The sequence below is a fragment of the Hevea brasiliensis genome, chromosome 17 (assembly GCF_030052815.1).
Source record: "Hevea brasiliensis isolate MT/VB/25A 57/8 chromosome 17, ASM3005281v1, whole genome shotgun sequence".
NCBI classification, from domain to species: Eukaryota; Viridiplantae; Streptophyta; class Magnoliopsida; order Malpighiales; family Euphorbiaceae; genus Hevea; species Hevea brasiliensis.
Window position 1 is genome coordinate 28859475 of NC_079509.1, and position 72089 is coordinate 28931563.

The window sequence follows — 72089 nt, forward strand, 5'->3', positions numbered from 1 at the left end:
AGTGACCCAATCACATTGTGCCAAGTGTCAAACCTATATTTAATCTTGATTTTAATCATCTTACATGATTAAAAAACATTTGGCAAGCTTATGTGTAATCCCATGTGTCACCATCTCATGGTGCCACGTGTCACACTGCAAAATGACCAAAATGCCCGTGTCTTAATTTTGAGTTCTCAACCCAAAATAATTATTTTTCTTCTTCTAATTAATTTACATCAAATATAAATTAATTAATTAATCTCTATTAATTAATTTCTCATCAATTAAATTCATATTTAAACACTTTAAATATAAATTTAATTTATACTACACATCCAATAATCTAGATTTGGTTTCAAGTCATGCTAGGGACTTTGCAATTTAATTGCAAACCAAACCTATTTAATTAATCAATTAAACTCTTTAATTAATTAATTAAATCATATTTAAATAGGTGATAACTTGTGTATGTGTGTGACTTACTAGGCTCATCACTAATTGGCAATGAGACATGATATAAACTCTTAATATCATCAGAACTCTTTCTTACCATAAATGATTTCTCTAAATCATTTTATGAACCTCATAGACCATGGTTAACACCTAGCATAGCATGCCATGGCCACCCAATTAGTAATAAGATTTACCTTAAATGAACCTATAATCATATGTTACCATGCACTAGAATCTCTCTGTTACAAAATCCCAACTCAATCTTGAGTCATGGTTTATGTCATACTCCATTTGCTATGAATATTTTGTTCTATTTTAATTCCAGTTCTTGATTAAAAGATTTTCTCATCAGAAACTCTTTTCTGAATAAATCTATATGTCCTGGCCAGGAACTTGAAACATCAAGAACAATTAAATGAACATAGGATTTTATCTCTATTTACTTAGAGGAATAGATTCCATCTTGATCAACACCTACCTCCATATATAACTAGCAGGAGCCAACACATGCCCATATACCCATACATAGTACAAGTATGAAAGCAGTATCAAACTCAAACTACCTATATACAAGATAACTGTGCTATCTCAGGTCTAAAGATTATATGCACTGATATGATTTATGACAAAACATTGACAAGAGTAAACTCCATGTGCTTGTCATAAGTGTCACTGGTTCGGCCTACTTATCATTTATAAGTGCCTATCATGTTTGTTATATGGCATGAGACTCACCATTCCATCTTATTTATATCTCATATAAATAACTTGGGAACAAACATGAATACAATCTTTCTGGATAAGTCATGTCCTTATTATGAAGTATCCTCGATTGTGAACCTATTTATGATACTTTGTGCTAGAAATATTGTCACTCATATTCTTAACAACTTAAGAATAATATTTCTAACAAAATATCAATGGACCTTTTCTATTACACATAAATATATTATGTAAACGGAAAAGTAAAAATGCCTTTTATTAATAAAAATATGTACAAGATACATACTAAATGATATGCTCTAGGGCATACTACTAACACAAACCACATAAAAATTGTTAAGTAAAATGATAAGAGAGTTGCAAAAATAGGTATAACTTAACTAAATATTTTAAATGTACCTTCTATTGCCATATGAATATAAATTGAGTATTTTTATTAATTCTGTATATCGTACATTATCACTATGAATTTTGGAATTAAACGCTTCCAAAGCGAAACAAATGAGAACAAAAGATAATTAACATTAGACACATTGTGTTAAATTAAATTGATTCTTAAGCATTCAAATTATGCTCTGTTCTTTCTTTATTTATATATATTATTTCTTGTTATATTATTGCACCACTAAGCAGAAATGCTTAGCGCGATGGAATTGCTTCCTCATGCAGTCTTGAGTAAAAACCGATGGGTATCATTGAGATTTTTGGAGTCCAGATCTGCAGAAGTGTTAGAAGAGTTCAAGATTGTCACCTCTTCAGCAATGCATGTAAATAGGGCTCATTTTACACATGTTATGTATATTGTTCATTCCTAGCACATTGTAAATTATTTATATATCTTGTACAAAATAAACTCATGTAATTAACCTATGAATTATGGGAGCTACTCAAAGTAAGTATTTTAATATGTAAATTAAGGAAATTTGAAAATTTTGCTTATGTAATTTGAGAATGTTTACATATGAATTGAGTGTGAATGGAAATGTATGGAAATGATTATGAAATTGAAATGTATGGATGAAATTTGAATTATGAGAAAATTATGAGAATGATTGATGAGATCATTATGATTAGCAAGGATAATACTTTATTTTGAAAATATTATTGAATTTCAAACAGGTGAATATTGAAATACACCAAACGATAATAAAATAGGAGAAACTCCGTTGGTTTCTCCATCGAAAAATAATTGATATTAAAAATATAACAAGATCAAATTATGAAAGGATTAAAGTAAGATAAGATAGGGTGCTCCGGCACCGATTGTAGCACGCCTTGCTCGGCTACACTGTAGACGGGTGAGGGGTATTACAGGTAGATTGACCATAACTTTGTCTACATAACTCAGAATGACCTGAAATTTTGCCCCACGTGCAATAAGACATAAACCTATAAGTTTGTAGTTTTGACCAAAACTCGAAAACCGAGAAAACTAAGTCATCCGGTTAGGTCAAATTAGTATACCGGAATCCGACAAATTACAATAAAATGCAATATACATGAAAATGAATTGGGTAACATGTACCAACACTAAAAGGCTATTAAATATGACACATTGGTAACATTAAAATATAATTCACCTAGACTGCATTGAGGTTCAACATCTTAGGTTAACTAAGGAAATAATAGAATTCAATAAATTAAGTATTAAGCCTTATTATTAGAGACGGTTTAAATGAGTACTGAAACACTTCAAATTGTGTGTTTCAGTTAGCAAAGACTCGGGAAAAGGGAACAAAACACTGAGTCAGGGCCAAGGACAATTATCAAAGGTTTGTGCACAACAGTTATTTCTTTTGAATTTTCAATTGAAATAAATTATGACTATTTGTGTATCATTATTTTAAATTGTGAAAAATTGTTTAAATGATATTTGATGGATACTTATTGATTGAAAAGCATTGTAAATGGTTTGAAACCACAGCTATCATGTATATTGATTGAATTCCTCGCTAGCTTGTCTAGTGGGATGAATTGAATTCCCTCTCTGGCTAAAGTGTTGAGGTGTGTGCCTGTTGAGGATGACTAGAATGAGTACTCATATTATTGCTAGCTAGCTATGTTATTCCTCATTAGCTATCGGCTTTTGGGATGAATTGCATTCCTCATTAGCCATCGGCTTTTGGGATGAATTGGACTTTGGAACATGATTAAGTTGTGTGTATGATTTATTGATATTCATTGTGATATTGTGAAATGGAGTTTAAATTCTTATTGACATTCACTGTCTCTTGAATTTAACTATGGTTTTAAGTATCCGCTATTTATATGACTTATGATTTAAAGTTGTATTTGGTTAATGTTGTGCACCATTGAGACATTTGCTCAGCGATAGCTTTTATTCTTTATTGCGGTGAAAAGGCAATTGTGAGGCGATGGACTAGGCTGCTAATACTACACTGAGAGACCATCGAGTATATTGAGTATACCATATTTTGCATTTTTTATTGTAATGTATGTTCACTATATGTATATAGTGTTCTTGGTTTTGAGCAGTTATAAATTAAAATTGTACATTGAAGTTGTAAAATAAATTGTAAATTATTTTTGTTTGTAAATATTGTGATATATTTCTTTTATCTCAGCCTTTGAAAATACTGAAAAATTATGGTGGATTTGAGTTGAGAAACATATTGTGTTGATTAAATGTTGGAGTTTGAGATTGAGAAATATATTTGAAGTGCTTTTTACAGGTTTTTGAAGAACTGTTTTATTCAAAATACAGATGGCACTCCGCCAAAATTTTTATAGAAATTACTAATAATTCAAATGTGTTAGCTGTTTCACTTCAGTTCAAAAAATCTTTAACACCTATAAATAGTGGTCACCACTGTAAAAAGAAGTAAGAAAAGTTTTAAAATCCCTTGTAGTGTATTTAATGGGTTATCAGTAGACGAAGTTGGTAATTCATTAGGTATACTACGGGATCATGTTATGCCATACAGAGGGGTAGGGTGTGAAAGGATAAACGGATATACTGGTACTAGGTACCTAATATCTCGAGCCATCACACCATCGGTCTCAAAGTGTCTCCTGGTGTGCAAACAATGTGGCTAAAAGGCCATGTCACACCCTACCCTCTGTAAGGCATAACATGATCCCGTAGTATACCTAATGAATTACCAACTCCGTCTACTGATAACCCATTAAATACACTACAAGGGATTTTAAAAACTTTTCTTACTTATTTTACAATGGTGAGCACTATTTACAGGTATTAAAAACTTTGGTGAACTGAAGTGAAACAATTAACTCATTTGATTTATTTGGAATTTCTATAAAAATTTTGGCAGAGTGCCATCTGTATTTTGAATAAAACAGTTCTTCAGAAAAACCTGTAAAAGACACTTCAATAATTTTCCAAATCTTAACTCCAATACATTTCTCAACACAACAATTTATCAACTCAATTCCATAGAAATTTTTCAAAGTCTGAGATAAGGAAATATAATACAATTTTCACAAGTCAAATAACTCATAATTAATTTACAACTTCAAGGTACAATTTGAATTTACAACTGCTCAAAACCAAAAACAAAATGTACATACGATGTCATACATTCTGATACAAAATGCAAAATATTGGTATACTCATTATACTGTAATCCCTCATTTGGATGTATATGCGGCCTAGTCTGCCACATGTCTCTCTACTGCGGCGACAATAAAGCTATCAGAGACAATGTCTCAGTGGTGCACAACATTAACCAAATACAATTTAAATCACAATTCATAAATCATATCAACAGTGGATACTTAAAACCATAGTCAATTTCAAGACAGTAATTGTCCATAAGAATTTAAACTCCATTTGTCAATATCACAATAATTTTCATAAGTTAGATCATGTTTGAATTCAAAAGACAATATATGTCAATGAGAGTTTAAATCCATTTCACAATCTCACAATACATATCAATAAATCACACAAAGCTTAATCATGATCCATGGTTCAATTCGTCCCAAAAGCCAATGGCTAATGAGGTATTCAATTCGTCCCAAAAGTCGATGACTAATGAGGAATAACATAGCTAGCTAGCAAAAATATGAGTACTCTTCCAATTCGTCCTCAACAGGCACACACCTCAACACTTCAGCCAGAGAGGGAATTCAATTCGTCCCACTAGACAAGCTAATGAGGAATACAATCAATATACATGATAGCGGTGGTTTCAAACCATTTCCAATACTTTTAAATCAATAAGTATCCATCAATGTCATTCAAACAATTTCTCACAGTTTCAAATCATTTACAATGCTTTTCAAGCAATAAATATTCATTCAAATACATTTCCACAATTTAAAACAATAATATACAAATAGTCAATATTTATTTCAATTGAAAATAATTCAAAAGAAATAGTTGTTGTGCACAAACCTCTGATATTTGTCTCCTAGTCTTGACTCAGTATTTCTTTCCCTTTTGCTGAGTCCTTGTTAACTGAGAAACACAATTTGAAGTGTTTCAGTGCTAAATTAATTTGCCTCAAACGATAATGTTCGATAAACAATTCACTGAATACCTTTATTTGCTTAATCACCTAATATACTGACCCTCGATGCGTTTTAGGTAAATTAGGTTTTAGTGTCATTAATATGTCACATTCGATAGGGTTTTAGGTTTAGTACGTGTTACCAAACTCAATTCTATGTATATTGCGTTTTCTTGCAATTTATTGCAAATTGCTGGATTTCGGGATACTAGTTTGACCTAGCCGGACGATCTAGTTCACTCAGTTTTCGGGTTTTGGTCAAAACTACAAACTTGTAGATCTATGTCTTATTGCACGCGGGGCAAAATTTCAGGTCAATCTGAGTTAAGTAGACCAAGTTATGGTCATTACACTATTGCTGGTCAAATGGCATCAAATTAGGTAAATTTTAGGTCAATTTGGTCAACTTTGGTTCGGCCAGTTTTTGGACCCGAACTTGTGCAAGCTTTTTGACTTGCTTCTGGTCATTTCTGGGTTTTGGTGTCTTCATAAGACTTGTAGGTATGGGTCTTAACTATTCATGGTTAAAATTTCAGGTCAATTGGACCTGTTTTGAGTGAGTTATGGCCTAAACACTCACTGCTGCCCAATTGGTCATTTTTCAGGTCCTAATTGTACCTAATCCGAATTGGTCATTTTCTTAGGTCACCTTGCAAGCAGAATTTTGGTATGTTTTCTCAATGAAAGTTGGCACATTTTGTGCCTAGTTCCACCTCCAATTGGTCTCATACCAATTGAGGTTACACATTTAAACTTATTGGCTAAAATGTACACTGCCCTTGGTTACTTTGCTTAACACACATCAATTACACACATTTACCTTGCAATATGTTTACTTCTCTACCAAATCTGTTTTGGTACATTACCAAAACTATATATTACTTTACATTAACATCACTTTGGGCAGATTACAATTATCTTCAATACACCAAATATAACTCTAATTCCCAAAGTCCAAACACAATTACACATACACATAACATTACTAGTTTTTACATACTCTTTACACAACAAGTTCATATACATATCCATCAATCCTTCTATGTCAATATTCTGCCAAAACTTCCATGAATACATACATTTATTCAAGTGTCCCCAAGTTGCCGAAAATCTTCTTCAACACCAAATTGTCCTACAATTCATCAATTCCCAAACAAGTGCCAAAAATCACCATATAAATATGAAGTAATTCACTAGGTTATTAAATCATCACAACCAACATAATTCTCATCAATTATATGTACAAATACTTCATCAATACATGATTACATGGCTGCCCAAAAATGGATATCTCAATACTCTTCAAACTTAAAAATTTCCTTCACAAAACCAACACCCATAACATGTATACAAAGTTTATCAAAGAAATCATCAAAAATGCTAACTTACCTTATGGTTGGAGCTTGTTAAACCTTGCTTAAACTTCTCAAATTTGGTATCAAACTCTTCCTTGTGATGAGTAGACAAACTTTCATGAAGCCACTTAAGGGATTGGAGTTGAAATGGAAGGATTAGATGAGCTTGCATGCACACGCCAATGGAGGTTTCCTCTCACCTTCAAGTCGACTAGGTTTATGAAAAGAGGAAGATGAAATTTTCTGATGGTGTAATGGAAGTACACCTGCCCCACTATGTGTTTAATTAATCCTTTAATGGTCCACTAACTCCAAATAATCATATAATAAGCTAATTGTTCATTTATTCTGCATTAACCCATGATTTTAGCTATTTACTTTAGGTACCACCAAATTAATTTTTCATTTTATTTTCTAAGTGTAATACTATTTATTTTTAATGGACATTTAGGTCAAAAGACAATTCGGGATGTCAAATGACCATAATGCCCCTGTTCGGGTTGCATTCCCGATTTTTCGGTAACACCGGGTTTTGTCCATTTTTCGATTTCTCACTTTTCTTTGTACTAATTATTTAATTTTTCTTTGATCTTTCTAATGATATTTATTCTTCAATAAGGGTCTATTTAAGTCCTAAAATTGTTTTCCAGGGTTCCCCGCAGTCCAGGGCTAGTCAACGGTCCACGCCATGACTTCCCGGTGCGGTCACCCATCGCTAAGGTTTTCGGCTCGCTTAACTTGGTTACATTTCTTTGCTATGATTTTTCCTTTGTTTTTCTTGTATTTCATTTTTTTATGTCTCCTCACTCATATTAAAGTGTGGTTCTAGGCATCCTAGCTGTCCGGACAGCACTAGTCACCGGAACAGCAGAACGCACTACCGAACTTCGGGGTGTTACAATTCTCCCCCCCTTAAATAAATTTTGTCTCGAAATTTTACCTGGCATTAGTCTCTGAACAGCTGTGGGTGCTGTCTCCTCATATCCTCTTCACGTTCCCAAGTAGCTTCCTGGCCTGAATGATGGTTTCACAGCACTTTAACCAGGTGTATCTGTTTGTTCCTCAACTGCTTCACCTTATATGCCAGAATTTTTATGGGTTCTTCCTCATAAGAAAGGTTTGGATTTACTTCAATCTCTTCAACTGATAGTACATGAGATGGGTCAGATCTGTACCTCCTTAACATGGACACATGGAAGACACTGTGTATCCTTGCTAGCTCTGGAGGTAATGCCAACCGATATGCCAAAGGACCCACTCTTTCCAGCACTTCATATGGTCCGATGAAACGAGGACTCAGTTTCCCCTTTCTTCCAAATCTCATAATCCTCTTCCAAGGAGAAACTTTGAGGAATACCTTATCACCCACTGCGTACTCAATATCTCTTCTTTTCATATTAACATAGGACTTCTGACGGTCTGATGCAGCCTTGAGTCTATCTCTAATCAATCAGATCTTTTCCTCTGTCTGCTGAATAATTTCTGGCCCAATCATCTTCCTTTCACCTACCTCATCCCAACATAGGGGAGTTCTGCACTTTCTGCAGTACAAAGCTTCATATGGAGGCATCCCAATGCTTGATTGGTAGCTGTTGTTATAAGCAAACTCAATCAAAGGCAAGTGTGTATCCCAACTACCTTCAAATTCAATCACACAAGCCCATAGCATATCCTCCAATATCTGAATAACCCTTTCAGACTGGCCATCTGTCTGTGGGTGGAATGCTGTGCTAAAGTTTAATCTAGTTCCTAGGACTCTCTGAAGACTACCCCAGAATCTAGAAGTGAACCTAGGATCTCTGTCAGACACAATTGATACTGGCACTCCATGCAATTTTACAATCTCATATATGTACAATCTGGCCAATCTTTCCAGGCTATAGTCCATCCGAACTGGTAAAAAGTGACCAGACTTGGTCAATCATCAACTATAACCCATCTTGCATCATGACTACTCTGTGTCCTTGGAAGTCCTGTAACAAAATCCATAGTTATTCGCTCCCATTTCCACTGCATCGACAAAGGATGTAACAAACCAGCTGGAACTTGATGTTCTGCCTTTACTTGCTGACAAGTTAGGCATTTGGAAACAAATTCAGCTATGTCTCTCTTCATACCCATCCACCAGTAATGCTCTTTCAGCCCTCTGTACATTTTAGTTCCACCAGGGTGCATAGCAAATGGAGACTCATGTGCTTCCTTCATAATGATTTGTCTCAATTCCACATCACTAGGAACGCACACTCTGCCCTGATGTAGCAATAAACCATCATCTCTCACAGAGAATTCAGGTTTCTTGCCCTGCTAGACTTCTTTCGGTAACCGATACTTTTCATCACTCTGAGCAGCCATTCTGATCTGATCAATCAACACTGGCTGTACATGCCAAGCAACTACTGTCTATCCCTCATCATCAATCTCTAAACTGGCATGCTGTGCTTTCAATTCATATAACATGGACAAAGGAGAAACTCTGAGACTTGCCATTGTCTTGCGACTTAAGGCGTCAGCCACCACATTTGCTTTCCCTGGCTGATAGTCTATTAAGCAATCATAGTCTTTAATGAGTTCTAACCATCTCCTCTGCCTCAAATTCAATTCCTTCTGGGTGCCTAAGTACTTCAACTCTTGTGATCTGTGTAAATGTAGCATTTCTCCCCATACAAATAGTGTCTCCAGATCTTCAGAGCAAAAACAATAGCTGCTAACTCCAGGTCATGTGTTGGGTAATTCCTCTCATGCGGTTTCAGCTGGCGTGATGCATAAGCAATGACATTCCAATCTTGCATCAGTACACAGCCTAACCCATTGTGAGAACCATCACTATAAACTGTGTATTCTTTACCCGGAGTAGGTAAAGTGAGGACTGGAGCTTCAGTCAACCACCTCTTCAACTCATCAAAACTCTGCTGACATTTATCTGTCCACTGAAACTTTACATCTTTCCGAAGCAGCTTGGTCAGTGGAGAAGATAACATAGAAAATCCCTTCACAAACCGACGGTAATATCCAGCTAAACCTAAAATCGCGAATTTACGTGATGTTCTGGCGCTTCCAATTAAGGATAGCTTCTACCTTGTTGGAATCTACCTTGATCCCTTCAGCTGACACAACATGTCCCAAAAAGGAGATTTCTTTCAGCCAAAATTCACACTTCGACAATTTATCGTATAGCTGTTTCTCCCTTAAAGTCTGCAGTACAATCCGCAGATGTCTGTCATGCTCCTCTGCATTCCTTGAATATATCAAAATGTCATCAATAAACACCACCACAAATTGATCAAGATATGGTCTGAAGATAGTGTTCATCAGATCCATGAAAGCAGCTGGAGCATTTGTTAACCCGAATGGCATTACTAGAAACTCATAGTGGCCATATCGAGTTCTGAAAGCAGTTTTTGGAATACTCTGCTCTTGCACCTTCAACTGATAATAACCAGATCGTAAATCAATTTTGGAGAATACAGCTGCACCCTTCAACTGATCAAGCAGATCATCAATGCGAGGCAATGGATATCTGTTCTTTGTTGTCACTTTATTCAACTGTCGGTAGTCAATGCATAAACGGAGAGTACCATCCTTCTTCTTAACAAACAACACTGGTGCTCCCCAAGGTGACACACTAGGGCGGATGAAGCCCTTTTCAAGTAATTCTTGCAATTGTATCTTCAACTCCTTCAACTCTGCTGGTGCCATTCTGTATGGTGTTATGGAGATTGGATCCACACCAGGCATAACATTAATTTCAAACTGCACTTCTCTTTCCGGAGGTAATCCTGGCAATTCATCAGGAAACACATCTGGAAAGTCATATACTGTAGGGATGTCCTTCAATGCTGGACTCCCCACTTGGGTGTCTACCACATGTGCCAAGTATGCTTCACACCCCTTTCTGATCATCTTTCTGGCTAGTGCAGCCGAAATGATGTTTGATGGCAATAACTGTCTTTCCCCATCTATTACCACATCATTATACTGAGGAAGGCCAAAAGTGACTATCTTCAGCCTACAGTCAATCACGGCATGATGCCTAGCTAACCAATCCATGCCCAAGATGATATCATAATCTCTGAAGGGCATTTCAATGAAATCAGATAGAAAAGTGTGTCCTTGGATCACCAAAGGACAATCTCTATACATTCTATTAACCCTAACCTCCTGTCCTAACAGACTTGTTACTAGCACCTCAAAGTCCATTTTTGTACATGGAACAGCAATGCAATCAATGATGCTAGCACTCACATAAGAATGGGTAGAGCCCGGATCAAATAACACAAACACATTTTAGTTAAAAGTTGAGAAGGTACCAGCCACAACATCAGATGTCTCTGCCTCTTCCCTCTGTCTCATGGCATAGACTCTGACTGGAGCACTATTTTGCTCTGAATGTTTTACTGCGCCTTGGCTGCCTGCTGGGTTACCTCTACCCCTGCCTCTACCTCTGCTGGGTGGTTGTGAACTTCTGGTGATAGGGCTCTGAGCTGACCCTTCTGCAGTAGTAGGAGGTGGTCCAACTCTGCGACTACTGGTGCAGTCCTTGGCAAAGTGTCTGGTGCCTCCACAGTTATAACAGGCTCCAATAGCCTTATAGCATATCCCACCATGATTTTTTCCACAAGTTTCACATTAGCGGGGAGGGTAGGAACCTGCAGTACTCTGTGACCGGATAGGGAGGTCTCTCACTGAATATCTTCCCCTACCAGATTTCTTGCCACCTCTGCCATGTCCCCCATAGTTCTTCCTCTTTCCAGTATGACCACTGGAACTCTGTTCTACTGATTTTCCCTCTTTCTCTGTCTTCTCTGATCTCTTTTTCTCTTGAGCAGTCTCAAACTCAACTCTTTCCAACTCTAGGGCTTGAGAAACAAGTTCAGAGAAGTTAGTGTGTTTGAAGCTGATCACTTGTACTCTGATACTGGGCTTCAAGCCAGTTTCAAACCTCTTGCATCTCTCCCTGCTGGTAGAGAGTAGACTCACTGCATAATGGCTAAGGAGGGAAAATTCTATCTCATACTCCGCCACTGATCTGCTTCCCTGTTTCAGACTGAGGAACTCTTGCAGCTTCTGGTCTACATAGCATCAGGGACATATTTTTGTCTGAATTCCCTGAGAAAGTCATTCCATGTTAGCACTGCAGGCTCTACCAGACTGTGGGGAATGGTTTTCCACCAGTCATAAGCATCCCCCTGTAGTAAGGACACTGAGTATTCAAATCTAAGCTCCTCTGTACAATGTAACTTCTTGAACACCCTATCCATCCTCTATAACCATTGTTCAGCTTCTAGAGGATCTACTGTCCCCTTAAACTCTGTAGCCCCATACTTCATCAATTTGTCATACTGTCTCGTAGGAGACTGTGGTTGTACCACTGGTGTCTATATTGGGACTTGAGTAGGCACATTGCCAGCCATTTGTTGGAACATTGCAGCCATCTGCTGAGCGAACTGAGCAGGAAACTGTGGTACTGTAAGGGCTGGTGCTGCAGAACCACTAACATTTTGTAGGCCTGGGGCATCCCCTTGCACCTCAGCCTCAATAGATTGATCGACTGAACGATCACCCTCTTCCATATTCAATGCGAGGATTTTAGATCTCCTGAACAAATAACACAAGGAGATTTCCTCCTGTTAGTGCATTTTTATAATGTAATGTACTGTATGTATCAAACAATGATATTGAGCAGTTGTACTATGAAGACAGAACATTCAAGTAACAGGTCAAAACAGAGTTTAAAAACTTTGCTCTGATACCACTAAAACATGTCACACCCTACCCCTCTGTAAGGCATAACATGATCCCGTAGTATACCTAATGAATTACCAACTCCGTCTACTGATAACCCATTAAATACACTACAAGGGATTTTAAAAACTTTTCTTACTTATTTTACAGTGGTGAGCACTATTTACAGGTATTAAAAACTTCAGTGAACTGAAGTGAAACAATTAACTCATTTGATTTATTTGGAATTTCTGTAAAAATTTTGGCAGAGTGCCATCTGTATTTTGAATAAAACAGTTCTTCAGAAAACCTGTAAAAGACACTTCAATAATTTTCCAAATCTCAACTCCAATACATTTCTCAACACAACAATTTATCAACTCAATTCCATAGAAATTTTTCAAAGTTTGAGATAAGGAAATATAATACAATTTTCACAAGTCAAATAACTTATAATTAATTTACAACTTCAAGGTACAATTTGAATTTACAACTGCTCAAAACCAAAAACAAAATGTACATACAGTGTCATACATTACAGTACAAAATGCAAAATATTGGTATACTCATTATACGGTGTAATCCTCATTGGATGTATATGCGGCTGATACTCCTACTGTCTCTCTCTACTGCGACAAAGAATAAAGCTATCACTGAGACAATGTCTCAGTGGTGCACAACATTAACCAAATACAATTTAAATCACAATTCATAAATCATATCAATAGTGGATACTTAAAACCATAGTCAATTTCAAGACAGTAATTGTCCATAAGAATTTAAACTCCATTCGTCAATATCACAATAATTTTCATAAGTTAGATCATGTTTGAATTCAAAAGACAGTATATGTCAATGAGAGTTTAAATCCATTTCACAATCTCACAATACATATCAATAAATCACACACAGCTTAATCATGATCCATGGTTCAATTCGTCCCAAAAGCCATTGGCTAATGAGGTATTCAATTCATCCCAAAAGTCGATGACTAATGAGGAATAACATAGCTAGCTAGCAAAAATATGAGTACTCTTCCAATTCGTCCTCAACAGGCACACACCTCAACACTTCAGCTAGAGAGGGAATTCAATTCGTCCCACTAGACAAGCTAATGAGGAATACAATCAATATACATGATAGCTGTGGTTTCAAACCATTTCCAATGCTTTTAAATCAATAAGTATCCATCAATGTCATTCAAACAATTTCTCACAGTTTCAAATCATTTACAATGCTTTTCAAGCAATAAATATTCATTCAAATACATTTCTACAATTTAAAACAATAATATACAAATAGTCAATATTTATTTCAATTGAAAATAATTCAAAAGAAATAGTTATTGTGCACAAACATCTGATATTTGTCTCCTGGTCTTGACTCAGTATTTCTTTCCCTTTTGCTGAGTCCTTGTTAACTGAGAAACACAATTTGAAGTGTTTCAGTGCTAAATTAATTTGCCTCTAACGATAATGTTCGATAAACAATTCACTGAATACCTTTATTTGCTTAATCACCTAATATACCGACCTTCTATGCATTTTAGGTAAATTAGGTTTTAGTGTCATTAATATGTCACATTCGATAGGGTTTTAGGTTTGGTACGTGTTACCAAACTCAATTCTATGTATATTGCGTTTTCTTGCATTTTATTGCAAATTGTTGGATTTCGGGATACTAGTTTGACCTAGCCGGACGATCTAGTTCCCTCAGTTTTCGGGTTTCGGTCAAAACTACAAACTTGTAGATCTATGTCTTATTGCACGCGGGGCAAAATTTCAGGTCAATCCGAGTTACGTAGACCAAGTTATGGTCATTACACTATTGCTGGTCAAATGGCATCAAATTAGGTAAATTTTAGGTCAATTTGGTCAACTTTGGTTCGGCCAGTTTTTGGACCCGAACTTGTGCAAGCTTTTTGACTTGCTTCTGGTCATTTCTGGGTTTTGGTGTCTTCATAAGACTTGTAGGTATGGGTCTTAACTATTCATGGTTAAAATTTCAGGTCAATTGGACCTGTTTTGAGTGAGTTATGGCCTAAGAACTCACCGCTGCCCAATTGGTCATTTTTCAGGTCCTAATTGTACCTAATCCGAATTGGTCATTTTCTTAGGTCACCTTGCAAGCAGAATTTTGGTATGTTTTCTCAATGAAAGTTGGCACATTTTGTGCCTAGTTCCACCTCCAATTGGTCTCATACCAATTGAGGTTACACATTTAAACTTATTGGCTAAAATGTACACTGCCCTTGGTTACTTTGCTTAACACACATCAATTACACACATTTACCTTGCAATATGTTTACTTCCCTACCAAATCTGTTTTGGTACATTACCAAAACTATATATTACTTTACATTAACATCACTTTGGGCAGATTACAATTATCTTCAATACACCAAATATAACTCTAATTCCCAAAGTCCAAACACAATTACACATACACATAACATTACTAGTTTTTACATACTCTTTACACAACAAGTTCATATACATATCCATCAATCCTTCTATGTCAATATTCTGCCAACACTTCCATGAATACATACATTTATTCAAGTGTCCCCAAGCTGCCGAAAATCTTCTTCAACACCAAATTGTCCTACAATTCATCAATTCCCATCCAAGTGCCAAAAATCACCATATAAATATGAAGTAATTCACTAGGTTATTAAATCATCACAACCAACATAATTCTCATCAATTATATGTACAAATACTTCATCAATACATGATTACATGGCTGCCCAAAAATGGATATCTCAATACTCTTCAAACTTAAAAATTTCCTTCACAAAACCAACACCCATAACATGTATACAAAGTTTATCAAAGAAATCTTCAAAAATGCTAACTTACCTTATGGTTGGAGCTTGTTAAACCTTGCTTAAACTTCTCAAATTTGGTATCAAACTCTTCCTTGTGATGAGTAGACAAACTTTCATGAAGCCACTTAAGGGATTGGAGTTGAATTTGAAGGATTAGATGAGCTTGCATGCACACGCCAATGGAGGTTTCCTCTCACCTTCAAGTCGGCTAGGTTTATGAAATGAGGAAGATGAAATTTTCTGATGGTGTAATGGAAGTACACCTGCCCCACTATGTGTTTAATTAATCCTTTAATGGTCTACTAACTCCAAATAATCATATAATAAGCTAATTGTTCATTTATTCCACATTAACCCATGATTTTAGCTATTTACTTTAGGTACCACCAAATTAATTTTTCATTTTATTTTCTAATTGTAATACTATTTATTTTTAATGGAAATTTAGGTCAAAAGACAATTCGGGATGTCAAATAACCATAATGCCCCTGTTCGGGTTGCATTCCCGATTTTTCGGTAACACCGGGTTTTGTCCATTTTTCGATTTCTCACTTTTCTTTGTACTAATTATTTAATTTTTCTTTGATCTTTCTAATGATATTTATTCTTCAATAAGGGTCTATTTAAGTCCTAAAAATGTTTTCCAGGGTTCCCCGCAGTCCAGGGCTAGTCAACGGTCCACGCCATGACTTCCTAGTGCGGTCACCCATCGCTAGGGTTTTCGGCTCGCTTAACTTGGTTACATTTCTTTGCTATAATTTTTCCTTTGTTTTTCTTGTATTTTCTTTTCTTGTATTTCATTATTTTATGTCTCCTCACTCATATTAAAGTGTGGTTCTAGGCATCCTAGCTGTCCAGGCAGCACTGGTCACCGGAACAGCAGAACGCACTACCGAACTTAGGGGTGTTACAGGCCATATAGTCAATCTGGCGATAAGCTAAGTATAATAACACATTACGTATAGCCGTAGGCTATTAAAGTCACAATGTGGCATAATAAGCCGAAAAACACAGCATGTCATATAGCCATTTACAGAATAGCTGTCAGAATCCTATTGGCATGCCAAACTATCCAAACTAGTCAACTAGGCAAACTAGGGCACATTATAAATAAATTGTTTAATTCTTCAATTTCTTAGAGTTTACTAGCTATTATGTAATTCATAAGTCAATGCATATGTTGACCCTTTTTGGTAATATAGATAAGTTGATTCTAGCATCAACATGTCACAATTTGTAATTCAATATGCTGCCAATATAGTGCAATTTACCATTTTTACAAGTTGGCATTCAATGCTAAATTACTTCAAGCATTATTGTATGTAAATGTCAAATTCTCAATTTTAGTGTGCTAGATTGGTCTAGCATAAAGTCCTATTTCTCTCAGTTTTTAGCTTCTGGTAAAAGAAGAAAAATTGTAGCTCTATATCTTATTGACTTGTGACACAAATTTCAGGTCATTCTGAGTTGTATAGACCAAGATATGGTCAATTTACTAAAGCTGGACAGATTGCACCTTTAGTGCAAAATTTAGTCAATTTTAGGTCACATTTAGTTCTAGCAGTTTTGGTGCCTGAAATTGTGCAAGCTATTTGACTTGGTTCTGGCCATTTATAGGCTTTGGTGTCTTCATAAGAATTGTAGCTCTATGTCTAAGCTATCCATGGTAAATATTTCAGGTCAATTAGACCTGTTTTGAGTGAGTTGTGGTCATCCAAATGACTACTGTTCATATGGTCAAAAATCTGGGTTTGCAAGGTTACCATTCCGAATTTGGTCATTTTTAAGGTCTGTTTCTAGGTAGAATTTTGGCAAGATTTCTACATGAAAGTTAGCCTATTTGGTGTCTAATTTTACCTCCCATTGGCCTCATACCAATTGGGTTCACAGTTTTGCACTTATGACCTAATTTAGGTGCTGCCAACACACACAACTTGCATTTTGAACATTACACTTTCAATTTTGACAATCCTCCTCCTCCCAATACTTCAATATTCAATCATGGCACTTATATATATATTGTAAACAATTCTAGCAAGCATTTTGGGTAGAACACTGAAGTGCTCAATGCACACAATACACCATTAAAGTTCAACATTTATATCCACCCAAATTCAATTTACATCAACACTTATATTACACATACACTTCCATGGCAATTATACAAACTACCTACAATTCAACACCATCATATTTCATTAATAAATTTCATAAACTCAAACACAAATTCATGATATTTAAGGCTACCCAACATGGCAGTTTACTAAAGCATCAAAGTCCCACTTTTAAACCCTTAATTCAAGCACTAACATACACATCCATAGACATTAACCTACTACAACTTCCATTTGAGTTAATCAACCTTAAATCCCATCCATTATAGGTAAGAAAAACTCAAATACAACAAACCTTCATGGCTACCGAAAATGGACAAGTTCATATCTTAATATTTCCTTCCTTTGTCTTCACCAAATTACTCACCTCAACCTAAACACAAGGTTTACTAAAGCAAGGGAGAGGATTTGGACACTTACCTCTTGAGAGCTTCCTTTAAACTTCACCAAATCTTATTTTTCTTATTTCCAATATCTTCCCCAAGGTGAGTAGGTAAGTTTTAATGAAGGATGCAAGTGGAAATGATAGCTTGATCATGCACCAATAGAGCTTTGCATGTGGGGCGGCAATGGAGCTTTCATGAAGGACAATTCGGCTAGTTATTTGGGAGGAAGAAGATGGACTAAATTTCTGTCCAAAATGACTTTAATAGGTGTCCCAAAGCTTGAGTTAGTGGAGCACTAACTTGAATTAATAATTCATTAATCTTAAATTCCTTAATTTGTTCATTTCCCACTAATCTTTTACTATTTACATAATATATCTCATTTTAATTTTTCATGAAATTATCAAAGTGTAATATCATTTATTTTTAATGGACATTGAGGTCAAAAGGCAACTCTTAGTGTCAAATGACCAAAATGCCCCTCTTCGGGTTGTATTCCCAATTTTTCGGTAACACCGATTTTTGTCTGTTTCTCAATTTTTCGTTTTTCTTTGTACTAATTTATTAATTTTTATTTGATAATTCTAGTGTCAATTATATTTCAATAAACCTTTACTTATGTCCTGAAATTTAATTTCGAGGGTTTCCCGTGGTCCTAGGGTCGGCAACGGCCTTCCCGGTGCAGTCACCCATCGCTGCGGTGCCGGCTCATTTAACTTAGTTTCATTTTCTCTCTTTTATTTTTTTTAATTTTTCTTATATTTTCTTTTTATTTATTTCATCATTATATGTCTGTTCACTATCACCAAAGTATAGTTCCAGACATCCTGACTTGCCTAGATTGATATTAGGCCACTGGAGCAACAGAACGTATAGAACACGTACAGTGGGGATGTTACAGTTGGCTTTAATTCTTTCGAGTTTCTTTGTGAGATGATCAAACTGGGTATTTATCATGCTTAGGGCATCTACTTCCAAGACCCCTATAGTTCTTCTTGCATTTCCTTTTTCATTTGACCACTCATAATTATGGTATGCAACCCTTTCTAGAAGTTCAAGTGCTTGTGGCACTGTTTTCTCCATTAGATCACCCTTTGCAGCTGAATCAACTGTGCTCCTTGTAGAAGGTACTAATCCATTACAGAAATTTTGCACCAATAGCCAATCTTCTATGCCATGGTGTGGGCATTCCCTCTACAGGTCTTTATATCTTTCCCATGCATCATAGAGTGATTCTCCTTCCTTTTGTCTGAAGGTGTTGAGCTCAAGCCTCAGCTTTGCAGTCTTTGCAGGTGGGAAATGCCTTGCTAGAAAAGCTTGAGAGAGGTTTTCCCAAGTAGTGAATGTTCCAGTCGGTTGAGAAAGTAACCACTTCCTTGCTCTGTCCCGAACGAAAAAAGGGAATGCTCTGAGTCTTATTGCTTGATCAGACACTCCATTCATCTTGAATGTATCTCATAGGGCAAGAAAGCACTGGAGGTGATAGTGTGGCTCCTCTGTTGGTGAACCTACAAACTGGGTTTATTGAATCATTTGGAGCCATGCTGGTTTTAATTCAAAGTTGTTGGCTTCCACTGTGGGTCTAGTGACACTGGGCTGAAATCCTTGGACAAATGGAGCTCCGTAATCTCTTAAGAGTCTTGGTCTGTCATTATTATCAGCCATAGTTGGGATTTCAGGATCTCCTTGATCGTGCTCTTGATGTTTCCTTTCCCTCCTGATGGCTTTTAGAGTTCTGTCTATTTCTGGATCACAGTCCAAAATTTCCTCTGGCTTTATTCTAGTCATATACCAGATCGGGCACCTGAGAGAAAAGAAAAGAAATACAACCAGTAAAATAAAAATAAAATTAAATAATAAATATAATTGCTTAAATCAGCTAAATCGCCTATCCCTTGATATTACTAAAACCAAAAATTCCCCAGCAACGGCACCAAAAACTTGTTTGCTATTTTACAATCATCGCAAGTGCACGTATCGCTAATAAGTAATAAAGTGATAAATAGAGTATCATTCCCATGAGGAATTTTGTTTAGCAAGTACCAATCTACACAGAAATCTTGACTGTCTAGGCTATCGAATACTTAGGGAATGAAGTTTGTTAACTTTAAACACTAAAATGGTAAACTTAAAACGAAATGATTTATTTAAAGCAATTCTGGAATTAAGATTTCACAATTGAATCTTACAAGGGATGTTATCTCATTTATTTACTGATTTGAGGATCGTTATCCTTGATGGAAATCAGTCCTAAGCTATCCTAAATCCTCTCTTAAGGCATCTAGAGTGTATTTTAATTAACTCGAACCCTACTTTCACGGTGATCAAATTAATTAAAATCCTTTAAGACCTTTGACCAATTTTTAGGTTTCACAAAGGTATCAGCCTATGTCTAGGTCAGAATTCCTAGGTTCAAGATCTTGATTTTCTAATGTTAATCTTCACCTTTTAGTCCTTCAATTAACATCTACAATCATAACTAAGTGGGTACCAACACATAGCATGCATTAAGATTGCAAGAAATTAAATCAAGAAACGAATCTCAAATCCAATAAACAAAACTCAGTGTTTATCCGTAATAATAATTACAAGAGCTACTCTCCCAAATCCAGAATAAGAAAACTGCTCACTCATGGTGAGTTTAACAAATGTCATGATGAAAAGTAAAAATAATGAAAAGAGAGTTATATAGAAGAAATAAAATAATAAAATCTATCTAAGGAGATGAAACAAAGGAACCAAAGAGAGTTTGCAGCTTTGATCTTGTGGAGCTTCAGTTGGAAAACTTCTTTTGGTACTTGATGTAGAGCCTGACAGTAGCAACCTTCAACAGTAGTCCCGACGATAGTCACCCCCCTTCCTGATGTTTTCTTTGTTATTTATATTGGTTGCTCTAGTGTTAGGACATTTTGAGTCCAAAAGGCTTTAGGAGTCTCATTCAGATCAGAAAACAGGAGGGGAATTCACGTCAGAAAAATAGGCTACAGCATAGTACACGGGCCGTGTGTCACTACACGGGTCCAGCAGAGTGGGGCCGTGTAACTTGCTGGAGGAAAATCACGTGGTCTTGTTTTGGCACAGAAAGTTACACGGGTCTGTGCCAACTACACGGGCCGTGTACTATTGTTCTCATAAGGTTCTTCAAGCTTGCGTCTGGCAGAGACTTACATGGATCCCTGCAGATTACACGGGTCTACTTACATGACCCGTGTACTTGTGTTTCTCATCAATTCTCTTGGCTTTCTTCTGGCAGAGAGTTACACGAGTCTGAGGCTTGGTTTACATGACCTGTGTACTTTGTATCAACAGCAATTCTTTGTCTTTTAACCTCTCCAAGCTTTCCTTTGCACCCCCATCCTTTGGGGCTTCACCCAAACACCTGAAATAATGCAAAAAATATGGAATTAAGGGCTTGGCAACAGAATTTATGAAAACTAATGAAATCAACTACTATGCATGAAAATACTTGCCTAAATGCTATGATTTAGAATACAAATGTGCTTAAAAACATCTATACAATTCAAGTGTATCAGCTCACCATACAACTCTTGTAGGTGAAGGAGGATCTCACTTGCACTCTGCATATTCTCATGCTGCTTCTGCAACTCATTACTCATAGAAGCAAGCATGTAACACTTGGCTCTCATATCATGCTCCTTCCACTTGTCCAAAGTTTCATGTTCCTTTTGAATGGCCTCTGGAGGTAAGGGACCAGGAACATTTGAGTCTATAACTTATCCTATATGTTCAAGGTTCAGGACAAGTTTCAAATTTCTTAACCAATTAGATAAATTAGGTTCTGTCAACCTATTGCAATCAAGTATGCTTGTAAGGATATTGGATGGTGTTGGTTGTGGTGTGCTCATTATTATCAAAAAATTAGCTGCAGAAAATAACCAGATTAATTACTAAATGTATCATGTAATTAACCAAAATATTATGGTCTTTTAATCAAATTGGTCCTCCCACTAACTTAGCGAATCCTACACTTCCAAAGTAGAAAATGGAAATCCTAGTTGGATGGATTTCTAGTGGGTGATTGAATTCTTATAATCTTATTGATCATCCTCAGGTACATCCATTATTGGAATTACAATAAACTATAAGTGAGCAACTCCTTGCCCATCACATTTCATGTGAGGTTCAATCCTTTACCTAACCCCTAATGCTCCAAATTTCAAGTACATCCATTATTGACTTATCTTGCATTAGTTAAGTTGATCCCATTAAGCCAGTAAATATGCAAATAATTATAATGTCCTCAGGTACATCCAATATTGGCCACCAAACCATTTACATATTTACAACATCTCATGCTTAATAATTATTTTTAAGAAAATTTCTTAAATTAATTGCATCATATGCAAGTATTTAAAATTTCTTAAAATAATTGCCTCAATGGAGGGCCCATGTTATAATTTTTTGAATTGTACCATATCCAACTTAATCATTTGTTCGGAAGATTTTGTGGTCATCCTAATTACTACTAAGGTCTCACTTTGCACATTATCCATTTAGCATGCATATATCATATACTTGTATACATTTCCATACATCTCATGCATTCATGGATAAACAATAAAAATGGTATGATAATGGACTTTTTAAGGGATTTAATTCTGAACCACCAAGGATTGAATCAGGGCATTCCTAGGTGCATTTCATTCATTCATATTATAAGAGTTGCTGAAGGAGTACATAATCAACACTTGATATTGAATTCCTCCCACTGGTCCCACCAATGCTCTTGACCTCCTTGATCTTCTTGCAATCCAATATTACATAGTAATCCTTAGCATACTAAGGCGAATTTACAAAAACTAAATAAATGAAATTACAACCCAAAATTTTTACAACCTTAATAATACATGCCCAAAATAAATTAAAATAAATTAATTAAGTTACAACCCAAAGAAACTTAAAAGAAATAAATCCAATCTCATTGGTCTTTTATTGTCCATGATCATCCATCATGCATATCACTATTTAACAATTAAATAAAGCATACATACTTAAATTAAATTGAATATCTCATATTCAACTTAAAAATCCAGATTTGAATATGATTCAAACAAATTTAAAAATTCAGATTTGAATCACATTCAAACAATTTCAAAAATTCAAATTTGAATCACATTTAAACAACTTCAAAAATTCATATTTGAATCATATTCAAACAACTTTTAAATTTTAGATTTGAATGACATTCAAATAACTTTAAAAATTCAGATTTGAATCACATTCAAATAACTTTTAAAATTCAAATTTGAATCACATTCAAACAATTTTTAAAATTTAGATTTAAATCAAAATTTAATTGTGTGATTAAAATAACTAATTAAACATTTTAATTAGTCATAGGATGAACCTTAGAACATGTAACAATTGCAGATTCCAAGGCCAAACCATGCGCACCACTTTGGAGACTATTGATGCGCACCATTGATGGTAATCAACCACATGCCGCCAATTTTGCTTTTGCAACCAGCAATGAATAATCATCTCATGATCAAATCACACAATTAAATCATATAATCAACAATCTAAATAGCATATATAGTGGCTCTAATACCAATTGAAGGAGCAGAAGCATGAAAAATATAAGTTTATATCATTGAATTCAAAATTTTTTCACCTAGGGTCACATGTATCATGCAAGATTCATTTTTATCTATTTAATTTCAATGATAAACAGCATATTAAAACTTTTTTAATATGTTTTTGGATCTACATTTGCCACTTAAGATTTTAGAATTAACAGATTAATTCTTTAGAACCCTATATTAGACCAAGAACAAGTGCACTAAGCTTTTTGATGCACTACAGTGTGTTTGGCACATTTGGGATGTGCCTAGGACACCAGATATTGTCCCTCTAGCCCTTGAACAGCTTCTAAAGCTTTTTCAATCAATTAGAAAATCAAGTTTTGCCTTTTGAGAGATTACAGATGTAAACAGGACACTAGAAACAATTTCTAGTATTTTTAATTCAAGAGATTCTTGTCTAATCTCTTTGAATTGATGAGAAATGAAGAAAAACAGAAGGAGAGGCAGCCAAGGGTGGCGGCACCAAAGAAATGAATGGCAGCTTATATTTTTTCTTTTCATCCTATTCTTTATATAGCTAGGTCACCACTTAAAAGCCTTGCCACATGTCACCTTCTGATTGGTTCTAGGTTTAATTGACCTAATCACATTGTGCCAAGCGTCAAACCTATATTTAATCTTGACTTTGATCATCTTACATGATTAGAAAACATATGGCAAGCTTATGTGTAGTGCCATGTGTCACCATCTCATGGTGCTACATGTCACCCTGTGAAATGACCAAAATACCCTTGTGTATTGATTTTGAGTTCTCAACCCAAAATAATTATTTTTCTACTTCTAATCAATTTATATCAAATATAAATTAATTAATTAATCTCTATTAATTAATTTCTCATTAATTAAATTTATATTTAAACACTTTAAATATAAATTTAACTTATACTATGCATCCAATAACCTAGATTTGGTTTCAATCCATGCTAGGGACTTTGCAATCTAATTACAAACCAAACCTATTTAATTAATCAATTAAACTCTTTAATTAATTAATTAAATCATATTTAATTTGGTGATTACTTGTGTATATATGTGACTTACTAGGCTCATCACTAATTGACAATGAGACATGACATCAACTCTTAATATCATCAGAACTCTTTCTTACCATAAATGATTTCTCTAAATCATTTTATGCAGCTCATAGACTATGGTTAATACCTAGCATAGCATGTCATAGCCACCCAATCAGTAATAAGTTTTACCTTAGATGAACCTATAATCATATGTTACCATGCACTAGAATCTCTCTGTTACAAAATCCCAACTCGAGCTGGAGTCATGGTTTATGTCAAACCCCATTTGCTATGAATATTATGTTCTCTTTTAATTCCAGTTATTGATTAAAAAGATTTTCTCATTAGAAACTCTTTTCTGATTAAATCTATCTGTCCTGGCCAGGAACTTGAAACATCAAGAACAATTAAATGAACATTGGATTTTATCCCTATTTACTTTGGGTAATAGATTCCATCTTGATCAACACCTACCTCCATATATAACTAGTAGGAGCCAACACATGCCCATATACCCATACACAGTATAAGTATTAAAGCAGTATCAAACTCAAACCACCTATATACAAGGTAACTGTGCTATCTCAGGTCTAAAGATTATATGCACCGATATGATTTATGACAATGCATTGACAAGAGTAAACTCTATGTGCTTGTCATAAGTGTCACTGGTTGGACCTACTTATCATGTATAAGTGCCTATCATGTTTTTCATATGGCATGAGACTCACCATTCCATCTTATTTACATCTCATATAAATAACTTGGGAACAAACATGGTTACAATCTTTCTGGATAAGTCATGTCCTTATTGTGAAGTATCCTCGATTGTGAACTTATTTATGATACTTTGTGCTATAAATACTGTCACTCATATTCTTAACAACTTAAGAATAGAATTTCTAACAAAATATCAATGGACCTTTTCTATTACACATAAATATATTATGTAAACGGAAAAGTAAAAATGCCTTTTATTAATAAAAGATGTACAAGATACATACTAAATAATATACTCTAGGGCATACTACTGACATGCACACCGGGAGATACTTTCTAACCGATGGTATGACGGCCCGAGATATTAGGTACCCAGTGCTAGTATATCCGTTTATCCAATCTGGTCCGTGTATAGGCTACACGAGCAGTTAATTTAACTATTATTCAATTCAGACAGTTAAACTAAGTGTATTGATATGCAGTACAACCAAATTAAACATAAAAACAATCTTATTAAAGATTACTGAAGAATTAGTCTGCAAAGACTATTGGCATTGAAAATCATAAACAAATAATTTATTTTATTTTAGTTTATTTCTCTTTATAATTGGCACCACTAAGCAGAATTGCTTAGCGCGTTGCTTTTATAATGCGTAGGTATTGGAGACATTACTAGTAAGCCCAACCGACCAACGATAGGGTGAGACATCAGATCTGCACAGGAGTCCAGAGTCTGTAGCAGTGGAATCATGAAAAACATAGGTTTAGATCGTTGAATTCAAAAATTTTTCATCTAGGGTCACATGCATCATGCAAGATTCATTTTTATCTATTTGATTTCAATGATAAACAGCATATTAAAACTCTTTTAATATGTTTTTGGATCTACATTTGTCATTTAAGATTTTAGAATTAATAGATTAATTCATTAGAACCCAAGATTAGATCAAGAACAAGTGCACTAACCTTTTTGATGTACTGCAGTGTGTTTGGCACCTTTGGGTTACGCCTAGGACACCAGATGTTGTCCCTCTAGTTTGTCCACACCAAGATCACTAATGGCTGTAACACCCTCCTGGTAGCAACTTCGTACATTCTACTGTTCCGGTGACTAGTGTCGGTCCGGACAGCTAGAATGTCCGGAAAAATATTTAAACTAAAGTGAGCAACCAAAATTAACTCAAATATTAATAAGAAAAATTTAGGAAAAATTCTAGAAATAAAATACAACCAAGTTAAATGAGCCGGTGCCCTAACGATGGGTAACCTAGTGAGAAGTTGCGGTTCTCGCAACTAGGAGCCCTAGACCCAGGGGAAAAATTATAAAATAATTTTTGGAGCTCCAGAGAAGGATCATTGAGGTTCTTATGGCATTAGAATGCCAAGGAAATGCTTAGAAAAAATTTTCAATCAGTACAGACAATTTTGGCCCATTAAGCCAAACGGAGGGCATTTTGGTCATTTCGCCTTCAGAGGTGATTTTTGGCCGACTTGTCTAGTTAAGTAAATAATTATTATGACATAAAATGTGAATAAATATTACTAAAAATTGAATTGAAAATGAGTAGAAAAGAAAAGAAAAAAAAATGAATTAAATGGGAATTTATGACATCACATGATGTCATTAGTGTGCCTTCACCCAACCCAATGTTGACACATGGCATAAACTAACTTAAAAGAGGTCAAATGGGCTAGAAAATGGAGAAAATCAGACTTCTCTTTCTCTTTTCTTCCTTTTTCTGTGAACCATTTCACCATAACCACCATTAACAAACTTCTAAACCTCCATTTCCCTAGCTTTCTTCCACTAAAAACCCTAATTACCAACACAAAAATTCATTCTATCATCTTGGTGATTCTTGTGGGAGCAAAAAGAAAAGGAAACCAAGACTTTGAGCAAGTGGAAAATTCACTCCCTAAGAGGTTAGTGACCTAAACCTTGAATTTCACTTTAATTTCATGTTTAAGAACTATAAATATGTGTAAATGACAAAGGAATTTGATGAAACACCATTGGTATGTTAACCCTAAATTTTGGTAGCCATGGCTAGGGTAATATGGTGATGATTTTTGGGGAGTTAACATGCTAGTATGGCTGCCCTTAATGTGTATCTTATAAGTGAATTGACAAACGCAAGGATAATACATGGTTTTGAAATGTTGAGTTAGGGTTTGAGTTGAAGAATGAGACTTTGATCATGTGATGATGGAAGTAGGCTTTAATGGTCAATTAGTGACCATTTGGTTTGGTTTGAATAAAAAATGAAGTGAATTGGGTTGTGGGAATTGAGATTAGTGTGGCTGCCCTAAGTGACCTGCAGAATTGGACATGAGTCCAGCAGGTTTGGGCAGTCATAACTTGAAATATAGAGGTCCAATTTGTGCAAGGCCAATTGGACATGAAACTAGACACATAATGGCACAACTTTGGTGAAGAAACTATGCCCAGAAAACCAAAACAACTTGACCAAAAGTTTGCCCTAATCCGAGTGACCTGCAATCTGCCTGGGCAAAATGACCAAATAAACAGTATTTGGTCATTTAGCCATAACTCAATGTAGAAAGGTCCAATTGACCTGAAATTTTACCAGAAACAAGGTGACATATAGACCAACAACTTTCATGAAGAAACCTGACCCAAATTATGACCATAACCTAGTCAAATTTCCAACCAAACTTGAGTTACCAAATCTGGCAGAAAAAATTTTACCCAGAATTTTGGAATCTGTCCAATCCAGCCAGTTATGGTTTTTAGGCCATCACTTAAGCTACAAAACTCTAAATGGAGTGATTCAAAAAATGAAATTCAACTAGACAAAATAAGGAACAACTTTCATATTGACCATTTTGCCAAATTCTCACTGCAAAATTGACCAATGGAACAGTAAACACAAGGCATAAAAACTGAAAATTCTGCCCAACTAACATTAAGCTTAGAAATGGTATTGGCAACCAATACCAACAAATTTTGAATGCAAAATGTGGTATGTTGATGATATTAAAACCAATGTACCTATTGCCTATGCAAAAGTCAACATTTTTGTTGACCAATGAATGGAATAGTAACACAAAAACTTAAATTCCAAAAATTGTGAAACTTAAAAGTGTGAAATGCCCTAGTATACCTAACAAGATTGGTTTGGATTGTAACATCCTCCCTATACGTGTTCTGTACGTTCAGTTGTTCCAGTAGTCAAATAACAGTCCAGGCAAGTTAAGATGTCTGGAACTACACTTCGGTGATAGTAAACAGACATATAATGATGAAATAAATAAAAAGAAAATACAAGAAAAATCAAACAAAAATAAAAGAGAGAAAATGAAACTAAGTTAAACGAGCTGGCACCACAGCGATGGGTGACCGCATTAGGAAGGCCGTTGCCGACCCTAGGACCGCGGGGAACCCTCTGAATCTAATTTTGAGACATAAATAAAGGTTTATTGAAATGTAATTGACACTAGAAATATTAAAGAAAAATTAATAAATTAGTACAAAGAAAAATACAAAATCGAGAAACAGACAAAAATTAGTGTTATTGAAAAATCGGGAATGTAACTCGAAGTGGGGTATTTTGGTCATTTTACACATAGTGTTGCCTTTTGACCTCAATCTCCATTAAAAATAAATAATATTACACTTAGAAAATATCAAAGAAAAATTAGAAAGTTAGTATAAACAAAAAATAAAAATTAAAGAAATTAGCGGTACAAGGAGTAAATCGGTGTTACCGAAAAAGTCTGAACTTGACCCGAAGAGGGGCATTTTGGTCAATTGACACCTAGAGTTGACTTTTGACTTAAATGTCCATGAAAAATAAGTGGTATTATATTTTTAAAATTTAATGAAAAATGAAATTCAAGATAACATGTAATTTAACGGAATTGGAGGGCATAATTGCAATTAAAGGAAATCTTGAATTAATGTAATTTTTAATTGTGATTAGTGGGGCATTAGTGGAGTATATAAGGACCACTAGGACAGATTTTTCCACTATTCATCTTCTTCTTCATTATTCTTCTTTGCCGAATTAAAATTTCTCCAAGCTTCATCCATTGCCGCCCCATATACAAGCCTTCATCTACCCATCTTCAAGCCTTGATTTTCATAAGTTCCTTCATTAAACTTAGTCTATACATCATGGGTAGTATAATGGAAGCAAAAAGAAGAGGATTTGAAGAAGTTTTGGTGAAGCTCAAAAAAGGTTAGTGCTAGTTTTCCTTACCTCACTTAATTAAAATTTTTACTAAGGTTGAGATGAGTTGAATTATTGAAAAATTAGAAGGATTGGATGAATATTTAATGGTGATTGAATTTGGCAGCCATGGAACCTAAAGAGGTTTGAATTATCTTTACATGTATTTGATGGGAAATGATATTGATTAAGGTAATTAGAGGTCCTAGCAAATTAACTTTATGTATATGTTGAGATTGAGTGATTGAATTAGGAGTTTGAAAGAATTGTTGAAAACCTTGGATAATTGTTGAATTGGGGCAGCCTTGAGAAGCATGAAAATGGTTAATTTATGCATATTATTGTTGATTAATGATGCTCAATTTATGTGATTATAAGTGTTAAAATTTAATTATAAGAGTACATGTGAGGTTGACAATGTGAAAGTGGGTTTTGAACAAAATTTTGAAGACTTGGACAATTGAGCTTGAAATTAGCAGCCTATTAAATCATAAATTTGTGTGTGTGAATATGTAGTTTATTAATGAAATGTAATGGTGTTAAATTGTGGGCAGTATGTATAGTTAAAATGGAAGTCTTTGTGTGTAACATAAGTGTTGATGCACATTGAATTTGGGTGGATGTAAATGTTGAAGTTTAATAGTGTATTGTGTGCCTTGTGCACTTGAGTATTCTGCCCAGAATTCTTGCTGGAATTGTGTACAATATATATAGAAGTGTCATTGATTGAATATTGAAGTATTGGGAGGAGGAGGATTGTTAAAAATTGGAAGTGTGATGTTCAAATGCGGGTGCAGGTGTGTTAAGCGACACTTAAATTAGGTCATAAGTGCAATATTGTGAACCCAATTGGTATGAGGCCAATGGCGAGTGAAACTAAACACCAAATAGGCCAACTTTCATGTAGAAATGTTGCCAAAATTCTGCCTAGAAACTGACCTTAAAAAGTGACCAAATCCGGATTAGTGCATTTAAGGACTGAAAACTGACCATTTGGGCAGCAATTAGTGTTTAGGCCATAACTCACTCAAAACTGGTCCAATTGACCTGAAATTTTGACCATGGATAGTTAAGACCTATATCTACAAGTCTTATGAAGACACCCAAGCCCAAAAATGACCATAAGCAAGCCAAAAAGCTTACACAGTGAAAGGCATAAAGATGTATAAACCCTATGAATAAAGAATTAAATATGTAACCTTGTAATATGCCCTAATTTGCCTAGTTGACTAGTTTGGATAGGTTGGCATGCCAATAAGATTCTGACAGCTGTTCTGTAAATGACTTTACGTCATATTGTATTTTATGGCTTATTATGCCATACTATGATTTTAATAGCCTATGGCTATACAGATTGTGTTATTATACTCGGCTTAATGCCTGATTGGTTATATGGCTTTTTAGCCACACTGTTTGCACACCGGGAGATACTTTGTGACCGATGGTGTGACAGCCCAAGGTACTAGGTACCCAGTACTAGTATATCCATTTATCCAGTCTAGTCAGTGTATAGGCTACATGGGCAGTCAATTAAAACATTATTCAATTCAGGCAGCTAAGTTAAGTTAAGTATAGTGAAATTTCAGTACAATTAAATTAAGTATTGAATGAATGAGTAAAAGAGATTAGCAAAAGAAACATAACAAAAATATAAATTGCAGAACCATAGAGACTTGAAATACAATACAGTTAGAATAATTTATATACTGGCTAGTATTACTGAAAAGTTATAAATTAAGCACTTCCAAAGAGGAACAAACTAGTATATAAGATCGTTGATACTAGAAATACCATACCAAATTAAATTGATTCCTGGATATCCAAAATGATGATTTATTTCTTTCTTTACTTGTATATATTATTTCTTGTTATATTATTGCACCACTAAGCAGAAATGCTTAGCGCGATGGAATTGCTTCCTTGCGCAGGTACTGAAGGTATAACCAATAGATTGTCGACTGAGATTTTTTTGGAGTCCAGATCTGCAGAAGTGTCAGAAGAGTTCAAGATTGTCACCTCCTCAGCAATGCATGTAGATGGGGCTCATTTTACACATGTTATGTATATTGTTCATTCCTAACACATTGTAAATTATTTGTATATCTTGTACAAAATAAACTCATGTAATTAACATATGAATTATGGAAGCTACTCAAAGTAAGTATTTTAATATGTGAATTGAATTTGAGATATAATGGGATTGTACTTGTGAGTATTGAGATGTTGAAAATCTAATGAGATTTCTGAGAAATCTGGATACTGTATTGAGATACATTATGTTTGAAAATTTTTGAGACTATTAAGTTTGAGAAATTGAGTATATATTGAAATTATTTTTGGCAGGTTCAGAAGAACTGTTAGTCCAAATTACAGTCGGCATGTTGTCGGATTATCGTTAAAATTTTTGAAATTTCCAAATTAGTTAGATTTTGATAAAAGTAAAAATAGCCTAAACCTTAAATAAAGTTTTTGAATAAATAAATCAAGAACTGTAATGAAATCAGATAAGATCAGGTGCTCCGGTACGCCGTGTAGCACGCCTTGCTCGGCTACACTGTAGACGGGTGAGGGGTGTTACATGGATAGCTTGGCATGCCAATAGGGTTCTGTTAGCAGTACTGCATATGGCTTCATGCCATTCTGTATTTTATGGCTTCCTATGCCATTCTGTGACATAATAGCCTTTGGCTGTGATATCGAGTTGTTATAAGCGGGTTTAATCCCCGATAATTATTACAGCTTATTAGTTGTTCTGTTGCACACCGGGAGACACAATGTGACCGATGGTGTGATAGTCCGAGATACTTAGTACCCAGTACCAGTTTACCCGTTTATCCAGTCCAGTCGACTAGTATAGGTTACTCGGGCAATGTTAATAAATATTACCAAACTTAATCGAATAATACTGCAATAAATATCAGAAATTAAGTCTACCCAGAAATGTAAACATACATTCTGCATATTTTATTTTATTTTATTTTATATTGTCACCACTAAGCAGAATTGCTTAGCGCGTCGCTTTTGCCACGCGCAGGTATTGGAGACATAACTGGGGAGTTCAGCTGGCCTCATATAGGGTGAGCCTTCATATCTGCACTCAGAGTTCAGAGTCACCTCACATTGCAGTGCATTTGGTAGGACATTAGGCCACTTTTGATATTTTGATAGTTTGATATTTTGTATTTTGTAACCTTTTGTAATGTATATTATAAATTCATGTAATCAAGCTTTTGATGTAAGTATCTATGAAATATGTTCAGTAATAAATTGAGCATTTTTCATTGAGTTGACTGTGTTTTGAATTGAATTGAATTTTGAGATACTGAAGTGAATTGAGAAATTGTTGAGTATATATTGGAGGTTGATTGAGAATAATGTGATGATATTATTGGGAGTGTTTTTAACAGGTTTAGAAGAACTGTTTTTCCAATTTATAGTCGGCACTCTGTCGCATTTTCTATAAAATTTGCGAAAAAATTTAGTTTTATCAGAAATTATAAATAAATGAATTAAAAGGGATTAATTGAAATTGAAACATGAATTGGTGTCCCGACACACTGAGTGGCATAACTTGCTAATGAATTAAAAAGGATTAATTGAAATTGAAACATGAATTGGTGTTCCGACACACTGAGTGGCATAACTTGCTCGGCTACACTGTAGACGGGTAACGTTGTCACAATGGCAGCCCCTTGAATAGCTTCTAAAGCCTTTCCAATCAATTAGAAAATCAGGTTTTGCCTTTAGAGATGTTATAGATGTAAACAGGACACTAGAAACGATTTCTAGTATTTTTAATTCAAGAGAATGATGGTTATTCTCTTTGAATTGATGAGAGATGAAGAATATGAGAGGGGAAAGGCTCAAAGGTGGTGGCACCAAAGAGAGAATGAGCAGATTGTATTTTTTTTCTTTTCATCCTTTCCATTATATAGTTAGGTCATCACTTAAAACCCTTGCCACATGTCACCTTCTGATTGGCTTTAGGTTTAATTGACCTAATCACATTGTGCCAAGTGTCAAACCTATATTTAATCTTGACTTTAACCATCTTACATGATTAAAAGACAAATGGCAAGCTTATGTGTAGTGCCATGTGTCACCATCTCATGGTGCCACATGTCACCCTGTGAAATGACCTAAATACCCCTATGTCTTAATTTTGAGTTCTTAACCCAAAATAATTATTTCTCTTCTTCTAATCAATTTATATCAAATATAAATTAGTTAATTAATCTCTATTAATTAATTTCTCATAATTAAATTCACATTTAAACTCTTTGAATATAAATTTAACTTATACTATACATCCAATAACCTAGATTTGGTTTCAAGCTATGCTAGGGACTTTGCAATCTAATTGCAAACCAAACCTATTTAATTAATCAATTAAACTCTTTAATTAATTAATTAAATCATATTTAATTTGGTGATTACTTGTGTATGTGTGTGACTCACTATGTAACACCCCTCACTCGTCTACAGTGTAGCCGAGCAACGTGTGTCACATGGAGTGTCGGAGCACCTAATCTTATCTGATTTCATTATAGTTCTTGATTTACTTGTTCAAAAACTTTATTTGAGGTTTAGGCTATTTTTACTGTTTATCAAAATCTGACTAATTTAGAAAATTCAAAAATTTTTAATGATAATCTGGTAGAGTGCCGGCTGTAATTTGGACTAACAGTTCTTCTGAACCTGCCAAAAATAATTTCAATAGATGCTCAAATTTATAACTTAGATTATCTCAAGGCATTCTCATCAGTTTCTCAAACTTAGATTCAGTCTTAAAATTTCTCAAATTCAATCTCATTCAGAATCATTATGATTAGATAATCAATTCAAATATCAGAATTCTTATATTTCATTAACTTATATAATTTGCCAATTAAATACATAAATTTATCAAGTACTGGATATACAAAAGAAATTACAGTTACTAATTCACATTACAATATAAGCAGTAATTATAATGTACAGATTAGAAAACAAGCTTAAAATGAGCCCTATCTACATGCATTGCTGAGGAGGTGACAACCTTAAACTCTTCGAACACTTCTGCAGATCTAGACTTTAAAAATCTCAGTAAACTGTCTACTGGTTTTACCTTCAGTACCTGCACGAGGAAGCAATTCCATCGCGTTAAGCATTTCTGCTTAGTGGTACAATAATATAACAAGAAATAATATATACAAATAAAGAAAGAAATAAATCATAATTCGGATACCCAGGAATCAATTATTCTATCTGTATTGTATTTTAAGTCTCTACGGTTCTGCAAATTGTATCTTTGTTATGTTTCTATTACTAATCTCTTTTACTCATTTCATTCAATGCTTAATTTAATTGTATTGAAATTTCCATATACTTAACTTAACTGCCTGAATTAAATAATGTTTTAATTGACTGCCCGTGTAGCCTATACACTGACCAGACTGGATAAATGGATATACTAGCACTGGGTACCTAGTACCTCAGGCCGTCACACCATCGGTCACAAAGTGTCTCCCAGTGTGCAAACAGTGTGGCTAAAAAGCCAAATAATCAATCAGGCATTAAGACGAGTACACAATCTATATAGCCATAGGCTATTAAAATCATAGTATGGCATAATAAGCCATAAAACACAATATGACATAAAGCCATTTATAGAACAGCTGTCAGAATCCTATTGGCATGCCAACCTATCTAAACTAGTCAACTAGGCAAACTAGGGCATATTACAAGATTAAATATTTATTTCTTTATTTTCAAGGTTTACTGGTCATTATACAATTCACTAGTCAATGAAAATGTTAACCTTTTCATACATCATGCATAAGTTGATTCTAGTATCAACATGTCACAATTCACATTTCAATATGCTGCCAATATAATGCCATTTACATTTCTCACTAGTTGGCATTTATTGCTAAATTTCTTCAAGGCTTCATTGTATGTTAATGTCAAATTCTCAATTTTTGTGTGCTAGATTGGTCTAGCTTAAAGTCCTATTTCTCTTGGTTTTTAGCTTCTAGTCAAAGAAAAAAAATTGTAGCTCTATGTCTTATTGCACTCTGGGCAAAATTTCAGGTCATTCTGAGTTGTATAGACCAAGATATGGTCAATTTACTAAAGCTAGACAGATTGCACCTTTAGTGCAAAATTTGGTCAATTTTAGGTCACTTTTAGTTCTGACAGTTTTGGTACCCTAACTTGGGCAAGCAATTTGACTTGGTTCTGGTCATTTCTGGGCTTTGGTGTCTTCATAAGAATTGTAGCTCAATGTCTTATTGCACTCTGGGCAAAATTTCAGGTCATTCTGAGTTGTATATACCAAGATATGGTCAATTTACTAAAGCTAGACAGATTACACCTTCAGTGCAAAATTTGGTCAATTTTAGGTCACTTTTAGTTCTTGTAGTTTTGGTACCCTAATTTGGGCAAGCAATTTCACTTGGTTCTGGTCATTTATAGGCTTTGGTGTCTTCATAAGAATTGTAGCTCTATGTCTTATTACACTATGGGCAAAATTTCAGGTTATTCTGAGTTGTATAGACCAAGATATGGTCAATTTACTAAAGCTGGATAGATTGCACTTTTAGTGCAAAATTTGGTCAATTTTAGGTCACTTTTAGTTATGGCAGTTTTGGTACCCTAACTTGGGCAAGCAATTTGACTTGGTTCTGTTCATTTCTAGGCTTTGGTGTCTTCATAAGAATTGTAGCTCTATGTCTTATTGCACTCTGGGTAAAATTTCAAGTCATTCTGAGTTGTATAGACCAAGATATGGTCAATTTACTAAAGCTGGACAGATTGCACCTTTAGTGCAAAATTTGGTCAATTTTAGGTCACTTTTAGTTGTGGCAGTTTTGGTACCCTAACTTGGGCAAGCAATTTGACTTGGTTCTAGCCATTTCTGAGCTTTAGTGTCTTCATAAGAATTGTAGCTCTATATCTAATCTATCCAATGTAAAAATTTCAGGTCAATTGGACCTATTTTGAGTGAGTTATGGTCATCCTAATGACTACTATTCATATGGTCAAAAATATGGGTTTGCAAGGTTGCCATTCCGGATTTGGTCATTTTTAAGGTCAGTTTCTAGGCAGAATTTTGGCAACATTTCTACAAGAAAGTTGGCCTATTTGTGTCTAGTTTCACCCCCCATAGGGTTCATGCCAATCGGGTTCACATTTTTGCACTTATGACCTAATTTAGGTGCTGCCAACATACACAACCTGCATTTGAATATCACACTTCCAATTTTGACAATCCTCCTCCTCCCAATACTTCAACATTTAATCATGGCACTTCTATATATATTGTACACAATTCTAGCAAGGTATTTTGAATAGAACACTCAAGTGTTTAATGCACGCAATACACCATTCAAGTTCAATATTTACTTCCACTAAAATTCAACATACCTCAATATCAATCCTACACATACACTTCCATGGCAATTACACAAAGTGCCCACCATTCAACACCATCATATTTCATTGATAAATTTCATTAACTCACACACAAATTCATGATATTTAAGGCTGCCCAACATGGCAGTTTACTAAAGCATCAAAGTCCCACTATTAAACCCTTAATTCAAGCACTAACATACACATACTTGGATATTAACTTACCACAACTTCCATTTGAGCTAATCAACCTTAATTCCCATCCATTAAATATAAGAATAAGTCACTAACCATGCATTTTCATGGTTGCTAAAACCAAGGTTCACCAATACTCAATCATTTCCTTAATTTTTCTTAGCAATTCAACTTACCCAAAGCTCAACACAAGGATTAGTGAAGGAAAATGGGAAGATTAAGTACTAACCTTATTTTGAGCTTTATAAAACCTCACCAAAACTTCTTATTTTTGCTTCCTACATGATGCTCATGATGTGTAGATCAACTTTAGTGAAGGAAGTTTGAAGAATCATGGCTTGAAGATGGGTGGATGAAGCTTGCTTGTGGGATGCCCATGGAAGAAACTTGAAAGCTCCAATTTGGCCATGGGAGAAGAATTGAAGAAAGTGAATTGAAAGTGGATGAAATCTGCCCTTAGGTGTCCTTTCTATATTCCAACTAATCTCCACTAACTTAGGTTAATATTAGTATATTTAACATTTTGATATTTGTAAATTAATCTCCCATTTCTCTTTTAATTGCACTACATTTTTAATTTCATTTTTCATGAAATTTTCAAAAGTTGATACCAATTATTTTTAATGGGCATTGAGGTCAAAAGTCAACTCTAGGTGTCAAATGACCAAAATGCCCCTCTTCGGGTCAAATTCGGACTGTTTCGGTAACACCGATTTACTCCTTGTACCACCGATTTATTTAATTTTCATTTTTCGTTTATACTAACTTATTAATTTTTCTTTGATATTTTCAATGTCAATTATACCTCAGTAGACCTTTAATTATGTCCCAAAAATACTTCCTCAAGTTCCCCGCAGCCCAGGTCCTCACCATAACTTCCCGGTACGGTCACCCATCGCTACGGGTTTGGCTCGTTTAACTTAGTCACATTTTTATCTCTTTTATTTTTCTTTAATTTTTCTCATCACATATTTCATTATTTTATACTTCCTCACTATCATTACAGTGTAGTTCCAAACATTCTGACTTTCCGGGGCAAACATTAGCTGTCAGAACAGTAGGATATGTGGACTACGAAAATAAGGATGTTACACACTAGGCTCATCACTAATTGGCAATGAGATATGATATCAACTCTTAATATCATCAGAACTCTTTTTTACCATAAATGATTTCTCTAAATTATTTTATACAGCTCATAGACTATGGTTAACACCTAGCATAGCATGCCATAGCCACCCAATCAGTAATAATGTTTACATTAAATGAACCTATAATCATATGTTACCATGCACTAGAATCTCTCTGTTATAAAATCCCAACTCGAAATGGAGTCATGGTTTATGTTAAGCCCCATTTGCTATGAATATTATGTTCTCTTTTAATTCCAGTTATTGATTAAAAAAATTTTCTCATCAGAAACTCTTTTCTGATTAAATCTATCTGTCCTGGCCAGGAACTTGAAACATCAAGAACAATTAAATGAACATAGGATTTTATCCCTATTTACTTAGGGTAACAGATTCCATCTTGATCAACACCTACCTCCATATATAACTAGTAGGAGCCAACACATGCCCATATACCCATACACAGTATAAGTAAGAAAGCAGTATTAAACTCAAACCACCTATATATAAGGTAACTATACTATCTCAGGTCTAAAGATTATATGCACTGGTATGATTTATGACAATGCATTGACAAGAGTAAACTCCTTGTGCTTGTCAAAAGTGTCACTGGTTTGACCTACTTATCATGTATAAGTGTCTATCATATTTGTCATATGGCATGAGACTCACCATGTAGCACCCTTACTTTAGCAATTTCATGCATTCTACTGTTTCGGTCATCGGTGTCAGTCCGGACAGATAGAACGTCTGGAAAAATATTTAAACTAAAGTGATGAACTATAATTAACTCAAATATTAATAAGAAAAATTAAGGAAAAATTTTAGAAATAAAATACAACTAAGTTAAATGAGCCGGTGCCCTAGCGATGGGTAACCTAGTGGGAAGTTACGGTCTTCACAACTAGAAGCCCTAAACTCGAGAGAAAATTTATAAAATAATTTTTGGGACTTCAGGGAAGAGTCATTGTAGTCTGTTAAGCCAAACGGAGGGCATTTTGGTCATTTTGCCTTCAGAGGTGATTTTTAACCGACTTGTCCAGTTAAGTAAATAATTATTATGACACAAAATGTAAATAAATATTGCTAAAAATTAAATTGAAAATGAGTAGAGAAGAAAGGAAAAGAAAATGAAAAAAAAAGCCAATTATGACATCACTATGATGTCCTTATACCATTTCCACCAATCATATTTAACCAAGCCCCCTTAAAACAAATAAAAAGAGGTAAAAGGAGGAAAAAATAAACAAAATCCATCTGTTTCTTCTTCTAAAAAATAACCAGCCAAAACCCTTCCCAAACCCCAACCTCCATGGAAGCTTAATGAAAGCTTCAAACCTCACCTCATCTCACCTTGAAACCACTACCTAGCTTCATAAAAAATTGATCTTGCAACTTGAATATCCTCTAGGGAGCCCAAAGAGGAAGGAAAAAGGAAGTTTTGTTAGCTTGAAATTCAGCTCCAACAAGGTTAGTGTCCAATGCAGCCCGAGGCACTTGATACCTAGTGCCAGTTTACCTATTTATCTAGTCCAGTCATCCAGTATAGGTTACTTGGGCAACCAAAAATGAAAGTGGACAAATTTAATGAAATAATGAATATAACAAATACAAAATAAATAAGACTATAAATAATTATCGAAAATTTATCTGCAATGAGACATCAATACATTCACTGCATATTCATTTCCTATTATTTATTTTTATTCTATTATTGGCACCAATAAGCATTATTGCTTAGCGCGTTACTTTTTGCCACGCGTAGGTTCTGGAGAGACTGATAGAGGGCCCAGTAGACCACAAACTAGGTGAGACCATCTACAGCTCTGCATAGTGTCCGTGTCACCTCACAGACTTCAGTGCATTAGTAAGACACTAGGTTTCATTTTGGTATTTTGTAATTAACTTTTATTTTCTCATGTATAATTGAGACTTATGTAATATATTTTGGTATTAATGAAAATAGTGGAAATTTGTGTTTATAAACGAAAATTTGAATATTTATTTATGACTTGTATATGAATATCATGTGAAATGAATGAATAAGAAATGGAAGTATTGTTGAGAAATGGAGGTATTGAGAAATATTGAGACTTTGTTGATAAAAATGGAGTTTGGGAATGATTGAAACTTATTGGAAGTGTTTTTCACAGGTTCCGAAAAACTGTTTTCTCCTTTTTTAGCCGGTACTCTGCCGGATTTTCTATAAAATTTGCGGAACCTCAAATAAATTATAATTTCAATAAATGACTTAAATGAATTATATTTCACAAATTGTATTTCATAACTATGAAAAAAATAAATTAAGGAAGAATAAAAATGATTGAAATAAAATAGGGTGTTCAGGTACACTGTGTGACATATCTTACTCGGCTATACTGTAGACGGGTAAGGGGTGTCACATTTAGTGGTATCAGAGCACGGTTTAGGCGTTTCAGGGTCTAAATCGAGTCCATACCATGCATTGCATTTGTAAGAGTCGAGGTGACACTAATGCAGATCTGTTTGTCTTTGTTATTTTGATTAGGATATGGACCCCACATCACAGAGGGCAATCGAGGAGGAAGTGGAGAGTCATGCTCCACCTGCAGCAGCTGAGATTGGGGGTAGGGAAGAACCTACTCCACCAGCTCCAGCAGAGCCTGCTCAGCCTCCACAGGCTATGTTCTAGCAAATGGCTGAGTTTTTCAGACAAATGGATGGGTTAATGCTACCACCACCTCCACAGCAAAAATCACATCTGGAAAGATTAAGAAAATTTGGAGCAGTGGATTTCTTTGGCAAGAGAGAAGATGATTCTATTACAGCCAAAAACTAGTTGAAACAGAACAGGAAGGGTTTTAAAACAACTCCACTGCACTTCAGAGCAAAACCAAGAAGCTGTTGTATCTTTGCTGCAAGATGATGCCTACCAATGGTGGGATACAGTGTCTAGCGAAGTGCAACCAGAACTAATAACCTGGGACTTCTTCCTCTCAGAATTCAAAAATAAGTATGTGGGTAGTGTATACCTAAAAGAGAGAATAAGAGAATTCATTAACCTGAGGAAAAGACAGCTGACAGTGGCCGAGTAAGAAAAGGAATTTGTTAGATTGAGCCACTATGGAAGGGAGATAGTCCCTAATGAGGCCGAAAGGTGTAAAAGATTTGAAAAAGGGCTAAATGACAACATAAAGATAATGATTACAACCTTGGGAATCACAGACTTCACCAAGTTAGTGGAAGCTGCATTAAAAGTTGAGAAAGTTAGAATAAGTGATCAGACTAGAAGAAAGAGACAGCAGAAGAGGGGCCCGGGTCAATCTAGCTCATCTCCTACACTAGGAAAGAAGTTCAAAGGTCCACCTGCACAGAGTTCAGGTCAACCTCAAGGTCAGGGTCAGTCCCAAGGGCCCAGGCCATAGTTCACCCCTAGGAGAGGTCAGTCCACACCATCAGTGGGCAGCTCTCTAGGGACGGGGTTCAGGGGACTAGCCACAGCATCTTCTGCATGTTCGCATTGCCTGAAGTGGCATAAGGGGGAGTATTAGAGAGTGACGGGTTCCTGCTTAAGGTGTGGGTCAATAGAGCATCAATTAAGGAACTGTCCACACAGAACTACCATAGCTGCTCCAACACAAGCAGACAGACCTGCTCCTGCACCTTAAAGGGGTAGGAAATCTGGCAAATCTGAGGCAGTGGGACCATCACAGAGACCTGTATCTGAGCCAACAGAGAGGCCAGAGGTCAGAGCACCTACCAGAGCCTATGCCATAAGAGCTCAGGAGGAGCAAGATGCCCCGAACGTCATCAGGGTTACGTTTTCCCTCTATAATACATCTGTGCATGCATTGGTAGATCCAGGATCCACTCATTCATACTTCTGCATCAATTTACCCTTAGAAAGGAGGATATTAGTAGGGGAGAGTGACCAAGACATTCTGATCACTAATCCATTAGGCCATAGTATAGTGGTGAACAAGGTGCACAAGGGTTGCCCGTTAAGGATTCAGGGGTATGAATTCTTGGCAGACTTGATTGAGTTGCCTTTCCATGAGTTTGACGTGATTTTGGGAATGGAGTGATTATCACATCATCAGGCAATGGTTGATTGTAAATTGAAGAGAATTTCCTTAAAAACTTCTGAAGGTACTGAGATCACAGTTGTGGGGGAAAGGATAGATTTCTTGTCCAATATCATCTCAGCCACAGTTGCAAGAAAACTGATGAGAAAAGGCTATGAAGCCTGCCTAGCACATGTGTGGACACTAGGCAGGCTAAGCCAGATCTGTGTGACATACGCACAGTAAGAGACTTCTCAGATGTGTTCCCTGAAGAATTGCCTGGCTTGCCACTAGAAAGGGAAGTCAAATTTGCTATTGAGATACTGTCGGGTACAACACCAATCTCTATTGCTCCTTATAGGATGGCACCCACAAAACTGAAGGAACTGAAATCCAGTTACAGGAGTTGCTAGATAAAGGGGTTTATACGCCCCAATGTGTCGCCATGGGGAGCTCCAGTGCTGTTTATGAAGAAGAAGGATGGGACTTTGAGGTTATGTATTGATTACCGATAGTTGAATCAAGTGACAGTGAAGAACAAATATTCATTACCTATAATTGATGATCTGTTTGATCATTTGAAGGAAGCAGGAGTATTTTCCAAAATTGATTTCATATTAGGGTATTATCAGTTGAGGGTGAAGGATGCAGTGTGCCAAAGACTACATTCAGGACCCGGTATGGGCATTATGAGTTCCTGGTGATGCCCTTTGGCCTAACAAATGCACCAGCAGCATTTATGGACCTTATAAACTGTATCTTCCATCCATACCTAGATCAGTTTGTAGTGGTCTTTATTGATAATATTTTGGTGTATTCGAAGACCAATGAAGAACATGATAAGAAGTTGAGGATTGTTTTGCAAACCCTGAGAGAAAAGAAGCTGTATGCTAAGTTGTCCATGTGTGATTTCTAGTTGAGTGAGATTGCATTCCTTGGACACATAGTGTCAGTTGATGGAATTAGAGTGGATCCCAAGAAAATAGAAGCAGTAATGGAATGGAAGCCTGCAAGGAATACAAATGAGGTCAGAAGCTTCTTAGGGCTAGTTGGGTATTATAGAAGATTTGTGAAGGGATTTTCTTTAATAGTTGTTCCAATGACCAAGTTGTTACACAAGAATGTCATATTTGATTGGAATGACAAGTGTCAGGCCAGTTTTGAGAAGTTGAAGGCTATGTTGACAGAGGCACCAGTGTTAACATAGCCAGTGTCAGGAAAAGACTTTGTGGTCTACAGTGATACCTCTCATAATGGGTTAGGGTGTGTATTAATGCAAGAGGGGAAGGTAGTCACCTATGTTTCCAAACAGCTAAGGCCACATGAACAAAATTACCCTACCCATGATCTTGAACTTGCAGCAATTATCTTCATACTAAAGATATGGAGGCACTACTTGTATGGTGAAAAGTGCTATATTTACACATACCACAAAAGTCTGAAATACTTGCCAACCCAGAAGGAGCTCAACCTAGGACAGAGGCGATGGATTGAGTTCTTGAAGGACTATGATTGTGTAATTGATTACCATCCTGGGAAGGTAAATGTAATTACTGATGCTTTGAGCAGAAAATCCATCACAGCTTTGAGATCATTGAATGGCCGTCTATCCTTGGCTCGAGATGGAGCTATTTTGGTTCAGTTGCAAGTAAGGCCAAACATGCTACAGCAGATTTTAGATGGGCAGAAGGTAGATGAGAAGTTAATGACTACTATGAGTAAAATCTCAGAAGGGAAGGCAACTGACTATGAGGTGAAAGTAGATGGGTGTTTGTACTACAAAGGAAGAGTATGTGTACCAGATGATAGAGAATTGAAAGCTAATATTCTGAAAGAGGCACACACCAGTATTTATGCTATCCACCCAAGAAGTACAAAAATGTATAATGATCTGAAACTTCATTATTGGTGGCCTGGTATGAAGGACATAGCTGACTATGTGACTAAATGCTTGACATGTCAGCAAGTCAAGGTAGAACATCAAGTTCCATCGGGTTTGCTATAGCCTATACACATACCTGAATGGAAATGGGATCGGGTCACCATGGATTTTGTAAGTGGTCTACCTCTCACCCAGAAGAAGCATGATGCAGTATGGGTAATAATAGATAGATTGATGACGTCAGCACACTTTTTGCCAGTTAGGACTGACTACTCACTGGAGAAGTTAGCAGAATTGTATATCAGTGAGATAGTTATACTACATGGGATTCCACTTTCTATCATATCTGATCGAGACCCAAGGTTTACATCGAGATTTTGGAAGAAGTTGCATGAATCCTTAGGTACACAACCCCACTTCAACACAGCTTTCCATCCTCAAACGGATGGGCAATCAAAAAGAGTAATCCAGGTAAACAATTGAAACCAATTGAACTAATACAAATATTGAATTGAAATGATAATAATAACATAAAATATATGTCAATTCCTTGAGGATATGCTGAGGAGTTATGTCATTGAGTTTGAGGGAACTTGGAATAGATACCAACCACTGGTAGAATTTTCATACAACAATAGTTACCAAGCTAGCATCCAAATGGCCCCGTATGAAGCACTGTATGGGAGGAAATGTAGAACTCCAGTGTGCTGGACTGAATTGGGTGAAGATACACTGGTAAGGCCAGACCTGGTGAAACAGACTGAGGAGAAAGTAAAACTAGTCAAAGCCAATCTGAAGGTTGCCTCAGACAGACAAAAATCTTATGCCGACCTAAAGAGAAAAAAAAATAGAATATGCGGTTGGCAATAAAGTGTTCCTCAAGGTGTCGCCATGGAAGAAAGTACTAAGGTTTGGAAGAATAGTTAAGTTAAGCCCTAGGTTCATTGGCCCATATGAAGTTATTGAACGTGTGGGTCCAGTGGCCTACAGGCTAGCTTTACCACCAGAGCTGGACATGATCCACAATGTGTTCCACGTATCTATGCTAAGAAGATACCGCTCAGATCTTTCACATGTCATCTCCATGGAAGAAATTGAAGTACAACCGGATTTGACATATGAAGAAGAATCCATACGAATCCTAGCTCGGGAAGTGAAAGAGTTAAGGAATAAGCAGATTCCATTGGTGAAAGTGCTTTGGAGGCACCACAACACCGAGGAGGCAACTTAGGAAAGTGAAGAGATGATGAGGCAATAGTTCCCTCAACTGTTTGCATCAGGTAAATTTCAAGGATGAAATTTAAATTAGAGGGGAATAGTTGTAACACTCTCACTGTAGCAATTCTGTGCATTCTACTATTCTGGTGACCGTTGTCAGTCTGGACAGCTAGAATGTCTAGAAAAATATTTAAACTAAAGTGAGGAACCATAATTAACTCAAATATTAATAAGAAAAATTAAGGAAAAATTTTAGAATAAAATACAACTAAGTTAAACGAGCCGGTGCCCTAGCAATGGGTAACCTAGTGGGAAGTTGCGGTCTTCGCAACTAGAAGCCCTAAACTCGGGAGAAAATTTATAAAATAAATTTTGGGACTCCATGGAAGAGTCATTGAGGTATCTATGGCATTAGAATGCCAAGAAAATGCTTAGAAAAATTTTTCAATCGGTACAGACAATTTTAGTCTGTTAAGCTAAACAGAGGGCATTTTGGTCATTTTGCCATTATAGGTGATTTTTGTCCGACTTGTCCAGTTAAGTAAATAATTATTATGACATAAAATATGAATAAGTATTGCTAAAAATTAAATTAGAAATGAGTAGAGAAGAAAGGAAAAGAAAATAAAAGAAAATGCCAATTATGACATCACCATGATGTCATTATACCATTTCCACCAATCACATTTAACCAAGCCCACTTAAAACAAATAAAAAGAGGTAAAAGGAGGTAAAAATAAACAAAAGCCATCTGTTTCTTCATCTCAAACCCAACCAGCCGAAACCCTTCCCAAACCCCAACCTCCATGGAAGCTTAATGAAAGCTTCAAACCTCACCTTATCTCACCTTGAAACCACTACCTAGCTTTACAAAAAATTGATATTGCAACTTGAACATCCTCTAGGTAGCCAAAAGAGGAAGGAAAAAGGAAGTTTTGTTAGCTTGAAATTCAGCTCCAACAAGGTTAGTGTCCAAACTTTTGCTACTTTTGGTTTAGTTCATGTTTAATGGTATGAAATGAGTAGGAAATGTAAGAAAATAAAATAAAAATGTGTGTGTGTGCACCCTAATAATTTTGGCAGCTTAGGTTGGTTAGTGTTTGATGAATTTGCTTGATAGCAAAGTGGCTATGAGCTGCCCTTAGTATTAGATGAGTGATTGAATATGTTTGTGCAAGTGAAATGCAAGGATTATGCATGAATGAACTTGAAAACTTGGACATTTGAACATCATTAGGGTTTGCTCATGTAATGGTATGTTAACCTTGTAATGGTCAATTAGTAACCATTTGAATGTGTGTGAGGAGGAATTGAAGTAAGTAAGGATGTTGGAGTTGACCTTAGGCATGCTGCCCTTGAAGACCTGCAGGATTGAGTGTGAGTCCAGTAGGTTTAGGCAGCCATAAATGGAGTTTTATAGGTTCCATTGGTACAAGTCCAATTGGACATGAAAATAGAAATATAATGGCACAACTTTGATGAAGAAACCCTACCCAGAAAACTAAACCAAGTTGACTTAAAAATTGCCCTAATCTGGGTGACTTGCATTATACTTGGGGAAAATGACTAAATGAATAGTGTTTATTCATTTTGTCATAACTCAGTGTAGAAAGGTACAATTGACCTGAATTTTACCATCATATGGCTGAGACATAAACCTACAACTTTCATGAAGAAACTAAACCCAAATTTTGATCATAACATGTTCAAAAATTGACCTGCAGTCAGTGTACAAAACACTATAGATTTGGTTCTGTCTAGAAAATCTGGAAAATTTGTAATTCGGCCAGTTATGGTATTTAAGCCATAACTTGATGTAAAAAACTCTAAATGGAGTGATTCAAAAAAGGAAATGTAACTAGACACAGTAAGGAACAACTTTCATGAAGACAATTTTGCCAAATTCCTACTGTAAAAATGATTAATGGAATAGTAAACTTAGTGCTTAAAATCTGAAAATTGTAAATAACTAACACTAAGCTTTGAAATGGTATTGGCAACCAATACCAACAACTTTAGAATGAAAAATGTGGTATGTTGGAGATATTAGAACCAATATACCTATTGTCTATGAAAAAGTCAACATTTTAGTCGACTAATGAAATGAATAGTAACAATGAAACTTCAATTTCAAGAATTGTGCAATTTAAAAGTATAACATGCCTTAGTACACATAGTAAGATTAGATTGGATAGGTTGGCATGCCAATAAGGTTCAGTTAGCAGTACTGCACATGGCATTATGCCATTTTGTGATTTTATGGCTTTTAGCCATTCTAACATTATGATGATACTTGGCCTTGTGCCTGATATTTATTACAGCTTATTAGCTGTTCTGTTGCACACCGGGAGATACATATGTGACCGATGATGTGACGGCCCGAGGTACTTGATACCCAGTGCCAGTTTACCCGTTTATCCAGTCCAGTCATCTAGTATAGGTTATTTAGGCAACCAAAAATGAAAATGGATAAATTTAATGAAATAATGAATATAACAAGTACAAAATAAATAAGACTACAAATAATTATTGAAAATTTATCTGTAATGAGACATCAATACATTCACTGCACATTTATTTCCTATTATTTCTTTTTATTCTATTATTGGCACCACTAAGAATTATTGCTTAGCGCATTGCTTTTTGCTATGTGTAGGTTCTGGAGAGACTGACAGAGGGCCCAATAGACCACAGACTGGGTGAGACCATGTACAACTCTGCAAAGTGTCTGTGTCACCTCACAGACTTCAGTGCATTAGTAGGACACTAAGTTTCATTTTGGTATTGTAATTAACTTTTATTTTCTCATGTATAATTGAGACTTATGTAATATAATTTGGTATTAATGTAAATAGTGGAAATTTGTGTTTATAAACGAAAATTTGAATATTTATTTATGACTTGTATATGAATATCATGTGAAATGAATGAATGAGAAATGGAAGTATCGTTGAGAAATATTGAGACTTTGTTGATAAAAATGGAGTTTCGGAATGATTGAAAACTTATTGGAAGTGTTTTTCACAGGTTCCGAAGAACTGTTTTCTCCATTTTTAGCCGATACTTTGCCGGATTTTCTATAAAATTTGCGGAACCTCAAATAAATTTATAATTTCAATAAATGACTTAAATGAATTATATTTCACAAATTGTATTTCATAACTATGAAAAAAATAAATTAAGGAAGAATAAAAATGATTGAAATAAAATAGGGTGCTCAGGTACACTGTGTGACATATCTTACTCGATTATACTGTAGATGGGTAAGGGGTGTCACACACCATTCTATCTTATTTACATCTCATATAAATAATTTGGGAACAAATATGATTACAATCTTTCTGGATAAGTCATGTCCTTATTGTGAAGGATCCTCGATTGTGAACCTATTTATGATACTTTGTGCTAGAAATACTGTCACTTATATTCTTAACAACTTAAGAATAGAATTTCTAACAAAATATCAATGGACCTTTTCTATTACACATAAATATATTATGTAAACGAAAAAGTGAAAATGCCTTTTATTAATAATTAATAAAACATGTACAAGATACATACTAAATGATATGCTCTAGGGCATACTACTAACATGCACACCGGGAGATACTTTGTAACCGATGGTATGACGGCCTGAGATACTAGGTAGCTAGTGCTAGTATATCCGTTTATCCAGTCTGCTCAGTGTATAGGCTACACGGGCAGTTAATTTAAGTATTATTAAATTCAGACAGTTAAACTAAGTGTATTGATATGCTGTACAACTAAATTAAGTATAAATGAAATATGCTCAATAAAAACATGAAAAGCTTTAGAAGAACAATCTTATTAAAGATTACTGTTGAATTAGTCTACAAAGACTATTGGTATTGAAAATCATAAACAATTAATTTATTTTATTTTAGTTTATTTCTCTTTATAATTGGCACCACTAAGCAGAATTGCTTTGCGCGTTACTTTTGTAACGTGTAGGTATTAGAGACATTACTGGGAAGCCTTACTGACCTACGACAGGGTGAGACATCGGATCTGCACAGGAGTTCAGAGTCTATAGCAGAGGAATCATGAAAAACATAGTTTGTAACACCCCTATGTTCGGTAGTGCGTACTACTGTTTCGGTGACCAGTGTTGTCCGGACAGCTAGGATGCCTAGAACTACGCTTCGATATGAGTGAGGAGACATAAAATAATGAAATACAAGAAAAGAAAATACAAAAAAATAAAGGAAAAATAATAGTAAAGAAATACAACCAAGTTAAGCGAGCCGAGAGCCCTAGCGATGGGTGACTGCACCGGGAAGTCACGACGCGGACCGTTGACTAGCCCTGGACTGCGGGGAACCCTAGAAAATATTTTTAGGACTCAAATAAAATTTATTGAAGTATAAATATCATTAGAAATATCAAAGAAAAATTAAATAATAGTACAAAGAAAAGTGAGAAATCGAAAAATGGACAAAACACTGTGTTACCGAAAAATTGGGAATGCAACCCGAACTGGGGCATTGTGGTCATTTGACACCCCGAGTTGTCTTTTGACCTAAATGTCCATTAAAAATAAATAATCTTACAATTGGAAAATATAATGAAAAATTAAATTTGGGTACCTAATGTAAATAGCCAAAAGTGGAGAGTAAATGGAGTAATTAACACATTTAACATATAATATTAATTAAATAAAGTTAGTGGAGAGTTAGTGGGAATTATCTACACCTAAGTGGACAGCCACATCACTCAACATCTTCATCTTCCTCAATTCACTCACCATTGCCGAAAATCCAAAAGCTTTCAATCCTCCAATGGCCACCTAAATGCATGGTTCTTTACACCCATTTTCAAGCTACATTTTCTTTACTTGTCTTCATTAAAGTTTATGCCCACATCACAAGGAAGAGTTTGATAGCAATTTCAAGAAGTTTTGGTGAAGATTTAAGAAGTCTCATCCATAGGTAAGTTTGAGTTTTTGATTGTTGCTTTGTTAAAGTTTGTAAGGATGTTATGGGTGTTTGATTTATGAAGAAATTTTTGAGTTTTGATGTTGAATGGGAATGTGTACTTTTGGCAGCCATGGAAGCACCTTAAAGGCAGTTATTTGTGCTTGTAAATGGTGAATTAAATGATTGATTAAATGTATATTGTGTAGGAAATTGTTTGGGTGATGTATACTTAGTATATGTAAATGTGAAATGAAATTTAAAGCTTAGAAATTAATGGAATGTAAATGTACCATTGTTGCAGTTTGTTAACTCTTGAGGAATGCTGGAATTCATGCTTGGTTTATGAAATAATGGTGTTGAATTGTGATAGTGGTTATGGCAGTTTGAGTGCATGTATGATGGTATGAAGTTGGACATGTAAATGAGCATGAATTGGTGATTAAATTATTGTAAATTGAGCTGGACAAATTCTGCACTTATTGGTGCACATTAAATGTAATTTTAAGCTGCCAAAATGACCTATAATATGTTTTGAATTATGTTTAGGTTATGGTATAACCAGAATGGGCTTGAATGTTGAGTTTGGTAAGTGTTAGGAGTGATCCTTGATGTGTATGAAAGAAATGCAATGAGGCAGTTTGTGTTTTAGGCCTATAACTTTTAGTGTACGGCTCCAATTGGTATGAGACCAATTGGAGGTGAAACTAGGCACAAAATGTGCCAACTTTCATGAAGAAAGCTTACCAAAATTCTTCTTGCAAGGTAGCTTGAAAAATGACCAAATCCGGATTAAGTGCAATTGAGACCTGAAAATTGACCATTTGGGCAGCAGTTAGTGTTTAGGCCATCACTCACTCAAACCAGGTCCAATTTACTTGAAAGATTGACCATGAATAGTCAAGACCCATATCTACAAGTCTTATGAAGACACCAAAGCCCAGAAATGACCATAAGTAAGTCAAACAGCTTGCACAAGTTCGGGTCCAAAAACTGGCCGAACCTAAAATGACCTAAAATGACCTAAAGTGACCAATTTTGGTGCAATTTGACCAGCAATAGTAGAATGACCATAACTTGGTCTACATAACTCATAATGACCTGAAATTTTGCCCCGAGTTCCATAAGACATAGATTTACAAGTTTTTATTTTTGACTGAAACCCCAAAACCGAGGGAACTAGGTCATCCAGCTAGGTCAAACTAGTATCCCGGAATCCAGCAGATTGCAAGAAAATGCAGTATACACGGAAATGAACTTGGTAACATGTACCAACCCTAAAAGACTATCGAATGTGACATGTTAGTAACATTAAAACCTAAATTACCTAGAATTCACTTTGGGTCGACATATTAGGTTGATTAAGCAAATAATAGCATTCAGTGAATTACTTATCAAACATTATCATTAGAGACAGTTTAATTAAGTACTGAAACACTTCAAATTGTGTTTCTCAGTTAGCAAAGACTCAGGGAAAGGGAAGGAAACACTGAGTCAAGACCAGGAGACAGTTATCAAAGGTTTGTGCACAACAACTATTTCTTTTGAATTTTTCAATTGAAATGAATTATGACTATTTGTACATTATTGTTTTAAATTATGGAAATCTGTTTGAATGGATATTTATAGCTTGAAAAGCATTGTAAATGGTTTGAAACTGTGAGAAATTGTTTGAATGATATTGATGGATACTTATTGATTGCAAAATATTTGAAATGGTTTGAAACCATAGCTATCATGTATATTAATTCTATTCCTCGCTAGCTTGTCTAGTGGGACGAATTGAATTCCATCTTTGGCTGAATTATTGAGGGGTGTGCCTGTTGAGGACGAATTGGATGAGTACTCATATTTTTGCTAGCTAGCTATGTTATTCCTCATTAGTCATCAACTTTTGGGACGAATTGAATACCTCATTAGCCATCGGCTTTTGGGACGAATTGAACTTTGGAACATGATTAAGCTGTGTGTGATTTATTGATATGTATTGTGAGATTGTGAAATGAATTTAAACTCTTATTGACATTCACTATCTTTGAATTTAATCATGATTTGATTTATTGAAATTATTGTGATATTGAGAAATGGAGTTTAAATTCTTGTTGACATTTACTGTTTTGAATTTAACTATGGTTTTAAGTATCCACTATTTATATGATTTATGAATTGTGATTTAAAGTTGTATTTGGTAAATGTTGTGCACCACTGAGACATTGTCTCAGCGATAGCTTTTCATTGCTGTCGCAGGTAGACAGACGGACAGGGCAGCAGATTAGGCTGCTAGTACATCCGGCGAGAGATTATCGGGTATAACAAGTATACCTCATTTTGCATTTTGTACTGTAATGTATGACCATTGTATGTACATATTGTTCTTGGTTTTGAGCAGTTGTAAATTGAAATTATACATTGAAGTTGTAAAGTAAATTATGAGTTACTTTGACTTGTAAAATTTGTATTATATTTCTTTTATCTCATCCTTTGAAAATACTGAAAAATTGTTGTGGATTTGAGTTGAGAAAAATATTGTGTAATTTAACTGTTGGAGTCGAGATTTGGAAATATATTGAAGTGCTTTTTACAGGTTTTCTAAAGAACTGTTTTATCCAAAATAAAGATGGCACTCTGCTAAAATTTTTACAGAAATTACTAATAGTCCAAATAAGTTAGCTGTTTCACTTCAGTTCACAAAGGTTTTTAACACCTGTAAATAGTGCTCACCACTATAAAAGAAGTAAGAAAAGTTTTTAAAATCCCTTGTAGTGTATTTAATGGGTTATCAGTAGACAGAGTTGGTAATTCATTGGGTATACTACGGGATCATGTTATACCTTATAGAGGGGTAGGGTGTGACATGTTTTAGTGGTATCAGAGCTAGTTTTTAAATTTTGTTTTCACCTGTTATTTGAATATTCTTTCTTCATAGTACAACTGCTCAATATCATTGTTTGATACATACAGTACATTACATTATAAATATGCACTAACGAGAGGAAATCTCCTTGTGTTATTTGTTCAGGAGATCTAAAATCCTCGCATTGACTATGGAAGAGGGTGATCGTTCAGTTGATCAATCTATTGAGGCTGAGGTGCAAGGGGATGCCGCAGGCCTACACAATGTCAGTGGTTCAGCAGCACCAGCCCCTACAGTAACGCAGTTTCCTGCTCAGTTTGCTCAACAGATGACTGCAATATTCCAACAAATGGCTGGTAATGTGCCTACTCAAGTCCCAATACAGACACTAGTGGTGCAACCATAGTCTCCTGCTAGGCAGTATGACAAACTGATGAAATATGGGGCTACAGAGTTCAAGGGGATAGTAGATCCTCTAGAGGCTGAACAGTGGTTAGAGAGGATGGATAGGGTATTCAAGAAACTGCATTGCACAGAGGAACTCAGATTTGAATACTCAGTATCTTTGCTACAGGGAGATGCTTATGACTGGTGGAAAACCATTCCCCACAGTCTGGTATGTTAGTAGTATGCCCTAGAGCATATCATTTAGTATGTATCTTGTACATAATTTTATTAATAAAAGGCATTTCCACTTTTCCGTTTACATAATATATTTATGTGTAATAGAAAAGGTCCATTGATATTTTGTTAGAAATATTATTATTAAGTTGTTAAGAATATGAGTGACAATATTTCTAGCACAAAGTATCATAAATAGGTTCACAATCGAGGATACTTCATAATAAGGACATGACTTATCCAGAAAGATTGTATTCATGTTTGTTCCCAAGTTATTTATATGAGATATAAATAAGATGGAATGGTGAGTCTCATGCCATATAACAAACATGATAGGCACTTATAAATGATAAGTAGGCCGAAACAGTGACACTTATGACAAGCACATGGAGTTTACTCTTGTCAATGTTTTGTCATAAATCATATCAGTGCATATAATCTTTAGACCTGAGATAGCACAGTTATCTTGTATATAGGTAGTTTGAGTTTGATACTGCTTTCATACTTGTACTATGTATGGGTATATGGGCATGTGTTGGCTTCTGCTAGTTATATATGGAGGTAGGTGTTGATCAAGATGGAATCTGTTCCTCTAAGTAAATAGAGTTAAAATCCTATGTTCATTTAATTGTTCTTGATGTTTCAAGTTCCTGGCCAGGACAGATAGATTTATTCAGAAAAGAGTTTCTGATGAGAAAAATCTTTTAATCAAGAACTGGAATTAATAGAGAACATAATATTCATAGCAAATGGAGTTTGACATAAACCATGACTCCAGCTTGAGTTGGGATTTTGTAACAGAGATTCTAGTGCATGGTAACATATGATTATAGGTTCATTTAAGGTAAACCTTATTACTAATTGGGTGGCCATGGCATGCTATGCTAGGTGTTAACCATGGTCTATGAGGTTCATAAAATGATTTAGAGAAATCATTTATGGTAAGAAAGAGTTCTGATGATATTAAGAGTTGATATCATGTCTCATTGCCAATTAGTGATGAGCCTAGTAAGTCACACACATACACAAGTTATCACCTATTTAAATATGATTTAATTAATTAATTAAAGAGTTTAATTGATTAATTAAATAGATTTGGTTTGCAATAAAATTGCAAAGTCCCTAGCATGACTTGAAACCAAATCTAGATTATTGGATGTGTAGTATAAATTAAATTTATATTTAAAGTGTTTAAATATGAATTTAATTGATGAGAAATTAATTAATAGAGATTAATTAATTAATTTATATTTGATATAAATTAATTAGAAGAAGAAAATAATTATTTTGGGTTAAGAACTCAAAATTAAGACACAGGGCATTTTGGTCATTTTGCGGTGTGACACGTGGCACCATGAGATGGTGACATGGCATAACACATAAGCTTGCCAAATATTTTTAATCATTTAATATGATTAAAATCAAGCTTAAATAGAGGTTTGACACTTGGCACAATGTGATTGGGTTACTTAAACCTAGAGCTAATCAAAAAGTGACATGTGGCTAGGGTTTAATGTGTTAACCTAGCTATTTAAGTGGGGTTATGAAAAGAAAACATAACCAGCAGCCTCTCCTCTCAATTGTCACGCCACTTTGAGCCTCTCCAGCTATTTTTCTTCATCTCTCATCAATTCAAAGAGATTAGCCATCAATCTCTTGAATTAAGAACACTAGAAATTGTTTCTAGTGTCCTGTTTGCATCTCTAATCTCTTAAAAGACAGAACTTGAATTTCTAATTAATAGAAAAGGCTTTAGAAGCTGTTCAAGGGCTGCCATAGGTGTTCTTGGTGTGGACAAGCTAGAGGGACAACATCTGGTGTCCTGAAGAATCTCAAAGGCGAGACATACTGCAGACATCAAGAGGTTAGTGTAATCGTTCTTGATTTAATCTAGGGTTCTAAAATTAATCTGATTAATTTTAAAATCTTAAATGGCAAATACAGATCCAAAAACATATTAAAAGAGTTTTAATATGTTGTTTATCATTGAAATCAAATAGATAAAATAAATCTTGCATGGTGCTTGTGACCCTAGGTGAAAATTTTTGAATTCAATGGTATAATCTTGTGTTTTTCACGCCTGCTCCTACAATTGGTATCGAGCCACTATATTTGCCATTTAGATTGTTGATTATATAATTTAATTGTGTGTTTGATCATGAGATCAAGAGATTCATTGCTGGTTGGATCATGAGGTGTGGCGGCACACATGGTGAAGCCACCATTGGTGGCGCAACAATGGTTCCTTGGGTGGTTCAAGGTTTGGCTTTTAATTCTGCAAATGTTGTATGATCTAAGGCCTATTCTTTGACTAATTAAAGTTTTTAATTAGTTGTTTTAATCACACAATTAAATTATTATTCAAATCAGAATTTTAAAAATTGTTTGAATGTGATTCAAATCTGAATTTTAAAAGTTGTTTGAATGTGATTCAAATCTGAATTTTTAAAGTTGTTTGAATCATATTTAAATCTGATTTTTAAAATTGATTCAATAAAATTAGATCTGATTTTTAAAAAATATTTGAATGTGATTCAAATCTGATTTTTAAAAATGTTTGGATGTGATTCAAATCTGAATTTTTGAAGTTGTTTGAATGTGATTCAAATCTGAATTTTTAAATTTGTTTGAATGAGATTCAAATCTGAATTTTTAAATTTATTTGAATCATATTCAAATCTGATTTTTAAGTTGAATATGAGATATTCAATTTAATTTAAGTATGTATGTTTTATTTAATTGTTAAATAGTGATATGCATGATGGATGATCATGGACTATAAAAGACCAATGTGATTGGATTTATTTCTTTTATGTTTCTTTGGGATTGTAAATTAATTAATTTATTTTAATTTATTTTGGGCATGTATTATTAAGTTTATAATATTTTGGGTTGTAATTTCATTTATTTAAGTTCTTGTAAATTCGCCTTGGTATGCCAAGGATTACTATGTAATATTGGATTGCAAGAAGTTCAAGGAGGTCAAGAGCATTGGTGGGACCAGTGGGAGGAATTCAAGATCAAGTGTTGATTATGTACTCCTTCAGCAACTCTTGTAAAATGAATGAATGAAATGCACCTAGGAATGCCCGATTCAATTCTTGGTGGCTCAATTGAATCCCTTAGAAAGTCCATGATCATACCATATTTACTGCTTATCCATGAATGCATGAGATGTATGGGAATGTATGCAATTATATGATATATGCATGCTAAATGGATAATGTGCAAAGTGAGACCTTAATAGTAATTAGGATGGCTATAAAATCTTCCAAACAAATGATTAAGTTGGAAATGCTATAATTAAAGTAATTATAACATAAGTCCTCCATTGGGGCAATTATTTTAAGAAATTTTAAATAGTTGCATGAGATGCAATTAATTTAAGAGATTTTCTTAAGAATAATTGTTAAGCATGAGATGTTGTAAATATGTAAATGGTTTGGTGGCCAATATTGGATGTACCTGAGGACATTAAAATTATTTGCATAATTACTCGCTCAATGGGATCAACTTAACTAATGCAAGATAAGTCAATATTGGATGTACCTGAGATTTTGAGCATTAGGGGCTAGTAAAAGGATTGAACCTCACATGAGATGTGATGGGCAAGGAGTTGCTCACTTATAGTTTATTGTAATTCCAATAATGGATGTACCTGAGGATGATCAATAGAATTATAAGAATTCAATCACCCACTAGAAATCCATCCAACTAGGATTTCCGTTTTCTACTTTGGAAGTGTAGGATTCGCTAAGTTAGTGGGAGGACCAATTTGATTAAAAGACCATAATCATTTTGGTTAATTACATGATACATTTACTAATTAATCTGGTTATTTTCTGCAGTTAATTTTATGATAAAAATGAGCACAAAACAACCACCACCATACAATATCCTTGCACGCATACTTGATCACAACAGTTGAGGACCTAATCACTGATTGGCTAAGCAATTTGTAACTTGTCCGGAACCTTGAACATATAGGATATGTTCTATATTCAAATGTTCCTGGTCCCTTACCTCCCGAGGCCACACAAGAGGAACATGATACTTTGGACAAGTGGAAGGAGCATGATATGAGAGCTAAGTGTTACATGCTTGCTTCCATGAGTAATGAGTTACAGAAGCAACATGAGAACATGCAGAGTGCTAGTGAGATCCTCCTTCACCTACAAGAGTTGTATGGTGAGCACAAGCAGAATGCTAGGTATGAGATATCTAAAGTTATTCCAGTATGAGGATGTCCGAGGGACGTAATGTTGGGATCATGTCCACAAGATGATTCGTGATTGGCGATTGGAACATCTTGACTTCAACATGGATTTCCAACTACTGACGGATTTGATCCTTCCTTCCCGAGTCTTTGGGAATTTGTGACAAATTTCCATATGACTAAACAGGAATGCACCTTAGCTGGTTTACTCAACATCTTGGTTATTGCCCAAAAGAATATGCCGCAATAAAGGAAAAGAGGTAGCTTTGGTTGCATTTTTTCTCACTGGAAAGTCCAACAAGAAGAAGGGCAATAAGAAAAAGAAACCTCAAATTCCTGGTCCTTCCAAGAAAATAGCTAAATAGAAAGGAAGACTAAAAGTCGATAAAGGCAAAGGAAAGTGTCTCCACCGCTAATAGGAAAGTGTTTCATTGCCGAAGAAGAAAGTGTTTCCATCGCCGAGTATAGCAATCTAAATGAAAGCAATGCCATGGTGCAAACTAAATTAAGTATAAATGAAATATGCTCAATAAAAACATGAAAAGCTTTAGAAGAACAATCTTATTAAAGATTACTGTTGAATTAGTCTACAAAGACTATTGGTATTGAAAATCATAAACAATTAATTTATTTTATTTTAGTTTATTTCTCTTTATAATTGGCACCACTAAGCGAATGCTTTATTGCTGCGTTACTTTTGTAACGTGTAGGTATTAGAGACATTCTTGGGAAGCCTTGCCGACCTACGACGAGGTGAGACATCGGATGCGCATGGAGTTCGAGTCTATAGCAGGAATCATGAAAAACATAGTTTGTAACACCTATGTGTTTGGTAGTGCGTACTACTGTTTCGGTGACCAGTGTTGTCCGGACAGCTAGGATGCCTAGAACTACGCTTCGATATGAGTGAGGAGACATAAAATAATGAAATACAAGAAAAGAAAATACAAAAAAAATAAAGGAAAAATAATAGTAAAGAAATACAACCAAGTTAAGCGAGCCGAGAGCCCTAGCGATGGTGACCTGAAGTCACGACGGACCGTTGACTATTGGATCATGGAACCCTAGAAAATATTTTTAGGACTCAAATAAAATTTATTGAAGTATAAATATCATTAGAAATATCAAAGAAAAATTAAATAATAGTACAAAGAAAAGTGAGAAATCGAAAAATGGACAAAACAACGTATTCTAGAAAAATTGGGAATGCAACCAGGGGCATTGTGGACATTTGACACCCAGAGTTGTCTTTTGACCTAAATGTCCATTAAAAATAAATAATCTTACAATTGGAAAATATAATGAAAAATTAAATTTGGGTACCTAATGTAAATAGCCAAAAGTGGAGAGTAAATGGAGTAATTAACACATTTAACATATAATATTAATTAAATAAAGTTAGTGGAGAGTTAGTGGGAATTATCTACACCTAAGTGGACAGCCACATCACTCAACATCTTCATCTTCCTCAATTCACTCACCATTGCCGAAAATCCAAAAGCTTTCAATCCTCCAATGGCCACCTAAATGCATGGTTCTTTACACCCATTTTCAAGCTACATTTTCTTTACTTGTCTTCATTAAAGTTTATGCCCACATCACAAGGAAGAGTTTGATAGCAATTTCAAGAAGTTTTGGTGAAGATTTAAGAAGTCTCATCCATAGGTAAGTTTGAGTTTTTGATTGTTGCTTTGTTAAAGTTTGTAAGGATGTTATGGGTGTTTGATTTATGAAGAAATTTTTGAGTTTTGATGTTGAATGGGAATGTGTACTTTTGGCAGCCATGGAAGCACCTTAAAGGCAGTTATTTGTGCTTGTAAATGGTGAATTAAATGATTGATTAAATGTATATTGTGTAGGAAATTGTTTGGGTGATGTATACTTAGTATATGTAAATGTGAAATGAAATTTAAAGCTTAGAAATTAATGGAATGTAAATGTACCATTGTTGCAGTTTGTTAACTCTTGAGGAATGCTGGAATTCATGCTTGGTTTATGAAATAATGGTGTTGAATTGTGATAGTGGTTATGGCAGTTTGAGTGCATGTATGATGGTATGAAGTTGGACATGTAAATGAGCATGAATTGGTGATTAAATTATTGTAAATTGAGCTGGACAAATTCTGCACTTATTGGTGCACATTAAATGTAATTTTAAGCTGCCAAAATGACCTATAATATGTTTTGAATTATGTTTAGGTTATGGTATAACCAGAATGGGCTTGAATGTTGAGTTTGGTAAGTGTTAGGAGTGATCCTTGATGTGTATGAAAGAAATGCAATGAGGCAATTTGTGTTTTAGGCCTATAACTTTTAGTGTACGGCTCCAATTGGTATGAGACCAATTGGAGGTGAAACTAGGCACAAAATGTGCCAACTTTCATGAAGAAAGCTTACCAAAATTCTTCTTGCAAGGTAGCTTGAAAAATGACCAAATCCGGATTAAGTGCAATTGAGGCCTGAAAATTGACCATTTGGGCAGCAGTTAGTGTTTAGGCCATAACTCACTCAAACTAGGTCCAATTTACTTGAAAGTTTGACCATGAATAGTCAAGACCCATATCTACAAGTCTTATGAAGACACCAAAGCCCAGAAATGACCATAAGTAAGTCAAACAGCTTGCACAAGTTCGGGTCCAAAAGCGGCGAACCAAAAATCACCTAAAATGACCTAAAGTGACCAAGTTTGGTGCAATTTGACCAGCAATAGTAGAATGACGATAACTTGGACAACATAACTCATAATGACCTGAAATTTTGCCCCGAGTTCCATAAGACATAGATTTACAAGTTTTTATTTTTGACTGAAACCCCAAAACCGAGGGAACTAGGTCGTCCAGCTAGGTCAAACTAGTATCCCGGAATCCAGCAGATTGCAAGAAAATGCAGTATACACGGAAATGAACTTGGTAACATGTACCAACCCTAAAAGACTATCGAATGTGACATGTTAGTAACATTAAAACCTAAATTACCTAGAATTCACTTTGGGTCGACATATTAGGTTGATTAAGCAAATAATAGCATTCAGTGAATTACTTATCAAACATTATCATTAGAGACAGTTTAATTAAGTACTGAAACACTTCAAATTGTGTTTCTCGATTAGCAAAGACTCAGGAAAGGAAGGAAACACGAGTCAAGACCGAAGACAGTTATCAAAGGTTTGTGCACAACAACTATTTCTTTTGAATTTTTCAATTGAAATGAATTATGACTATTTGTACATTATTGTTTTAAATTATGGAAATCTGTTTGAATGGATATTTATAGCTTGAAAAGCATTGTAAATGGTTTGAAACTGTGAGAAATTGTTTGAATGATATTGATGGATACTTATTGATTGAAAAATATTTGAAATGGTTTGAAACCACAGCTATCATGTATATTAATTCTATTCCTCGCTAGCTTGTCTAGTGGGACGAATTAATTCCATCTTTAGCTGAATTATTGAGGGTGTGCTGTTGAGGGCCAATTGGATGGGTACTCATATTTTTGCTAGCTAGCTATGTTATTCCTCATTAGTCATCAACTTTTGGGACGAATTGAATACCTCATTAGCCATCGGCTTTTGGGACGAATTGAACTTTGGAACATGATTAAGCTGTGTGTGATTTATTGATATGTATTGTGAGATTGTGAAATGAATTTAAACTCTTATTGACATTCACTATCTTTGAATTTAATCATGATTTGATTTATTGAAATTATTGTGATATTGAGAAATGGAGTTTAAATTCTTGTTGACATTCTTGTTTTGAATTTAACTATGGTTTTAAGTATCCACTATTTATATGATTTATGAATTGTGATTTAAAGTTGTATTTGGTAAATGTTGTGCACCATGTGAGGCATTGTCTTAGCGATAGCTTTCATTGCTATCCTTGGTGGAATGACAGACGAGCGGATTAGGCTACTAGTACATCCGGCGAGAGATTATCGGGTATAACAAGTATACCTCATTTTGCATTTTGTACTGTAATTTATGACCATTGTATGTACATATTGTTCTTGGTTTTGAGCAGTTGTAAATTGAAATTATACATTGAAGTTGTAAAGTAAATTATGAGTTACTTTGACTTGTAAAATTTGTATTATATTTCTTTTATCTCATCCTTTGAAAATATGAAAAATTGTTGTGGATTTGAGTTGAGAAAAATATTGTGTAATTTAATTGGAGTCGAGATTTGGAAATATATTGAAGTGCTTTTACGTTTTCTAAAGAACTGTTTTATCCAAAATAAAGATGGCACTCTGCTAAAATTTTCTGAAATTACTAATAGTCCAAATAAGTTAGTTGTTTCACTTTGACACAAGGTTTTTAACACTGTAAATAGTGCTCACCACTATAAAAGAAGTAAGAAAAGTTTTTAAAATCCCTTGTAGTGTATTTAATGGGTTATCGATGACGAGTTGGTAATTCATTGGGTATACTACGGGATCATGTTATACCTTATAGAGGGGTAGGGTGTGACATGTTTTAGTGGTATAAGAGCTAGTTTTTAAATTTTGTTTTCAACTGTTATTTGAATATTCTTTCTTCATAGTACACAAGCTTCAATATCATTGTTTGATACATACAAGACATTACATTATAAATATGCACTAACGAGGAAATCTCCTTGTGTTATTTGTTCAGAGATCTAAAATCCTCGCATTGACTATGGAAGAGGGTGATCGTTCGATTGATCAATCTATTGAGGCCGAGGTGCAAGGGATGCCGCAGCTCACACAATGTCGGTGGTTGGACAAGCCCCTGATGCAACATTTCCTGCTCAGTTTGCTCAACAGATGACTGCAATATTCCAACAAATGGCTGGTAATGTGCCTACTCAAGTCCCAATACAGACACTAGTGGTGCAACCATAGTCTCCTGCTAGGCAGTATGACAAACTGATGAAATATGGGGCTACAGAGTTCAAGGGGATAGTAGATCCTCTAGAGGCTGAACAGTGGTTAGAGAGGATGGATAGGGTATTCAAGAAACTGCATTGCACAGAGGAACTCAGATTTGAATACTCAGTATCTTTGCTACAGGGAGATGCTTATGACTGGTGGAAAACCATTCCCCACAGTCTGGTAGAACCTGCAGTGCTAATATGGAATGACTTTCTTAGGGAATTCAGACAAAAATATGTCCCCGATGCTTATGTAGACCAGATGCTACAAGAGTTCCTAAGTCTGAAGCAGGGGAGCAGATCAGTGGCTGAGTATGAAAGAGAATTTTCCCACCTGAGCCATTATGCAGTAAGTTTACTTGCTACTAGCAGGGAGAGATGCAAGAGGTTTGAAACCGGCTTGAAGCCCAGTATCATATTACAAGTAGTCGGATTCAAACACACTAACTTCTCTGAACTTGTTTCTCAAGCCCTAGAGTTGGAAAGAATTGAGTCTGAAGTTGCTCCTGAGAAAAAGAAATCAGAGAAGACAGAGAAAGAAGGAAAATCTGTAGAACAGAGTTCTAGTGGTCCTACTGGAAAGAGGAAGAACCATGGGGGACACAGCAGAGGTGGCAAGAAGTCTGGTAGAGGAAGATATTCAGGACAGAAGCCTCCCCTATCTGGTCAGCAGAGTACCAGAGGTTACTACCCTCCCCACCAATGTGAAACATGTGGAAGAAATCATGGTGGGATATGCTATAAGGCTATTAGAGCCTGTTATAACTGTGGAGGCACAGGACACTTTGCCAAGGACTGCACTAGTAGTCGTAGAGTTGGACCACCTCCTACCACTACAGAAGGGTTAGTTCAGAGCCATGTCACCAGAAGTTCACAACTACCCAGCAGAGGTAGAGGCAGGGGTAGAGGTAGCCCAAAGAGCAGCCAAGGCACAAGAAACATTGAGCAAGACAAAGGTTCTGGTCGAGTCTATGCAATGAGACAGAGGGAAGAGGCCGAGACATCTGATGTTGTGGCTGGTACCTTCTCAACTTTTAACCAAGATGTGTTTGTGTTATTTGATCCGGGTTCTACCCATTCTTATGTGAGTGCTAGCATCATTGATTGCATTGCTGTTCCATGTACACAAATGGACTTTGAGGTGCTAGTAACAAGTCCGCTAGGACAGAAGGTCAGGGTTGATAAAATATATAAGGATTGTCCTTTGGTGATCCAAGGACACACTTTTCTGTCTGATTTCATTGAAATGCCCTTCAGAGATTATGATATCATCTTGGGCATGGATTGGTTAGCTAGGCATCATGCCATGATTGATCAGAGGTCAAGACAAGTCACTTTCGGTCTCCTCGATGCTGATGTGGTAATACATGGGGAGAGGCAGTTATTGCTATGAAACATCATTTCGGCTGCACTAGCCAGAAAAATGATCAGAAAGGGGTGTGAAGCATCCTTGGAACATGTGGTAGACACCCAAGTGGGGAGTCCAGCATTGAAAGACATCCCTACAGTATGTGACTTTCCAGATGTATTTCCTAATGAATTGCCAGGATTACCTTCGGAAAGAGAAGTGCAGTTTGAAATTAATGTTATGCCTGGTGTGGATCCAATCTCCATAACGCCATACAGAATGGCACCAGCAGAGTTGAAGGAGTTGAAGATACAATTGCAAGAATTACTTGAAAAGGGCTTCATCCGCCCTAGTGTGTCACCTTAGGGAGCACCAGTGTTGTTTGTTAAGAAGAAGGATGGTACTCTCCGCTTATGCATTGACTACCGGTAGTTGAATAAGGTGACAATAAAGAACAGATATCCATTGCCTCGTATTGATGATCTGTTTGATCAGTTAAAAGGTGCAGCTGTATTCTCCAAAATTGATTTGCGATCTGGTTATTATCAGTTGAAGGTGCAAGAGCAGAGTATTCCAAAAACTACTTTTAGAACTCGGTATGGCCACTATGAGTTTCTAGTAATGCCATTCGGGTTAACAAATGCTCCAGCTACTTTTATGGATCTGATGAACACTATCATCAGACCATATCTCTATCAATTTGTGGTGGTATTTATTGATGACATTTTGATATATTCGAGGAATGCAGAGGAGCATAAAAGACATCTGCGGATTGTACTACAGACTTTAAGGGAGAAACAGCTATACGCCAAATTGTCGAAATGTGTATTTTGGCTGAAAGAAATCTCTTTTTTAGGACATGTTGTGTAAGTTGAAGGGATCAAGGTAGATTCCAGCAAGATAGAAGCTATCCTTAATTGGAAACTGCCCAGGAACATCACAGAAATTCATAGTTTTCTAGGTTTAGCTGGATATTATCGTCGGTTTGTGAAAGGGTTTTCTATGTTATCTTCTCCACTGACCAAACTGCTTCGGAAAGATGTAAAATTTCAATGGACAGATAAATACCAGCAAAGTTTTGATGAGTTGAAGAAGTGTTTGACTGAAGCTCCAGTCCTCACTTTACCTACTCTGGGTAAAGAATACACAGTTTATAGTCATGCTTCTCACAATGGGTTAGGCTGTGTACTGATGCAAGATCGGAATTTCATTGCTTATGCATCATGCCAGCTGAAACCGCAAGAGAGGAACTACCCAACACATGAACTGGAGCTAGCAGCTATTGTTTTTGCTCTAAAGATCTGGTGACACTATTTGTATGGGGAGAAATGCTACATTTACACAGATCACAAGAGCTTGAAGTATTTGGGCACCCAGAAGGAATTGAATTTGAGGCAGAGGAGATGGTTAGAACTCATTAAAGATTATGATTGCTTAATAGACTATCAGCCAGGGAAAGCAAATGTGGTGGCTGATGCCTTAAGTCGCAAGACTACGGCAAGTCTCAGAGTTTCTCCTTTGTCCATGGTATATGAATTGAAAGCACAGCATGCTAGTTTAGAGATTGATGATAAGGGGCAGGCAGTAGTTGCATGGCATGTACAGCCTGTGTTGATTGATCAGATCAAAATGGCTGATCAGAATGATGCTAAATATCAGAAACTACTGAGAGAAGTCCAGCAGGGCAAAAAACTTGAATTTTCTGTGAAAGATGATGGTTTATTGCTACATCAGGGCAGAATGTGCATTCCTAATGATGTGGAATTGAGACAGATCATTATGAAGGAAGCACATAGTCTCCTTTTTCTATGCACCCTGGTGGAACTAAAATGTATAGAGGGTTGAAAGAGCATTACTGGTGGATAGGTAAGAAGAGGGATATAGCCGAATTTGTTTCCAAATGCCTAACTTGTCAGCAAGTAAAGGCAGAACATCAAGTTCTAGCTAGTTTGTTACATCCTTTGTCAGTACCAGAGTGGAAATGGGGACGAATAACTATGGATTTTGTTACAGGACTTCCAAGGACACAGAGTAGTCATGATGCAGTATGGGTTATAATTGACAGATTGACCAAGTCTGCTCAGTTTTTGCCAGTTCGGATGGACTATAGCCTGGAAAGATTGGCGAGATAGTACATATATGAGATTGTAAAATTGCATGGAGTGCCAGTATCAATTGTGTCTGACAGAGATCCTAGGTTCACTTCTAGATTCTGGTGTAGTCTTCAGAGAGCCCTAGGAACTAGATTGAACTTCAGTACAGCATTCCACCCACAGACAAATGGCCAGTCTGAGAGTGTTATTCAGATATTGGAGGATATGCTACGGGCTTGTGTGATTGAGTTTGAAGGTAGTTGGGATACACACTTGCCTTTGATTGAGTTTGCTTATAACAACAGCTATCAATCAAGCATTGGAATTCCTCCATATGAAGCTTTGTATGGTAGAAAGTGCAGAGCTCCCTTATGTTGGGATGAAGTAGGTGAAAGGAAGATGATTGGGCCAGAAATTGTTCAACAGATAGAGGAAAAGATCAGATTGATCAAAGATAGACTCAAGGCTGCATCAGACCATCAGAAGTCCTATGTTGATCTAAAGAGAAGAGATATTGAATATGCAATGGGTGATAAGGTATTCCTCAAAGTTTCTCCTTGGAAGAGGATTATGAGATTTGGCAGAAAGGGGAAACTGAGTCCTCGTTTCATCGGACCATATGAGGTTCTGGAAAGAGTGGGTCCTTTGGCATATCGGTTGGCATTACCTCCAGAGTTAGCAAGGATACAAAATGTCTTCCATGTGTCCATGTTAAGGAGGTATAGATCTGACCCATCTCATGTACTATCGGTTGAAGAGATTGAGGTAAATCCAGACCTCTCATATGAGGAGGAACCCATAAAAATTCTGGCATATGAGGTGAAGCAGATGAGGAATAAACAGATACACCTGGTTAAAGTGCTGTGGAACCATCATTCAGGCCAGGAAGCTACTTGGGAATGTGAAGAGGATATGAGGAGACAGCACCCACAGCTGTTCAGAGACTAATGCCAGGTAAAATTTCGAGACGAAATTTATTTAAGGGGGGGAGAATTGTAACACCCCTATGTTCGGTAGTGCGTACTACTGTTCCGGTGACCAGTGTTGTCCGGACAGCTAGGATGCCTAGAACTACACTTCGATATGAGTGAGGAGACATAAAATAATGAAATACAAGAAAATAAAATACAAGAAAAACAAAGGAAAAATAATAGTAAAGAAATGCAACCAAGTTAAGCGAGCCGAGAAATTCAGACTGTTAAACTAAGTGTATTGATATGCAGTACAACTAAATTAAGTATAAATGAAATATGCTCAATAAAAACATGAAAAGCTTTAGAAGAACAATCTTATTAAAGATTACTGTTGAATTAGTCTACAAAGACTATTGATATTGAAAATCATAAACAATTAATTTATTTTATTTTAGTTTATTTCTCTTTATAATTGGCACCACTAACCAGAATTTCTTTGCGCGTTACTTTTGTAACGTGTAGGTATTAGAGACATTACTGGGAAGCCTAACCGACCTACGATAGGGTGAGACATCAGATCTGCATAGGAGTCCAGAGTCTGTAGCAGCGGAATAATGAAAAACATAGTTTGTAACACCCCTATGTTCGGTAGTGCGTACTACTGTTCCGGTGACCTGTGTTGTCCGGACAGCTAGGATGCCTAGAACTACACTTCGATATGAGTGAGGAGACATAAAATAATAAAATACAAGAAAAACAAAGGAAAAATAATAGTAAAGAAATGCAACCAAGTTAAGCGAGCCGAGAACCCTAACGATGGGTGACCGCACTGGGAAGTCACGACGCGGACCGTTGACTAGCCCTGGACTGCAGGGAACCCTAGAAAATATTTTTAGGACTCAAATAAATATTTATTGAAGTATAAATATCATTAGAAATATCAAAGAAAAATTAAATAATAGTATAAAGAAAAGTGAGAAATCGAAAAATGGACAAAACCCGGTGTTACTGAAAAATCGGGAATGCAACCCGAACAGGGGCATTGTGGTCATTTGACACCTCGAGTTGTATTTTGACCTAAATTTCCATTAAAAATAAATAATATTACACTTGGAAAATATAATGAAAAATTAAATTTGGGGTACCTAATGTAAATAGCCAAAAGTGGAGAGTAAATGGAGTAATTAAAACATTTAACATATAATATTAATTAAATAAAGTTAGTGGAGAGTTAGTGGGAATTATCTACACCTAAGTGGACAGCCACATCACTCAACATCTTCATCTTCCTCAATTCACTCACCATTGTCGAAAATCCAAAAGCTTTCAATCCTCCCATGGCCACCCAAATGCATGGTTCTTTACACCCATTTTCAAGCTACATTTTCTTTACTTGTCTTCATTAAAGTTTATCCCCACATCACAAGGAAGAGTTTGATAGCAATTTCAAGAAGTTTTGGTGAAGATTTAAGAAGTCACATCCATAGGTAAGTTTGAGTTTTTTATTGTTGCTTTGTTAAAGTTTGTAAGGATGTTATGGGTGTTTGATTTATGAAGAAATTTTTGAGTTTTGATGTTGAATGGGAATGTGTACTTTTGGGAGCCATGGAAGCACCTTGAAGGCAGTTTATTTGTGCTTGTAAATGGTGAATTAAATGATTGATTAAATGTATATTGTGTAGGAAATTGTTTGGGTGATGTATACTTAGTATATGTAAATGTGAAATGAAATTTAAAGCTTGGAAATTAATGGAAGGTAAATGTACCATTGTGGCAGTTTGTTAACTCTTGAGGAATGCTGGAATTCAAGCTTGGTTTAAGAAATAATGGTGTTGAATTGTGATAGTGGTTATGGCAGTTTGAGTGCATGTATGATGGTATGAAGTTGGACATGTAAATGAGCATGAATTGGTAATTGAATTATTGTAAATTGAGTTGAACAAATTCTGCACTTATTGGTGCACATTGAATGTAATTGTAAGCTCCCAAAATGACCTATAATATGTTGTGAATTATGTTTAGGTTATGGTATAACCAGAATGGGCTTGAATGTTGAGTTTGGTAAGTGTTAGGAGTGATCCTTGATGTGTATGAAAGAAATGCAATGAGGCAGTTTGTGTTTTAGGCCTATAACTTTAAGTGTGCGGCTCCAATTGGTATGAGACCAATTGGTGGTGAAACTAGGCACAAAATGTGCCAACTTTCATGAAGAAAGCTTACCAAAATTCTGCTTGCAAGGTAGCTTGAAAAATGACCAAATCCGGATTAAGTGCAATTGAGGCATGAAAATTGACCATTTGGGCAGCAGTTAGTGTTTAGGCCATAATTCACTCAAAACAGGTCCAATTTACCAGAAATTTTGACCCTGAATATTTAAGACCCATATCTACAAGTCTTATGAAGACACCAAAGCCTAGAAATGACCATAAGTAAGTCAAACAGCTTGCACAAGTTCGGGTCCAAAAACTGGCCGAACCTAAAATGACCTAAAGTGACCAATTTTGGTGCAATTTGACCAGCAATAGTAGAATGACCATAACTTGGTCTACATAACTCAGAATGACCTGAAATTTTGCTCCGAGTTCCATAAGACATAGATCTACAAGTTTGTACTTTTGACCGAAACCCGAAAACCGAGGAAACTAGGTCGTCCAGCTAGGTCAAACTAGTATCCCGGAATTCAGCAGATTGCAAGAAAATGCAGTATACACGGAAATAAACTTGGTAACGTGTACTAACCCTAAAAGACTATCGAATGTGACATGTTAGTAACATTAAAACCTAAATTACCTAGAATTCACCGAGGGTCGACATATTAGGTTGATTAAGCAAATAATAGCATTCAGTGAATTACTTATCAAACATTATCGTTAGAGACAATTTAATTAAGTACTGAAACACTTCAAATTTTGTTTCTCAGTTAGCAAAGACTCAGGGAAAGGGAAGGAAACACTGAGTCAAGACCAGGAGACAGTTATCAAATGTTTGTGCAAAACAACTATTTCTTTTGAATTTTTCAATTGAAATGAATTATGACTATTTGTACATTATTGTTTTAAATTATGGAAATCTGTTTGAATGGATATTTATAGCTTGAAAAGCATTGTAAATGGTTTGAAACTGTGAGAAATTGTTTGAATGATATTGATGGATACTTATTGATTGAAAAATATTTGAAATGGTTTGAAACCACAGCTATCATGTATATTAATTGTATTCCTCGCTAGCTTGTCTAGTGGGACGAATTGAATTCCATCTCTGGCTGAAGTGTTGAGGGGTGTGCCTGTTGAGGACGAATTGGATGAGAACTCATATTTTTGCTAGCTAGCTATGTTATTACTCATTAGTCATCGACTTTTGGGACGAATTGAATACCTCATTAGCCATCGGCTTTTGGGACGAATTGAACTTTGGAACATGATTAAGCTGTGTGTGATTTATTGATATGTATTGTGAGATTTTGAAATGAATTTAAACTCTTATTGACATTCACTGTCTTTGAATTTAATCATGATTTGATTTATTGAAATTATTGTGATATTGAGAAATGGAGTTTAAATTCTTGTTGACATTTACTGTCTTGAATTTAACTATGGTTTTAAGTATCTACTATTTATATGATTTATGAATTGTGAGTTAAAGTTGTATTTGGTAAATGTTGTGCACCACTGAGACATTGTCTCAGCGATAGCTTTCATTCTTTATCGCAGTAGACAGACAGACGAGCAGATTAGGCTGCTAGTACATCCGGCGACAGATTATCGAGTATAACAAGTATACCACATTTTGCATTTTGTACTGTAATGTATGACCACTGTATGTACTTATTGTTCTTGGTTTTGAGCAGTTGTAAATTAAAATTATACATTGAAGTTGTAAAGTAAATTATGAGTTACTTTGACTTGTAAAATTTGTATTATATTTCTTTTATCTCATCCTTTGAAAATACTGAAAAATTATTGTGGATTTGAGTTGAGAAAAATATTGTGTAATTTAACTGTTGGAGTCGAGATTTGGAAATATATTGAAGTTCTTTTTACAGGTTTCCTGAAGAACTGTTTTATCCAAAATAAAGATGGCACTCTGCCAAAATTTTTGCAGAAATTACTAATAGTCCAAATGAGTTAGCTGTTTCACTTCAGTTCATAAAGGTTTTTAACACCTGTAAATAGTGCTCACCACTGTAAAAGAAGTAAGAAAAGTTTTTAAAATCCCTTGTAGTGTATTTAATGGGTTATCAGTAGACGGAGTTGGTAATTCATTAGGTATACTACGGGATCATGTTATGCCTTACAGAGGTGTAGGGTGTGACATGTTTTAGTGGTATCAGAGCTAGTTTTTAAATTTTGTTTTCACCTGTTATTTGAATATTCTTTCTTCATAGTACAACTGCTCAATATCGATGTTTGATACATACAGTACATTACATTATAAATATGCACTAACGGGAGGAAATCTCCTTGTGTTATTTGTTCAGGAGATCTAAAATCCTCGCATTGACTATGGAAGAGGGTGATCGTTCAGTCGATCAATCTATTGAGGCTGAGGTGCAAGGGGATGCCGCAGGCCTACACAATGTCAGTGGTTCAAAGACACCCGGCCTGCATCTGCGATTTCTGCTCGGTTAAGCGGATGGTCGTAATATTCCAACAAATGGCTGGTAATGTGCCTACTCAAGTCCCAATACAGACACGGTGGTACAACCACGATCTCCTACTAGGCGAGATGACAAACCGATGAAATATGGGGCTCTGAG

General features: G+C 35.5%; 1 non-coding gene across 1 annotated transcript; it reads left to right on the forward strand.

Annotated features, from left to right (window-relative positions):
- The first annotated feature begins 19228 nt into the window (after positions 1 to 19228).
- Positions 19229 to 19335, forward strand: LOC131175630 (small nucleolar RNA R71). Its single transcript, XR_009145824.1, has one exon. It is a non-coding gene; the product is annotated as a small nucleolar RNA R71 (small nucleolar RNA).
- The last annotated feature ends 52754 nt before the right edge of the window (positions 19336 to 72089 follow it).